Source organism: Psittacula echo (genome assembly GCF_963264785.1).
Source record: "Psittacula echo genome assembly, chromosome: 6".
Lineage (NCBI taxonomy): Eukaryota > Metazoa > Chordata > Aves > Psittaciformes > Psittacidae > Psittacula > Psittacula echo.
In genome coordinates, this window is record NC_137743.1 from 20879801 (window position 1) to 20943274 (window position 63474).

Sequence of the window (63474 nt, forward strand, 5' to 3'; positions counted from 1 at the left end):
AATACTTTCAGATTTCTTTTGCTTCACTTGTTACATCATAGTATATATACTCTCTCACTCTCCTTTTAACAGATATAATTATCATATTAATTCTAAGCACCTTCTCTCCCTGCATTGCACCAATCTCATATTGCATCATCCCTTTTGTCATTCAGTCCCATGGCATTTGTTGTCTCAGTTCTTCCTACCCCTCATCTCAGCTCCTTGTCCTGGGACATGTTTACATTGAAAAATCAGCTTTTGGTGACATGAGAAAGGGCAACTTCACATTTCTTCCGTTCACACCTCATCCACTTACACATGAAGACTCCTTGTATCAAGATACATAGTAAAACTGGAATTACTTTCTACATTTCTTGGTAAAACCACAGTTCATATTTACAGCAGCTAACAGTACTTACTATGTGGAGAAGGGAAGAGAGAAGACAAAACTGTTCAAGAGTACTGAATAAACCAAGTGAACAGACAACACGTTTCTGTAAGATTTTTCTTTACTTTTACTTTTTTTTACTTTTACTTTTTACTTTACTTTTTTGTCTATTCAATTATTGCCACTTGACCAACACACACACTTAAGTAGATCATAACTCCTACTGGGGATGACAAAGTAGTATTGTTACTCTGGTGTGAAATCTCAGAATCAATCTTTTGTCTGCTGTCAAATAAAAGAATAGGCTACTTTCTCCTCGTTCCCATCAGACAGGGACACTTTCCTTTGAGAAACCTGCTGCATAACTGATCCCTCCCTTTCCTTCCCAAGCTGGAAGGTTTTAAAATCTGCCAGCTGGGATCCTTGTTATCTGTGGTTACTTGTCTTCCCATGGAAGGTCAGCTACCATTCAAGAATTTTAAAAAGACCATATATCCTATCATTAGAAGGATTTTCTTCCCTGCTCATCATTGCACTGTAGTAGCACTTTTCACTACAATAAACCAGAATTATTTAACAGTGATCTGCAATATGTTTTCAGTGACATTTATTATAACTCTCTTCTGCTGTAAAAGATCTTGTAACACATGGGTCATGAAGCAGAATCCCTGAACTTTTCAGTTCCCTTCAAAATACTTTGCTAGAATCCTCATTTCTTTCCTGGGAATAAGGAGAAAAGAATGAGTGAAGTTTCTTTGGCAATGATAAGTAACCCCATAATGAACTTGTGTTCTCTGATTCATGAGTGCAAGTGGTATTAAATGCAGGCTGTGATGAGGAAGATGAATGTAATAACAAACCATCTTTGGGGACTAGGCACCACTGACAAGCACTGGAATGCCTTGTGGTAAATACATCCCTTCTGAATGCATCATCACCCATGGGTTTATTCCAGGTCTGGATCATGTTGCCATAAGTCTGCAATGGCTTTCAAGAGCTTATAAAACGTATGAGCAAATTAAGTGAATGCAGTAAATAATAATAAAATATAATAAAATATTTTACATTTCCAAAGCATTTTGATCCTAAAGCTCACAAGAAATCCAATTATAATCATATTTAGGCATGAAAAAGTCGGTTAGCACCTAGTCAGATTTTCCAAAATTCCTAATATAGATACCAGCTTCCTTCTGAAAATGCCATTAGGAACATATATACCTGCCTCTTAGGACACCTAAATATTTTTTTTTAAAAAAAATACAAGTACCCAGGTGCTCCACTACATATAAGTTGTCTTTCAGATTTCAGTTTAATAGAAACCTTAAAACTCTATTTTCCAAACACCTTATTGAAATATCAAACCAAAATCAAATGTAAGCTCTAAGTATTCTGTTCATCCATTTACCGAAGCTGCCTGTTAGAAATAAAAGACATCTAAAATCCCCCCATGAGACTTTATCTGAATTATCATACTTTCTAACTTTTCTTTATAAATGTAGAAAGAGATGCATTAAACGTTCCCACAGAGCATTCCATCTTACATCCACAAGCTTCAGAAAGTCAGTGCTGCTCCTTGCCTACCCTAAGGAACTGCTCTTCATAATCTGCACCATATTTTCCATTGTCCTTGATGAACTTGTTCCTCTGGCTAGTATTGAAGTCCCTGTCAGCTTTCATAGAATCATAGAACGATTAGGACTGGAAGGGTCTGTAAGATCACCTAGTTTCAACCCCCCACTGTGATGAGCACGGATGCCTCATACTAACTTTGAGCACCTGAGTGCCCTACCATGTTCTTTTCAACACTGCCATCCTTGGTAGTAGTGTCCTCTAAATTTAACACCATTCAGTGGTTCACAGATCTCATGGGCTGTAGCCAGAGTGAACTCTGAATTGCTGCTACACTAAACTTCCCTTGGACTGCAGCCTGGATCCACCTCCAAGTTCTTGTAACTGAAGATGCCAGCACCACTTTTTAAAACTAATAGACCACTCTCCACTCTGTCAAACTTTCAGTGTTAGCTTAGTTGCTTTCTTTACGGTATTCTTTACTGCTTCTTCACAAAAGTTCTTACTCTATTCTTTAATCCTTAAGTTTCTATGACAGTGTCTTTTTAACTACTTTTTCTAATGATCTCTCTTGTCATCTGCAGCCTTTATACAAACTACCATCTTTTTTCCTTTCCTGGAGAAATCGACCCATATGTGTGAATTCTAGACTAGCCACTGTGCCGAGAACTTTGAAGCTAAACAAAACACGCCTCAAATCAAGACTGTTTTTAAATAGAAAAGGACCGAGATGATTAAAGTGGATAAGGAAGATGTGAAAAACCCTGTATTAAGTTGGCCTTTGTTATTTAGTATTTCCTAAGGACCCATGCTGGAAATAGCAAGGACTTGCTACTGAGTGCGGAAATGAGCCACGGCAAGTTTTTAATGTGCTTTGTTATTCTTTAATAGTCAAACTCGTTAAACTATAAAAACGTAACGATGGTCATAAAAACCTGACACTCCTCACTAAAGACAGGGCTGCTGGAAGCAGCCTCTGCTCCAGCATAACCCTGCTGAGCCCCTTTACTACCTCTCTGACTCCCAGCTCTGGGACATGGCGGCACTGCGGCTGCTTTCAGCTGCTATGGAAGGAGCCTGACCCACCAAAATCACAAAGTAGAGGCTTAGAGCTTTGTTGACTATAAACTTTTACTGCCTTTTGCAGCCCTTTCCAATTTCGGAACACTTTGCTTCATTGCTTCACAAATATCTTACTGAGCAGAGCCATAGAGGTTAGACCTTGGTACAAGCAGGAGTCTACTATGCAATCTTTGCCCATCTCACTTGGACTACTTAATTAGATCATGCCTATTTCTTTAGTGGAGATACTAAAGATACTGGGAGATACTAAGATGCTGGAAACAAAAGTCTAGAATATTTGTTCTAACCTATGCAGGTTGTGCTACATCACTTTAGCATCAGAGTGCGATCCCACAGTATACTAAGCAACAGAGATCAGATATGTCTTCTGTTTGGTTTTACAGTATTTCCTCAAACGAAGAAGCATGAATGAATAAATTTAATTATTTCTCTGGGTGTGCAAGTTTCTCATTTGTTTGGAGTTTATATATATAAAAACCAAGCCAATACATGCGGTCTTTTATTTATGTAAATGGAAGTGCATTATGCCTTGGAAACGAATCTTGCATTTACACCAAAAGCTGGGGGCGATTTCAGTAGCCCCAAATTATGCAGAGAGTTCTTTCTACTGTTTCAAATATCCCTGAAAAAACCTCCAACTCCTGAAACCCAGAAGGTGATATGCTGCCAAAGAACTGCAACTGAATGCTTTATTGAACTGATTTGAACTAACCAGGCAAGTCAGATACCCACCTGATGGGAAGCTGTAAGGAAAGTGTCTATAAGACTATCACTAACAATCACTAAGATTCAAAATAAGGTACTTAATTTATTTTGGAACCACTAATAAATTTAGCAGGTTTGAGATCCCTTTCTTTCACGCAAGCCATAAGCAATTGGTTCTTCAGAATCTTTCTAAAGAAGGTCATGATGACAGATCAAGAGAGATGAAGAACTGAAATCAGATTTATCATTTTATTTGATCTGCACAGCTGCTGAGATCTTTCTTAAACAAAAACGCTAATAACTCTGCAACAGAGTTATCTTAATCTTACTGAAGTCAATCTCACTGAAGATCTAGAGTTTACAAAGCATTTAATGTGGCTCTGTTGGGCACAATCGCACCACACATTCAGTGCCTATGCTTGTGACTGCTACCACCTTATTATAATAATAAATGCTGGAATAGGAATTTACTTTGCAGATTCACTTCTTTGCATACAGCTTTGCCAAGTTCACTACCCAGACTGGTACATGTCAACCCATCGCCTTATAAATACAAGGCTGGATACGACTTATTTTTTCCATTTGCAAATGATACACAGGGCTAGTAAGAACATGAGAAGGTCATCCATTCAATTCTCCTGTCCCACAGCAGGTTCAATTCTACCTAACGATTCATCACAGATGTTTGTCTTTCATGTCCATAAAAAGCTCCAGCTCTAAGAGTACATCTCTCCTAGTGCTTCAGGGTCTTTCAGTAAAAACGTTCTGTTAGCCTTCTCAATGACAGGAAATCTGGCAGATTTGACACAGCTATTTCATGCTGCTTCTGCAAACACTGTATTTATGAAACTGCACAGGCTTCTTTTGAATGTAATAAACCTTGGAATATGGGAACAAATAGAATATAAAACCAATGCTGAACATCATTAATGCATATAAGTAGTTTCAACCTAGCTTTCCCATCTAAAAAGCAGGAATTTCAAGTAAAATAACTAGCTCCCTGTACTTCTTATTTTCTGGCATTAGGGATAAAAAATAAATATTTACTAGTTTTATGCCTATATACGTTAGGAATGTAGAGTTTATGCCTATCTGAGAATCAGTATGATAATTTACTGGATTCTAATAACAAGCTGATTACCCATATTTCTGAATTTTCCTGTCCTACTCATACCCAACAGGAATGCAGTACAGCTAGCCCAGGGAATTCATGTTAGCTTGCAGAAATTTACCGGTGCTGGTGCATAGAGTGGAAATTGCTATTTGATGTGGAAATCATTAGCATTTGAAAAACCATAAACATGCAATGCCATTAGGGATGCATAAAGGAATTGCCATGCCATTAGATCAGCAGTCCTTTTAATCCAATACTGACTAAACCAATGATTACTAATGGCAGTTTTTTTAGTATCTGATTTTGCCTTTAATTCCTCTGGTGTATTGGTAATATAAAAGTTATATTAGAAGAACAGCTTTTCAGAGTAGAAATTTATTGAAGTTGAAATTTATTGCAATTTATCTAAGTACTTTCAGTACTAGAAGTACTTTAGTACTAGAAATAATCTAGTATTAGCTTCATGGTTCTTCTGCTCCAATATTTATCTATGAGCTTTTTTCATTGATTTGCTATAAATCAATTTCAAGTGGGCCTTACGGAATTTCTGGTATTTCTTCTCTCTGTGGAAAAAGTTCCTCTGCATAGAGTTCAAAAGAAAGAGCTGGGAAAGTGTTCATATTGTGTCATTCATATGGATGATGGGTGGTTTTGAATACATGAAACTAATATGTCAAGAATAGGCTTTAATTTACTTACATTATGTACATCTATGATAAACGGGTGTGGAGGGCAATGAAATTTGCAACTGAAAATATCAGAGATAAGATGCTACAAGATGCCAAGAGCTAGCATAATATCTCATTTAGAATCATGATTGTATTTTTCTCCACTTAAGTACTTCAAGCCATTCTTAATAGCTTAAGATTTCTATAATGTTAATTAAAAGTTAGTGTGAGATTGAAGAATAAAGCATTTTATTTCAAAGCTTTATTTTTCAATTTACAGGGGATGAGAATTCTGGTGGAGTTTCAACTGATGATTTCTGTGGTTGCTTGTCTGGCACGATTCCTCTCTGAGCAAGCTGAGATCAATCATAGCAAGAATTTAACAACTGACAAGGCCAAATTCATCTTGGGTGCAACTCCAAAGTTAATGTAGTGACGTTACATTTTGGCCCACAACTTAGCATAAAAGAAAAACAGAAAACATCCCCTTAGTATACTTTTACAAAAAGCAAAATATCCACATAAACCCAAATGACACAGCAGTGATCTGCGGAGTCAGTTTACACACAATGTGTGAATTCCGTTTACTACTCTGGATTCTATCTATGGAAATCAGAAAAAAAACCACCACTTTGAGCTCTGGCCACTTTCTGTGTTGAATGTTTGTTTTTTAAAGCATATTGAATATAATATAGGATGATAACCTGAATGACTCTTTCAAATAGGACAGTTGAATGGTAAAATCCTCAGGAAAGCTAGTGGTACGCACTTACCCACTCATGCACATTACTGCTAAAGGCTGGAGGACAGAATAAGATTTACTCAGAAAAAGGCAAGAGGTGTTGGTATCTCCCTTCAAAAATGCTGAATCTGAGAAAATGAGGAAGAGACATACAGATCGAGGACATACGGAAAAGATGTATCTGGAGAAATAAATTCTGCTGAATTGTTGAAATGCCTGAAGAGGAAGCTAAGGGCTTACACAGAGTAAGAAACAAGAAGAGGATTAACGGATTCAGAAGCAAGACAGATAGAGGCAATAGCTCTCATTAGACCAACAAGTATGGCTGCAAAATTCAGAAGAACTTTCAGCCTTCCTATGCTAGTTATCTAATGCAAAATATTACGTCTACCCTCAAATCTTGCCTTGACTCTGATCATCATGGCCATTATATGATTACCACTGAGAACAAAGTTACAAACAGATCCTGTACTCCTAAAAGCATCCTGATCTACTAAAAAACCCAATCCCAAACCAACCAACAAAAAAACAAAAATACCAACACGGAGGTATGGAGTCATGGTCAAAATAACATGTATGTGCATTTACTCTTTTGCCTGGAACTACATATTTGCTGTAGAAGTTTTATTTTATTAAGAAAAACAAACAAAAAGCAAACAAACAACAAAAAACAAACCAGAAAGCAAAAAGCTCAGAAACCTTTTGTCAAAACCTCTCAATCTCTTTGCTTTCATCTATCTTGAGTAACTCCAAATTCAGAACACCTGCTCAGGGAAAGAATGCATCTGAAAGAATGTATTTTGCAGTATTTGCAGGATCGAGGGAAGACTGTCAGCAGGGGTCCAGACAATTACAACAGTAAGACCACACACTCTCATTTCTCTGGTGGTGGAACAAAGAGCACATGCTCTAGAAAGATGACAAATAGACCGAAGCCAGAAAATGCTCCTGCATCTCATACAGACTACGAGAAGCTTAGAGATGTAATATAGATTTAGTGTCAAACACAGATGCTTGGTAAGTTTTTACAGAGAGAAAATGCCCTAACATATCTGCCATATTTACTATTCAATATCTTTTTATTAGTATAAAGTATCATTCTTTCCACTAATAGAACTACAGAATTTTTAGGAACTAAAATCTTTACAGGAGATCATTTCATTCTTCACCCTACCTCAGAGTAGGATCAGCTCTGCTTAAATATCTGCAGCATCTTTCATCCCACAGTATTTAAAACACTCTGAACCGAAAACAACACCCAATTACATCTATGGAAGAGACATCATTGATCTGAGTCAGGCTTTACTACATTCATAGTTGCCTTTACTCATAACTGCATTGCTGCCCCTTCAGAAAACAGCATGAGAACCACTTATTCTTGCAGAGAAACCATACTACATTTCAAAGAAAAAAAAAAATCTGTATCCAAGTCTATAGGAAACCAAAACACAACAATTTCTTTTCTTTTGAAATAGAAATAGCACATAAGTCTTAAATATTAAATAAAATATAATTCTTGTTCTGAGTTCTCTGTCACTTGCAATTAAGAACAGGTTGCCCAGAGAAGCCGTGGCTCCCTGGCAGTGATCAAGGCCAGGCTGGATGGGGCTTCAAGTAAGCTGGTCTAGTGGAAGGTGTCCCTGCCCACGCAACGGGGTTGGAACTAGATGATCTAACCCAAATCCCACTATGATCCTATGATTCTAAGAAAGCAACTGTCATAGCTTGGAGGAGATCTGTGAGAACCTAGCATACATCACTGAGACAGGTTCTCCCACAAGCACTATGCAGGAAGCCAGCTAAAGGTATCAAAAGGATTAGAAAGCTATGACTATGCAAGCTGGAAATACTGAGGCAATGTGACACACCTACTCTTTGGGAAAATGCTACAGGATCATAAGTGATCCCAACCGTCGCTCTAAGGACACGATAACGTTTCATACAAAATAGGAGGGCAACGGGTGCCTTGACTTAGGGGCACGCTTGCCACCTACTGGTCAGCAGCTGCTCATCACGCTTCTAAATCCCCAATATTTGTCTTATCCCCCAATATTTGTCTTATCTAGTCCACCATGTGCAGAAACCTTTCTGTACTATCAGCACAATACATCCTCCTCTCGTCTGCAGCATTACTCAGACCAAGAAAATCCTGGAGAGATCCCAACCCAATTTGCAAGACGATCTTTGAAAAACCAGCTGTGGTCATGGATGGTTCCCAGCTGCTGCTGCCTTTCTCCCACCCTCTTTCCACAGCCTTCAAATTCCACTTGTAAACAGAAGTCAGAAGATGCGTATTACAGCTGGCCACCTTAGCACTGTTGCAGGATCTGTAATGGCATGCTGCAGTCTCACCAAGCCTAACTCATCTCCATTCCCACTTGCTCTCTTGAAAAGCACTAGTGTTCACACTGGCAACCGTCACTCTGTGGGTATCGATCTTGCCTGTTAAGTGCATCAGGCTGAACTCTGAACTTGTATTGAACACCGTCCTCAGTAAGAGTCTTTGCTGCCTAGGAAACAAACTGAGCAAAAGGACAGGGAATTCAAAGCCCTACAGGTTGCTGGCTGGAATAAGACTGGTGCCTAGGGCTGCCTGAAATACTTCTTTAAAAATGCTTTTGAACAGGAAATTGAATTTAAAACCCCTACCCCCTTTCCCGCCTAAATCTGTCTACTTTTGCTTCAGCCACAACCTGAGTGGTTTGATTGCATTGTGCTCTCATTCTCCTGCATGGTTTGTGGCTTCTCTCTCCCATGGAAGAAAAGCGTATGTATCCCAGGAAGCACTATAGCCAGGCACTTGTAATGCATCCTCTCCCAGTGAGGAGACATCTCTTAAACAATGACAGGATACCTACAGTTGGGCGGGACAAATTACGCTAACTAGACTGAGTCTGTGCATCTTGGTTTCTACTTTGTTACTTTCTGTAATTATGCATCATTGATAGTGTGGTAGGATATGAATAGAAGCAAATCAAGATAGACAAAAAAAACTGTTGTCACTAAAGATGAAGGATGGGGTACCCGGCAGGCGGAAAGACTATTCTTGCAACAAACTGAAATGTGAGGGAGTGTGGATCCAGAATGGAAATCCAAGGCAAGAGCTTGTTCTTGAGCTGAGGGAATGGACTCGGACTGTGAGTGCTGCTTCTTAAGAGGCAACGTTTTTCCTGCAGAAAACAAGCACTGCCTGACATGCCAAACTCTTAAGAGCCTTCCAGGGCCCTTGGATCAGCTCTGAGCACTGCTTGCTCTAACACCTAAATGCTGCTATGATTCTTTTTGGGGTATTAAGATAATTTCACTATTGTTCAGGAAAACTGAACAAAAAACAAAAGCCTTTTTACTAACCATATATTCTCGTCACACCATGTGATTTTGGCTTGAATGTGAAAAGGGTTTTTAGAGTTCTGCCAACAGTTTCTATGAGAACCTGCAGCCCAATTCATTTAATTCAGTTAATTTCTAATTAATAAGTTATATACTTAAGGAATGGTCTTGTATGATCCTAGCTAATTATGTAGCATGATGCATGTATTTTTGTGAGTGAAAAAACAAATGAGCTGTCCTACAGTAAGTAGTAACCAGAAATTTGGACTTAAGCCCAAATTCAATAATAATTTGTTTCATTAACTTCCCTAGAGTTGTAACTTTATTATCCCAGTTACTGACTTCATTATTAAAAATAAAATCAGGCAACACTGTTCTAATATAGATAGCTCTAACCCTAAAGGGAATTAGTAAGTTATTTTACAGTAGAACAAAAAAATAGATACTAATCCTGGTGCCCTGGTGGCCCTTCTTATACATTTGCTATGTATTTCCCACATTATGTTCTACAACAAAACACAAACACAGGCCACAATAGTTCTTTTGTATAGATGCCTCTAATTCCATAAGTAAACGCTATTTGGGGTTGGGTTTGGATTTTTTTTTTTTCATGTATAAGCTGTTATTTAAGGTGTCCAATACTACCTATATCACAATAATTTTAGCAGGAAGCTTATATCTGCAGTTTAAAATCTTGACTGCATTGCTTTGACTGTAGGGGAGACTGTCTCCAAATCCTGGCTTGCAAAGAAGAAAAAAAAAAAAAAAGAGACTCTACTTGGCAAGAGCTTTAATTAGCAGAAATTTCCACGCTAGGAATATTATTCTGCATGAGCAGAAATTGCATAGCTCTTGCCTCTAGATGCCTTAGAGATGCCATTGATTGGCCATATTCAGAACAGGGGAACTATGTGACCCAGTGCTAATTTGAATTCCTTTACCAAACACATTTTTATTTCATCATCTCAGCTGCATAGAAGAGTCAAAGTACCAGAGCTTTAAAGACTTTGAATTCCTGCTGTTCTGCAATAAAATAAGGCAAGAAATATTAGTCATCCCTGGTTGATTCTTTAATTCTTTCCAACAATGTCAAAGTATCAGTGTCCTACAGGTTTTAGTGCAGGTTAAAGACTGATACAAAGTGTATGCCTGAATAGGAGTTTGGAGTGAGTTAAGGAGAGAGAGAACATTTTAATGGCACATTGGTCCAAAATAGCCCAGCTTGTTCCTACCTCCTGCTGCCTCTTCCTCCTTTTCACAGGACCTTGATTGTATAGAAACAGTACAGACAAAACCCACAAACAACAAAAGGTTTGCTCACACCCCCAGTGGAGGTCATGAGCATGCTACCATGGAGAAAAAAAAAAAACAACCCCGCATCAAAGGATGGTTTGGCTTATTTATAGGCAAAGATTAATTAATAGGAGGTTTGATACTTTAGCAACGTACATTTGGGCAAATTTGTATTTGCAAATTGTTTGTTTCATACATTCAAGGGCAGAGAGCAATGTGGCCTGGTGCTAACTTTAAAAATGAATCAAACCTTTCTTTGCCGTGATGCAAAACTACAGTCTTGTGGTTCAGAGGCTTTCAATAGTATCTGCTCAGATGACACTCCAAGGTTAAAAAATCACAAAAGAGTTGTGTTATACACAGCAACAGTAGCTTTTTCCAACAATTTTTCACTTACTGCATTGTATACTCTCCAAGAAAAGTAACTGAGGAGAAGCTTTAAAAAAGGATGCAGAAAGAACAAATTCCCTTAAAATATACCACTGTCCTTATAAGTTGTCTTTAAAACTGCTATTCATTATAGCAGCATTTATACCCGCTGGATGACTATAAACTATGATTCAAAACTACCTGTGTCACATGGTGAATAAGCGCAACATGCACCATTCACTTTTAAATCAACCCCCTTCGACCTAAGCCATGTAAATCCTTCAGAAATTCACACCAGTATTCTCCTCCTTCAGATCACACACAGAAATAGCCCAATGACAAAAGTTTACCCCTGCACAGCCCCTTTAACCCCTACTATTTAAGTATCTGCTTGGAATTATCAGTGACCCTTGTTACACTCCTGCCTAGTTCACACCGGGTCTTCCAGAGTCTGGACGCACCGGAGACTTCTGTTTTCTCCCGGATCATTGAAACAAACATTGTTTACAGCGTTGCCTTTTCAAGACAGCACTGTCAGTTCTGCCGATTGAAACAGAAAGAGACTCTTCCACTTCTTTCCGCACTTATGTGCACACCCTTTCCTTCTCAAGATGCCCCGCCACTCACCTGCCCTTTCCCATCGCCTGCTTGCCCGCTTGCTATCTATTTGTTTCTATATCTTAGAAGTAATTTTCAAGACACGCCCACTCCCCCCGCAAGCCCTGCTGGCGCAGGCGGCCAAGGTGCCGTCCTGCCGCAGCGCTCACTGCCACAGCGGCAACGGTGACATATGTCTCCAATCAGAGACTGTGCGCTGATTAATTTAGATGCTTTCCCCGCTACGCTTTAAAGAGCAGGGAAGCCCTACACTGGAGTAACGCAGCGTCCCTTCCTGCGAGTCTCCCCGCACCGGCACCCCCGGCCCGCACCTCCTCACCCCCGGGCGCGGGGATTGGCCCGGCGGAGGCGGCATCACCGGCCGGGGGGGGGGGGGGGAGCCGCCCTCACCCTCTCTCCTCCCTTTCTCCCTGTCCCCGCCGCCCCCTCGCCCCGGTGCGGCAGGGCCAACCGGGAGACCCAGACGCAGTCAGCGCCTGAGCCGCCGCTCCGTGCCCGGCCGCCTCGCAGCATCCGCCCCGCCGATGGCCAGCCGCCTGACCTGCTGCCTCCTGCTGTGGGCCCTGGGCCATGTGGGCTGCCACTCGTTCGCGAGGGAGGGGGCCGGCAGCCAGCCCGCCTGCCCCGTCCCGCCGCCAGCCCCCCGGGACTCGCCCTCCCACGGCAGTGACCCCCGCGGGGGCTCCTCGCCGCCCCCTGCGCTGGGCGGCATCGCTCAGGACATGGTAGCTGTCCACATGCTTAAGCTCTACGAGAAGTACAACCGGGAAGGGAACCGGCCCGGCGATGGCAACACTGTGCGGAGCTTCAAAGCCAAGCCGGGTAAGACGGGCCGGGCGCGGGGGGGCACCGCTGAAGCCCTCGCTCCTCTTTCGCGTTACAGTGACGGGTTTGCGCCGAGGTTGTCACTGACTGCATGGGGTGTCACGCTGGGGGGATCCTTGCTAACCACTCGGACCTGATGTCTGCTCTCTGCTTTGCGGGCTGCTTCCCACCTCCCCGCCTCCCTTCCCTTTCCCAAGAGAATCTGCAACAAGTTATGTCGCTTCAGAAAGCCGCGGTTGCTGTGGATGCAGACCATCGGCAAAAGAAGGGCTGTTCCCAGCGCAGATCGCATGAGTCGCAAGACTTCTTCAGAGATACTTGGAGCACAAACGTAGCCGCGAGTGCTCCAGCGGCAGGTCCTCTTCTCCAGCCGGCTCGCCGGCTCTGTCGGAAGAGTGCCGCCTGCGGGGCCGCCCTGAACTACCCAGGACTCTGCGTCCGAGGCACTGCCCAGACCTGGAAAGACGCATGTCTAATCTCACTTTCCCCCGCTTCGCTTAGCTTGATGGAGAGGGTGGAAGAGCACACGCACTCTGTCAAAACTTCACTTTCCTTATCCCAGTCTTCCTTCAAAGTAATAAAGAAGAGGTTTGCAAGGTTATCCTGTGCTAAGGAAACCCAAACTATCTTTTCTGGAAAACCTCTTTTTTCTTTGGTTAAACTCTTACAGAATACAGCTGACAACTTCGCTCTTAAAAGAAGAATTATATCAGTTTCTAGAATATAATTTTTGTTACACTGCCAGAAATATGTATTTTGTAATTGGCATATCTGATAGCTGCATTCAAAATTTGCTTTTGTGAGTTTCAGTCTAGTTTGCCTACGTTTGTTTCATACATAGAATACAATGCAGCATTCAGTGGTTGAGGCTACTATACCATTGCAAAATAAATCATATTCTCTAGAGCACTCCCAACTTAATTTCTACCTTATGTCAAATGTAACATTAAAAATAATCATACTCAGGGAGGGGGAGATCCCACTGAAGAGTAAGTGGCAAATGAAAATGTTTAGAAAACAACAACTGCAGACATTTGGGAGAGAAATAAATAGTCATGCTCTAGCTAATTAGCTAGCCGCTGCTAAGAGGGGCTGGGAGGGAACTTCCATTGTGGGTGGTTATTGCCTGACCTCCTGCTATCACTTTTATTTCTCTGTGAACTGAGCTGCTGATACTGGCTGCTACCCAAGTAAGGCCCTGGACCACAAGAGTGATTTGGGAAGAATGCAAGAATTGCACTATATTCGTTCTTAATTTTTCAGTTGATCTGCTGAACAAGTTTCTTGCATCCAAGTGGTTTAAATTCTGGTTTAAAATACTGAAATAGACTGTACTGATCAATTACAAACCAATATTATTTTGCTCAACTGTCAGATCATCTGCCAGAGATGCCCGAAAGTAACTTGTCTTTCCACATAATGGAAATAAAGCACACCCATGTCCAAAGCCCTAGTGTCCCATCTGTGTATTTTATCTACTGGATCCCACCCCTTCCCAGTGACATGGCATGAAAGCAGAAGCTCCTCTGCAATGTTCTTTTGTTATAACAATAAAATGTATTTTCTTGTCATTCATCAACCTAGTGATGTACAGTCTGAAATGAACTATAGAATGACATGAGAGGGAGGGAAGAAGAGCCATATATGGCAAAATGTCTTAATTTATCTCCCCCAAGAAGTTCTGGTGCTTTCTTCTGAAAGAACAAATTGGCATGTTTTATCTAACAAGATGTGTGGAGGGTCTGTTCTTTATAAAGTACAGATGAGAATTCTAATACGACTGAGATAAGCAGAACAGACTACACCTACAATAGTTTCCTTTTCATTATTCTAAGCAATGGACTTCTTTTTCTCTTTTTTTTCAGACATGTACCTTTCAGAAAATCTGTAACCTTCTATTCCTACCCCACAGCTTGGAGCTCTTTGTTAGGGGACACTGAAGCATCAGTGTTAGTTACAATTGTCAAGAAGCGGGCTCCAGAGGCACAAAATGTCAGCCCAGACTTAGTTTGCTCTTTTGTCTTATGCATTATTGAGGTCTCCTCAACTACAAAGTTATATTGCCATCCTATAGATGCCTTGCAGTGTGTAGATGGTGTTGACTGGGTTACTGAATATGTGATATTTCTCCATATTCTATGTGAGGCACCTGCTATATATATGCATGTGCTATTTGCACATGTTCCAGATACAACTTCTTCATGTTTCTTTAGCAGTATTTATCACTTCAGAAAGGATGCTTCACAAACATCTGATCACCTTCTCTCAGCTCACCTCTATGTGTTTGAGTTTATTATGTCTCTGACAAAGAGCTGAGAGGCAGTCCGTGAAATAATTTCTCAACTTCTTTTTTTCTGTAGGTGCTTTCCAGTTTCCAGGGAACTTTGTAGCTTTAGAAAACAGCACCAATTGGCTGAAGGTAGCTACACAGTCAAGTCGTAAGTGCTTTGTGACCAAAGGTGAAATATGAAGGTAGTGGAAAGTGTCCCTTCCTGAGGCAGGGGGTTTGAAACTAAATGATTTTTAAGGTCCCTTCCAACCCTAACCAGTCTATGATTCAATGATTGTCCTACCTCACGTAGGTTGCTGCAACTGGGGGGTGTTTGTGTTCATGGCAGCAATCTGCTGCCTAAGCCATGAAAATTCCCCATAAATGGACTTTTGCAGCTCAGGCTCATTTCCCCAACCAGAGCCTTTGCTTCATCCATCCTCTGTGCTAAATGAAGCAAAGGCTTTGGTGAATAGCAGAAAGTAGCAGATATTTAATTAAGTCTATATCATAATGCATATGTGCAAGAAAACCAAATCAAGATTACCCAGGAAACTGTAATTCTGGCCTCTAGAGCCTTACTTTAACATAATTTCATAGCTTAATACACGTTAAATTAGGTTGTCTGCATATGTCTTTCTCACAAATGTGTTACCAGGAATACCATGTAAATCTGTTTTGCCAATCTTGGCTTACTGCAATGCAACATTCTCCTATGTGGCTCACCTACTAAAGACCTTTCTTTGGCCACCTGCCTTTTTTTTTCCTCTACCAGTCTCTTGTGTGTATGCTCCACACATCATGCCTGTATTCCTAACTTGAAGCTGTCTACAGTGATCAGTGATTTTACTGATACAATCAGTAAAATATTATTAGCTTTAATGTACACAGCTAGCACAGTTCAACTCAGAGTAGAGTTGGAAAATGTAACAATGCTTGGTTGACAGGTTGGTAAAAGCCTGAGACATCTGATGCAATATGATAAATATGACTATGCTCCACCCCAAACTTGATTCCCATTTCCTGAACAGCCTGTACTTCCAGGCTTCTGGCTTTTCAGTAGCTGCAGATTCAGATTCTTGTCCTATTCTACAAATAATTTTAACTTTTGAAAGGGTTTGTTCACTCCAGAATGCAGAATTAATTTAGAAGAATTAAAATGCACTTTCTCTGAGCTATCATTGCAAGTTTACATTCTGATCTGAAACCCTGGGAAACTGGCATTTGAAATTCCTTTAGCCTAGCAATGCATATGCTTCATAGTCATAACTATAGAACTGATGGTGTTAGGAGCATTCCACTACTAAAAGAAAGTATTAAAAAATTAAATTGTACACAGCTCAGGTGGGGAGAGGCAGTGGATGGACTTCTTTTTTAGAAAACTATGCCTTCTGAGATGAGCAAACTTTAATAACAATGTGTTGTTGTACAGGAATTACTACAATTACTCTCTTCCTTGGTCCGAAAAATAGGCTAGCAGCTTTGTGAGGTTTCTATGCTTCAAAAACTTAAAAAGAATCTAAACTTCTAAGTTTTTTCATAGTATGAGCATCTGTACGTAAGACTAGTGTTGATTAGAAATTTACTGATAGGAATCCTGTCCTGAACTGACAGAAACAAATAGTTTCTCATCACAGAATAGTTTTTCACTTTACTGTGCCAGGAAAAAAAATACACATGGTGTAGACAGAAACTGCATACTTGAACATGTGTACTTTCAGACTATGTGGGCCTGGGATTAAAGAGCATCCTAACTTGCTGTGATTTAGTTCAAATGATGGTTCTGTGCAGCATGAACTGGAAGATAGCAAGCACCAATTTAGTGAGACACAGCAGTATTAATTTCTACCTTTTAAATGAAACTGTGCTTAAAAGGAAGAACATTCTGACAGGTGGAAGTTAATAGTACTGCCTTTCTGTTCTTGCCAGAATTTCTGTGGCTTATCATGCCCAGTGCATTGAAAAACAAACCTAAGTGTTTCCGTGAAGACTGTCTGCTGGGTTTGTTGGTTTTGTCCCTTTTTTTCTCCCTGCTGCCAGAGAATTTCCAGGTATATCAAAAAGAGATGCCAGAGAGTTTGCCCTCTTGGGTTAACTAAAGATGCGAATTTACCTACTGTAGTCCTTTGATGCATTCCAAGTACCAGTCTGAGCTTGGAAGAACAGGAATCACTTCTTGGTTCTGCCACCACTTTTCTGTATATTCTTGAGCTAGTATAAGAAAAAAAATAAAATAAAGAAAGGCAACTTTTCACCATGATAGACTGTGGAGGCATGGTCTTTTGATCCTGGGATTACATGTTAACACATGTTATCTCTTAGGTTTCTACTGTTTAAATAAATGTGGTGTAAACAGCTATTAGTGTAAAATTGCTCATCTTCCTTGAGAGGAGGGTAGGGATGTAACCTGAGCAGAACTTGTTCAACTAGTTAAAGAAGTTATGCCAAATGGAGTTTGAATTTTAAGAGTCACCTCCTATTCAACAGTAGTTGCCACTAACTTCAAGCAGATCAAAACACAAGTCTTAGGAACCAAGTAGGTTTCACAGTGCTTGAAAACAAAGCTCCTTCATGACACATTCTGAAAAGGAGGATTGCTCCTAAGAGTAATGGCCTTCAAAATGTCTTGCACTGCTTACTTCTAGCCTTCTTGTGAAACGTCTCTTGTGCACTATTTACAGATGATGAACTTCATATTACCACACAGTAAGCACCCAGATATCTTTCAGGAATCTTTGCAGTCATCTTTAGATTGGATCATCTTGACTATTAACTGTAGAACTTGTTTTCAACTAATGTACAGAGTAGGGTACCACTCTGAGCTCTGCCACTGACAAATCTGAAAGCTTCTCTGAGCTTGACTTTGTTATAAAAGAAATAGAAGCAAGGATTGCTTTTCCTGCCTGGCTGAATGAGAGGCAGTCTGAAACTGGAAATCTCTGGGAAGAGTTTTATGCCTAATGTAAACAAAAGGTGTCCGGTGTGTTGGACAGTCCAGATGCTATTGTAATATTGCTATCAAATATTGTTAGGGTTTTTTCCTCCACTTATACACCATGGTTTTAAGCTGAAGTGACAAGCTGACTATATGAACTGATTTGAAGTGGGTAAGTGAAAAGCAAAATTTGTTAATTCACTTATATAGTAATAAAGGTTTCACTATGTTTTTTGGTCTCAGGTATTTATCCATGTTTTCCTTGCTTTTTTGTAGAATTCTTGGCCCAGAAGCCCTTGTACTGCTTCAATCTGACATCCATGCAGGATTCAGAGATGATCCTTGCTGCCACCTTTCACTTCTATGCTGACAAGCGCTCTCGGCACCAGGAAGTGTTTTGTAAGCGATCCAAGAACTCATCCTGCCGCCTCCTTCACCTGCCTTCAATCATGCGGCTCAACCTCATTTTCCAAAGCATTCACCAGAATGCTGCCTATGGACTAGTGAAAGGGAACATCACCATGTTTCTTCAAAGGCGAGGGGCTTGGCATGCAAAGGACATTTCACACATCATAAAAGAATCCAAACGGGCTGGAGAGCTCATTCTCTGCGCTGAGCTTGATTCTGGAGAGAAACACAAGGGCTTCCCTGAACAGGTCGCCAGTCATTTACCTTACATACTAGTTTATGCCAATGATCTTGCAATCTCTGAACCTAATAGTGTGGCAGTCACCCTACAGCGTTATGATCCATTCCCTTCCAATGATGGGGACCCAAATCCATCCCCTAATGCTTCTACTGATACTCGAGTGAGGAGGGATACATACCTCTCTAGCTCTATTCAGAACAATGAGTTGCCAGAAGTAGATTATAACAACAATAGATATAACAAACATGACATATGGGAGAATGCTTACAAATCCTTGAAACCAAAAGCTTCACGCAAAGACCGAAGAAGAAAAGGGCAAGAAAATACAGAAACACTTAGAAAGTCTCAGGTGCTAAATTTTGATGAGAAAACAATGAAGAAAGCAAGGCGAAAACAATGGAATGAGCCAAGGATTTGTTCAAGAAGATACATGAAAGTTGACTTTGCTGACATTGGCTGGAATGAATGGATCATATCTCCCAAATCATTTGATGCCTACTACTGTGCAGGGGCATGTGAATTTCCAATGCCCAAGGTAGTATGCTTTTTTGTTTCTTGTCAGATTACAAACAGTAGATCTACTGTACTGCTTATCCAACTACTCCTTTAGTTAGATTTTCCTTTAGATTTTACCTCTTTTACTGTATTCTTTCTGTTGCCTTGTTGAACCTAAATAATTTAAACAATATCATTTTCATTGATGTAGTTATGAGTGCAAAAAGATCCCAAGTTATCTTTAAAAGTAATCTGAAGAATAAGAAAAATGTCTCAGGTTTATCTTATGATTCCTCGTCTTATATCTTGAAACCATAACATGAAGATTTATGCAGCTTATTACAATATGGTTACACACACTAAACCATCAAACTACTTTGTTGTGGTAGCATAAGTATAAAGTATTAAATGCTAATAATAAACAAAGTACTCTGTCAGAGTGTTTCTGAATTCCCCTGCTAATACCTCAGGAGAAAAATGCAGAGTAGTGACATTGAGGTACTTTTAACTTTAAGAAACTGCTTTTCACTTTGAAAATAATAATACTGGTTAAGCTGATAGTGTCTCAGAATTCTCTGGTGTTTCTTTATTTTACTAAATTCTCAAGACAATCCTGCTGGAACAAAAACATCGATTTATTTTATGTGGCAGGAAATGCCACATAGCTGTCTGTAACACTCTAAAATTAGCATACTGAATTCCTCCTATGGAAGCGGTGTGAAATTTGTTAATAGAGAGGCAAACATGAACTCCTGCTCCAATGGAATTTCAATTTGGCCCACTCCCACTCACTTGCTCTATGGCATGAAGTAGAAATTCTGGCAATCCTATGTAGCACAAGAATTATTGGCATTTGATAGTGCTTTCAAGTACTGGGGGAGGGGAGGATTTAGAGTACTGCATAACCTGCATGCTTAGAAACTGTAAGTATTTTGCAGTTCTACCTACAAGTGGCCTCATTATTTATTTTACTAACATTTTTGCATGCTGTCACTCAGAACATAAATAATATATAGTGTTTTACAGGAGAGAATTTCAGAACTTTGAGACTGGAATCTACCCTACTTTACATACAGGGAGACTGATGTATGTTTGTGTTGAAATAGGTAGTATGATTTCAGAAAGAGTAGATATGTAGGCTAGTTTAAGTCCAGGAACAGTGGAAATCCAGACATCACTGTAAGGGTATACAAATCTGACCACATATTCTTGTGTAGCTGGCCAATGCTGAACCATGTACACATAAATTGATACATGGTCTGGTAAAAATTAAAGCATGCACAGGCTCACATACAACTTCACTTTTTTGTTATAATATAAAGAGATCATGCAACACAATCACCATTTAACTCACCCAAACCAAAATACAGCCTGGGAATATGGGTCCTCTGCCACAGAACCACAGTCTAATGCACCATTCACACATACCAAAGCAAAACAAACCCGAAAACCTACATTTAATACATCTGGCTTCCTTTGAGCAAAGCAGCATGACACAAAAACTGAAAGAAGCAAAAGAAAGTGGATCCATTTCTAGCTGAAATAGTTAAATAAGCTTGATGTCTTATCTAGAAATAGTATACTTGCTATAAAGATTCCCTTGTAAAAAAACAGTTTAGTTTTCATTTTGATGCTTGTTTTCTAGATAAATGAATATGGGTGCACTAGCATCTTGGTGCCAAAAAAACCCCACAACATCCTAAACCAAACGAAACCAACCAGAAATTTAAAACCAAATCACAGATACATAGATTAGGGGATTTTTGGTTTGACACACTCTTTGATTGGGTTTGATTTGGAAAAGGTCTACTTTTTGTTAGCTTTATATTTTTAAGCAGAGGTTAAAAAAAAAGAAGAGACATTCATAATTGTAACCTTTAAAATGACTGTTTTCAAATGAACAGAAATAACTAGGGCATCAGCATAATTCAAACTCCACGTCAGAGCATAAGAATTGCTAAGTACTATAGAGGGCAAAGTAGCTTTTGTTCTTGCATATAATCCCTGAGCAAGGAAAGCATACATATGATATTGGCACTCCTAAATCAAAGACTTTGATTTAGGATCCTAATCCAAAGATTAAGGCTATTCACTTGGTCTGCATGGTCAACCTGTGATGGACAACAGGTTTCCAAGGTACTCTTTTAGAACTGTAGAGATAGAAATATACCTGTCATATTGAGAATCATCACATGGTATAATTATTTCTTTAAAGTATCAGTACATCACTCTGCGCATCTACTTTAATAACCACAATTCTTGATCTAGACACATAACAGCCCTGGTACAAATCTTGTCATAGCAAGTTCACCTACTTTACTGCTGAATTTCTTACTCCCTGAACTGTGAGAGGGAAGACTGGTTTACATGGTTAATCACAACTGGTTGCACTGTTGCATTTGCCAAATCAAATGCTAGTCCTTCGTGTGGTAGATGTAGAAGGGAACATATCCTTTCTCTGGTCTACAGTAACTAGAATTCTCCTGATTTCATTCTTGTAACTGTATCAGTTCATGAGTTTCATTTTAAGAGTTGAATTCAAACCTGAAAACAAAACTTTCCTGATGCTAAGAAGTATTGCGTATTAAGATAGCGGGGGGAAGAGGGTGTTGAGGGGCAAATTCATGATAAAACAGAATTTAGGTGTGTAAGCCAGGCAGAAGGGGAGGGTCTAAAGTATTTCAAACCTGCTCTTCAATTGCTTTTCGGCCTCATCGCCATCGTTCAACTTTCTCAGGCCCAAAATGTTCCTGAGCTGGAATTGTCCTAGAGGTTAGGCAAGAGCAGAACCTGGCCTACTGTACATAACTTAGCAGCCAGCATTTAAAACAGTAGCATTTCCCCAGTGCCATCGCTACTGAGCATTCAACTCATTATTTCAAGCTTTCCATGTTAGCACATCAGTACACAGGATAAATGTGAAGCCTAGCCCACGATCACTAAACAGTCCTGCCAGGTTTCCAGAATGGATGGAAAATTCAGAGCCTGGCTGGCTGTGGGATTGGTGTGCTGTCTGGCTTTGCTGGTTCTGCTGTGGATGTAGGGCTCAGGCAGTCATATTCTGCATGAGTAATAGTCCATAGTAAGTATTCTTCTCTGTAAGAATTTTTGTGCATAGCATATACACCTGCTGTTGTCTTGGTAGACAGCTGTTCACACTAGGCTGCTCACATCTATTTGTTCCTTGTAGATGTTAGAGGCTGCATAGCTGGAGAAGATCCTAGTAGGATCCTGTAAGTCAGTAACTGGCACTACAGGCAGTGATGGCTATCTGCTGTATGGGGTCAACAAATTCTGTTTCAGTAGCACATTAGGATCTGTGACTATTTCAAGAAACAATATGAAATAATAAAGGTGCTAGGAATACTTCAGGAGGTTTTTCTTAAAGGGTAAAGTGAATTCTAGAAACTCTAGTTCTGTGAATTTCTAAACTGCAGTTGCTTAAACACAAGAAAGCTACATCTGTCTCTCTCTTGCTAACAAGATTTTCTGACATGGCCAATGTGGGTAAAAGCTCATTTCTACTTCACAAAAGCAGCTGGAAGACTAATTCACCGCTGCCTGTCTGCAGACAGCTTTGAAATCTAAAGACGAAGGGCAGCATGAGAGAGCAAGCTGTTGTTAATTATGCCAACATATGCTAATTACAGAAAGGCGCTTTCCAGGGGTGATCACTTGTTGGGACTTGGTTATAGGGATGCTGTCTTGAAGCCCTGAAGGATCAAAGATAGATTTCACAGTTCTTCCTTGTAATGGCTCAAATGAGGTTGCTTTAGTCAAGGAAAATCTAAAACCCTTAATAGCAATTAAGGTTTCGATCTGATATGTTACACTTAAAGCAAATGTATAAAAACTGAATTATCATAAAATAGCTCCCTTGTTACACCCATGGTCTACATAACTTTTCATGTTGAAATGAAAAGTCACGTTTTGCATATACCCAATTATTATTTGAAAAATAAGGAAGATATGGGAGACATTAATTATTTTCACTTGAAGCATCTTCTTCCACATAGAGGTGTGCAAAGTCCGTACTTGTTTTCCCACAGATGTCATTTTCCACCCAATATTCAGCTATGATGATAATGATGAAAGATTTCATGTACCACATATACCAGATCTGTGCAGAAAACTTGTGAAACTGTAGCAAAAAGCCTGATAGTACTAACACAAGTTTCCTACTTTTACTGTTCTCATTTGCTGGGACTGTATTCAAACATGACAGGCTGAACAGGAGACTGAAGCTTCAGCCTCAGTGAGGGGTTGCATGCCATACTATCACCTCATATAACTGGAGCATATGCATTCCATGTTATGCTGAGGCAGTGGCAAAGGAAGGCTATCACTCTGTCACCAGTAAGCCTCTGCTTGACTGTATGTCCCTCAAGCAACAGAAGTGGTGAAAACTGTTTAGTACTCTTCTGTTCCTCAGACTACAAGGGTCAAGTGTTGCTTGTGAATAAAAGCCAAAAAAAAAAAAAATTAAAATTTATTTTTAACTACCAAGCAGTATACTGTTTAGTATATAAAATTATTATATAAAATTGTGGCTCAGTACCCTGAGAAATATGTAGGTGTAAAGCTGTCATGAAAACTCACTTCAGACATCTCCTACCTTCCCAGCCTTTTGTTTTCTTCTCCACTTTGAGGATAGCTAAGGGGAGTGGGGAAGCCTGGTGAGGAAGGCAGAGGGAAGCAGAGACTACAGGGATGAAGTACTTGTTTGTCGTGGGGTTATGATCAGAAAGGCCCTGCCAGGTTGTTCAACTATTTAGACTAACTCCTCCCTGTGGACACTACTTCTGGAGAACTCTTGAAAAAAGACAGTAATTACTCCAGGAAAAAGTAACTAATTCCAGGTTAGTGTGCATGAGAAGAAATACTGGAACATAAGGATGGTTATTTTGGAAATACTTACAGTACCCAATTTTCCAAGTCTGACAAGAGGGTAAGAAAACAAAAGATAACATGACTGAGAAGCGTTCCCACCTTAGTCCTTTTCTGCTGCGTGCCTGCCTCCAGCATCCTGTAGGTGCAGTCAGGGACATTCTTGCTTCAGGCTGCTGAGGCTAGCTGTGCCACCAGTGCCCTCCTCTGGTATTTGTAGAAGGCAGCATAAGGGACACAAAATATCTCTTGAATACATCCTGCACAAGAAAGCTGGAAGTGTGAGACTGACTTTGCTTCATTGCCCTGTGACTCAGTCACATATATTCACTTTTTTGAGAAACAAAACAGCATAATTGGTGTCATATTCCAAGTCCATCTCTGAAAGTGACTGTTCATAAATGAAATTATAATTATTTCTTTCTCTGTTCCAGATTGTCAGGCCATCAAATCATGCTACAATCCAGAGCATCGTAAAAGCAGTAGGAATCATTCCTGGCATCCCAGAACCCTGCTGTGTCCCGGACAAAATGAGCTCACTCAGTGTCCTGTTCTTAGATGAGAACAAAAATGTTGTTTTAAAGGTATATCCTAATATGTCGGTTGAAACTTGCGCCTGCCGATAAGTTCATATAAACACATCTTTAAGAAGACCTGCACATCCTGCCCAACTAGATTGGGAACTTTGTAAACAGGAAAAGAATCCACTTGTGCCATTGAATGAATGCAACCCTACAGTTCTCTACACAAAGCATACAGAGATACTAGGATGATCCACATGCTCCCCTGGAAGGATATGTTTTACTGTCATCATTTTTCTTTCATATTCATCTTCCAGGTACTCAGTACTTTCACAAGTATTTTCCTAAACCACCTAGCCAAGAAACCTGGAGTTTAGCAAGAAATTTAAGTGTAAAGTTTTCCATAATCAAAGGACTAAAATACATTTTATATGCTATTTTTTTTCTGACTCTCTTATCTTTTCAGTTAACCAAGAAGATGGGAAGTGAACTTGGAAAGTCAGGCTTCTTCTAGACTATCACTTTTGTACACAAATCAAAACCTTTTGCCTAAACCACCCATACTCTTAATTTGCATATTTATACCGAAAATGCTGTAATAAAGGGCTTAAAATGTATAGTTTCTTCAGGATTCAAGTATAGTGCACTGCATAAGCTTTCATGTAAACAGTATGTTAATATAGCCATTTTTGGTTACCCTTCCCTAATATATAATTTGTTCTACAAAAGACACGTAATATCCCACACTTTTGGTTTGTTGGATCATTTTGGGTTGTTAAACATATTCCCTAAGTAACACACTATATAGTAATATGTTGAAATACTAAAAATAAAATATCCGAGATTTATATTTTTGTAAATTATACTTTATATCCTCTAGATTGTTACATGCTTTTAACAAAAGCTAATAAATTAAAGGTACAGTAGTATCTAAAAATAGTTGAATTTTCTTTCTCTAAATGCACTCTGTTACGTTCTGTTAATTAGATGGAAACAGGTAAATACATGTTAAGCTCATCATAATGCACCTCCATAGATTAAAGACAGAAGGGAATACTATAATCATTTAAACTGACCTCCTGCACAGAACAGATCAAAGAACCTTGCTCAGTAGTTTCTGCACCATGCATTATGGAACTTCTGTTTGGAGCTTGGGAATATCTTTGAAAAACATCCATAAATTTGGCTTTAAAGATTTCACGTGATAGAATATATCTACTGGACTACAAGTAGTTGTTCCAAAAGTTAGTGCGCTTTGTTCATATGCAGTGGCTTAATCCTGAATTTGCTGAGGTTCAGCTTTAATTCACTGGATCTTACTGTAACCTATTTTATTAGATCCCTTTTATCTATTATCCAAAACACTTTCACTGTGTATTTTTAGTATATAGAGCAGAGTCAAATTACATTTTGGCTAGGATTTTAAATAGATACTTTGATTTCTTATTCTAAGCCTCAAAACAATTTCTCACAGCTCTTTTCTGAACTCTTTCCAGAACTTTCATTTCTAACAATGAACATCAAAATGGGACACAATATTTGGCAGTGGTTCTGTTAGAAGTCTTTATAGAAATAAAGTCTCTGCATCCCTCTAACTCCTGTACAATCCTCTGTTGATAGATTTATGGTAGCCCTTTTAACTGCAGCACTCCTTTAAGAGCTGACGTTCCATTACTGTGCCTGTCAGTCCTATTTCTCAGTGTCCTTGCGTGCCAGGACACACTTGCCACATACTCCATTTTCACCCAGCTGCTGTACAGTAGCACAGGCAGACCAGGACCAGAAGAAATTTCTGAAGTCTGTGAGGTATCAAAGTGTAAGATATAGAGTGTTTCCTCCTCAAGAGACAGCCTAACCTTCTGCAATTCTTATCCCATTAAGAGCTGTATTTTTTAGGGAAGGATACTACACACACTTCTGATGACTGCCTAAATGGAAGGCTGCTATGCTTCTAAGGTGCTAGGTGACTTCTGCCACCAGTATTCCATATTCATGTGGTACAGACTCCCAAGACAACAGAGGTGTGTAAATGTGGTACTTCCTGCTAACTTACATAAAAGCAAGATTTAGTGTGTATGGGAGTCTCTCTGCAAGGTTACACTTACAGCAGTTCTTGCTAGTTCCTTCTAAACAGCTCAGTAAGAGGCACCTTGCAGTGACTGCCAGTTGTGACTGACAAAAGGTCATGGATCCAGCTAGGAATTTCTTCTTCTCCCAAAGTACTACAGTGATTTACACTGAAACTACTGGGAAAATCTTTGTAAACTGTTGCTGTTAGAAATCTCTCTTAAAAATGTAGAATCTTGTGTTTCCATAAATCATGAGAAAATCAACCACAGCTGACAAAGTAATGCTAAGACATAAAGAAATATTGAAAAGTTCTGAGAAACCCATCATTTATCCCTACAAACAGCCACAAGCATAAAACTTTTCAAAATATCTTAAGTCATTGTCATTCCTGTTCTTTATGAAAATCTACTCTTTTCTGTAGGTCTAGCCTTGCTCCCATTTAGCACCAACTCTGAACAGCATGACATATTAGCCTATTGTGTTTATGTTCCTATCTATTGCATTTTGTTTTCCTTAAGGAATCTTTTCTACATCTTCAACTAGTCCTTGGGTACAGACTTTCTTTCTGAGGTGTACTGATACAAGCAATTAGGAAAGAGATACCATCCTATGATCTGTTATAAGGTCTATGGGACATAAAAGAAAATGCTACTCCTATACTTACCAGGATGCTTGTAACACCCTGAAAGGTTTAGTCTGCATTTAAAGGTTTGTTTGCAAAACTATGTAATTTAGGATTGGCAAAACAAAATTATACCTGTAAGTGGCACAGCTCTCAAGGCATACCATTACTACACAAGCAATACAATTCTCTTATTAGTAAAGTTTATTTCATTTGAAGTTCACCTGTACCAGTTAATTGTCTAATGTGAACAAGTTCTTAAATAGCTATTCATTTAGTGGTTTAAGACACTGTTTTCTGGGTTTTTGGTATCTGCATGTCTGAACTTCCTCTAGAGATGGAAACTTTGCATTTGAACGGCACAAATGGAGTCAGGTGCTGCTGGAAGACACTGATCCCTTTACTTTCTTGGTTCCAACAGATATTTTGATTTCTATGAACATCCTATAAACCATTCCAAAGCATGTGTAAGTTTCTAGAGAACATTACTATTGACAAACACTTAAGATAGCAGGTCAAGATAATTCCACTAACTAAACCTAAAAGAATTGAGGATATATTAATATGAGATTATTAAAGACAGCTAAAAGCAGAGAAAAGCTGATACTACCCAGCAAAGTGTTAAGGACTCTTTTTTTCTAAAACAAATTCAATTCCACCCTTCGAGGTCACAATTTAATTGCCGGAGGTAATAGCAACAGCTAGAATGTACCTAGGGTTTTGTGGAGCAGTTCAACTCACTTGCACAAGGCTGCATAATTAAAAGAAACCATTGGACAATATTAATATATTTGTATCACATGAATTAACAACTGTCTCACTGCCAAACCTCAAAGAGCAGCTTTCAAAAGGAATTGCCACTGAATGAAACTGTTCATTGTAAAGTTTCTGCAAAGCTGACACTTTGCCCAACACTATTTGACATCTTTATATATGAACTGGAATTCTGTATATAACAACCTCCACACCATTTGCAGAGGTATTTATATAGATCACTTGATCTAGCTGCACTTTATGTAATCAAAATTAATTTTAAAGTAGACAGATGCAGAACTTGGTACCTAAGCACAAGGAGTGGAAGCTTTGCCTGCTGCATAAAAGACTGCATCCTTGAAAGCCGTAAGTCTTCAAACAATTTTTGTGGATATCATGGATTTATGACAGTGTATAAGCATCCAGGGTGATGCTATGTAAAGAGAGCTAATAAAAGCTTTGAAAAGGTAAACACTGGAGCAGTGAACCACATAAGGAATGGAGATTTTATTTCTGCATGTGGCACTGGTGGACTGCCACTAGGAAACTATGTATAGCCCCAGTGTTCACCTTTTCAAAAAGACATTCAAACTCTGAAAGAGACACAAAGGAAACAAAAACAGTTAATGTCTTATAACATGTCTAAAAAACACAACCTGTTTTATCAGAAAGCAAACTGAGAAGGAGCTTGATTACACTGTACAAGTACTCTGACGGAGAAAAAATGCCAGTGCTATAGGACTCCTTAAGCCAGCCAGAAAGTTACATGAACTCATGTCTAGAAGGTGAAGCCAGGCATGATGAAATAATAAATGAAGCACTGTGGGGTTTTTAAGTGTAAGTGATAATTTTTTAGAGTAAGTGCTACAAAAATTGAAAAAATCTTTGATTCTTTGACATCTTCAGATAAATTCTGGAGATGCATAAGAAGCTATGTTTTAGCCAAACACAAGTAATTGTGCTCTGTACACAGGTAGGAAACACAAAGGCCTTGAGTAAAATATACAGGAGACCAGGATCAATGCAAAATCATAGAATCATAGAATAGTTAGGGTTGGAAAGGATCTTAAGATCATCTGGTTCCAGCCCCCCTCCCATGGGCAGGGACACCTCACACTAAACCATGTCACCCAAGGCTCTGTCCAACCTGGCCTTGAACACCGCCAGGGTTCAAGGAGCATTCACAACTTCCCTGGGCAACCATTTCAGTGCCTCACCACCCGTACAATAAAGAACTTTCTCCTTATATCCAATCTAAACTTCCCCTGTTCGAGTTTTAACCCATTACCCCTTGTCCTATCACTATAGCCCCTAATGAGGAGTCCCTCCCCAGCATCCTTACAGGCCCACTGCAGATACTGGAAGGCTGCTATGAGGTCTCCACGCAGCCTTCTCTTCTCCAGGCTGAACAGCCCCAACTTTCTCAGCCTGTCTTCATATGGGAGGTGCTCATCCTTTCTGACTTCATACCATAGGAACATAATTAAGAAGTATCTTGTATCCCAGGTGACACTTGAACAGACAAATAGAGTAATTGAGAAGTCTGGGATCACCTTAAATGCTGCGTATGCACTGCTAGAAAACTACAGAACAATGGCAGAAAGGACAAAATCTTTGCAATGAGATTTTTCTAATGTAAAAACTCATAATACTATTTAGACTGTATGACACATGTACAGTATGGATTGAGTTGTGCTTCGGAAAAAATGATACATTAATAGTACAGATAAAACACTTATGTATCATTAGATTGAATCCTAATGCATTCATTAAGGTAAGCAGCAAGTGACATTTTTGTTTACAAATAAGCTAGAGTTTTGTCTTCTGTATCATGAGAAATTCTATCATAAGTCTTGTATTTTTGCCTTGGCCCATTCTTCTCATGGATATCAGTATCTTCATAGATAATCTGTATCTTCACAGAGACCTTTTACTTTCCATGTGGCCTGAGAAGGTCACTGAAATAATGACTGGTTGTTCTTGGACTGGATTGACCATCAAGAATCTAAGAAATATATTACATAAGATACTATAAAAACAAGACTAAATTCCCATACTCCAAAGGAATCAAACTGAAAATGGACAAGCCTGCAAACACCATGAAGAGAACTTGACACAAAACAGATATTTCACTGTGTACAAATAATTGCTCTTGGCTGATAAACGGGAAGAAGTTTTAAGCTTGTTTGTATTGTCATGTGATCGTGTCTTGCGGAATCACAAATCTCCATCAAATGATCAAGGATTCTCTGACAGCATGTGAAGGGATTGTAATAAGGATTTGTGAGATGTTATTTACTAATAGCTAATAGAGTATTTTTTTCTAGATCTGTATTTTCTAGTAGTGATGAAAACAGTATAATTTTCCACGTCCCTAAGAAAGATTCTCTCTGTTTGGCAAGGAAGTGATAGAAGAGTGTAATTAAGCAATGATGACCCTAAAGTGAAATGTGGATTCTTTACAATATACAATGTCCTTCCCACCAGCCACATGTGTTTGTCAGATGTTTACAGAATCTTCATTAACTAAGAGCTTTGCTAGATAACAGAAGCTGAAGCATGGCATCAATGACTCTGATAAGGGCAAGTGTACAACCAATCTGCTTGACAACTGACAAGAGGCTGCGGTTTGAAGCAGACTGCAAAAAGAACACAAGAAAGTGATTTGCAAAGGGTATTCCAGTTGTTTGCCTTCCATCTCCTTTCCTCTGTCTTTAATGAAACAAGACTTTTAAACAGCTAAAATACCCTTATCCTCTTGTCTTTCCACGAGAAAGTAAATATAGAAGAAATGCATTATTTTGGGGTATTAGCTGCACTGTCTGTTTTCAACATCATTGCCTGTTTGACAAAAGGCAAGCCTTTGGAAGATTGGAACAAGTTACCAGTTATGGGAAAGTCTGATGCACACTTTCATGATCCTGGGGAAGTGGAAGGTGAGACTCATTTCGACTTTAAATCTTTCCTGGAGAATATGAAGATGGATTTACTAAGGAGTTTGAATTTGTCAAGAGTCCCCTCGCAAGTGAAGACCAAAGAAGAACCACCACAGTTCATGATTGATTTATACAACAGATATACTGCAGACAAGTCCTCCATCCCTGCATCCAATATTGTGAGAAGCTTCAGTACTGAAGGTAGGAAAAGTCCTAAATATGTGGACTAGAATTTTTAAAGAATTACATGGACAGGAGGCACTCAGATTCTTTTGACATTCAGAAGGAAATGAGTGCCAAACTTTCACTGATTATTAAGAAATAAAATAGATTAAAATTTTGGATTGTAGTCTTGCTCTGTAGGGTTTTTTCAACCTTTAAAAAATACAATTACCTTTCATTTTCTTCTTTGATATTTTCACTGTACAATACTCTTTTCTCAAACACATCAACTGAGATGATGTACTGAGTAAGAGGGTTTACATGAATAATGTTTCTCAAAACTAGATATTTGGAGCTGAGTTTTAATGTTAGAATGCAATTTTTTTATCATGTAAAATTGAGACATCCATGCTAGAGAGCTCTTCTCTCATGTGGGCTCTTCTTTAAAAAACACAGCAGCCAACCAAGAAATGTGTCTAGGGACCCAAGCAGGAAACAGCAGTGCTCCCCCAAAATTCTGGGTTAGATGAAAAGATTTATATGGAAATGGGTAGTCAAGCTTGTGTCAACAGAAAAAAAAAAAAAAAAAATCAAGATCTCTATCTGTGTAACATTAAATAGACTTTTTAAAAGCTCCATCAAAGGAAGAAGTAAAAAAGAAATAAATGCAATTCTTGTGATAAAAATGAGATAGGGAGAATTAAAGCTTCTGTTTATATGAAACCAGACATACAGAAGTAACAACACTAGGGAGAACTTCAAATTCCTAAATTAGTGCCTCTAGTTCTGAAATGGAAAGAAAACTTAATAGAATGAGCTATATTATAGTTTCCATATCTCACTGTCTTTGACTGTTTTAGTAGGTAAACACTGTGAAAAAGTATCAACATTAGCCGATTAAAACTGCCCTAAAACCCAGTCATGACTGAGTACTTACTTTACATTGACAATCAAACAGACATCAGTCAGTGATGACTTTTAAACACTACTAATCTTCCACCCACTTATCTGCCCCTCCCAAGGCAGAGTTAATGGCACTGCTTATAATTTTGCAGGAAAAAAACCCACGAACAAAACCACACAAGCTCAGTGTGTCCAGCCTGGAATGGACTGGGACCTGAACAAGAAAAGCTGTTTCTCACCAAGTCCCAATTTAGACAGACCCTGAAGCTCCAATTCAGGATTTTCAAAAACTTTTCTATTTCCCCAAACTCCCAGTTATCTGATGGGCTTTCAAAGTTATCTGAAGACAACAAAAGCCTCAGCACAGCTAGTTCTTAGAGACACTTAAATAGGTAGAATACTTCTCTGTATTAGGAGGGCAGTACATCCCATTGCATGATGATAAGAGAAGGAAATCCATAATTTTTTTCAGGAATTTTTTGTGTAAAAATCTCTTTAGGAAATCCAGATGCCTTATTTATGTACTTAATATTAATGAGCATCATCCAGAGCTTGTTCTAGGCAGACTCTTACGCTCCTCTTCTTGTACTCATCCGACCATGCAATCTTGGTGAGAACATTACCAACACCAGGGACCTGCATTTCTTCTTTCCACTCTCTGCCCTTGAAATATGGTCAGAGGATGGTATTTTATTTTATTTTTTAGCACTGGATAGCCAAGCTCTTTTTGCACCTCCAAAATGCATCCTGAGTCTTCTAAAAGCAAGTTACTTAGACAGTCAGAAGCACTGTAACCACGTTTTCATTTCCTATTGCAGATGTTATTTCTTTAGCTTCACCAGAAGAAAATCCATTTCAGAAGCACATCTTGCTCTTCAACATCTCTATTCCACGATATGAGGAAATCACCAGAGCTGAACTGAGAATATATATCTCCTGTCATAGGGAAGTTGTGTCTCTCTCTAAGCTGGAAGGCAACATGGTCATTTATGATGTTCTAGGTGGTGACCACTGGGAAAACCCAGAAAGTACCAAATCTTTCCTTGTCTCCCACAGTATCCAGGAGTGTGGTTGGAAGATATTTGAAGTGTCCAGTGCTGTGAAAAGATGGGTCAGGGCAGACAAACTGAAGACTAAAAACAAGCTAGAGGTTGTTATAGAAAGTAAGGCTCTGGGTGGTTTCACCTGTGGGCATCTGGCTATCAGTGTTAACCCTGATACTAAAAATCTGCCCCTGTTAATAGTGTTCTCCAATGACCGCAACAATGGGACAAAAGAGACCAAAGTGGAGCTCCGGGAGATGATTGTTCATGAACAAGAAAGTGTGCTGAAGAAATTAGGGAAGAACAACACTTCATCTGAAGAGCTAGAACAAGGAGAGGAAAAGGCCATCACTGGGCACCACCAGCATTCCTCCAGAACCAAGAGAAGCATTGGAGCCAACCACTGCCGGAGAACTTCCCTCCATGTCAATTTTGAGGAGATTGGTTGGGATTCCTGGATCATTGCACCGAAAGATTATGAGGCTTTTGAGTGTAAAGGAGGTTGTTTCTTCCCTCTGACAGATAATGTTACCCCAACGAAACATGCTATTGTCCAAACGCTGGTGCACCTCCAAAACCCAAAGAAAGCTTCCAAGGCCTGTTGTGTTCCAACCAAACTGGATTCAATCTCCATTCTTTATAAGGATGATGCTGGTGTGCCCACTTTGATATACAACTACGAAGGGATGAAAGTAGCAGAATGTGGCTGCAGGTAGTATACAAAGCAGAATCTCTGAGAATGAGAATACCCACTTTTTCTGTTATGTGTAAATCTGTACATTAGTGATACAAATGAAAATCCTTGCAAATAACGTTTGGAGCAGGGTATGGGCCTGATTGTTGTTGTTGCTGCTTGTTTTAAAGGAAAACTGGCATTTAAAGAATGGCAATCATTGTAAATAGCCTGCATTATATATATCACAGCAAAGTGAATACTGGATTAAAGTATTGTGAGATTGAATGAATTGTGCATTATTTGGCAGTAGCGATACAATTTGAATACCTTATTTCAACTTTTCTGTTTGAGCAGTTCTGTTTAGGTCACAAACAAAAGGATTCTTACTGGGGATTTAGGATGTCCTGTAAATGTTTAATAGGTATTGAAATCTAATTTGTTCAGCCAACTCTGACATTTTCAACTTCTGTAAAACTCAGTAAATGGAATTTAGTCAGCATGATGAAGTCAGAAGTCTAAATCCTGCAAGCATTTTCTCACATCAATAATCTCACAGGCTTTTACAGGCAAATTATTTACTCCTGTAAGTGAAGATCTGCAGTATTCAAAATAGAAGAGATTCTCAGCCATATTTCATTCCCAAGTTTCCTTCTGTGGGTAGCAGGTGCCTTGGTTTCAACTTTCTTATCCTCAGTGTCCCTATTTTTACCCCCTTATGGCACATACTTGAATGATAAGAAGTGCAGCCTTCTGCTTCTAAGATGCTGTTTCCTACGAGGAACAGCATCCCTTATCTCTGTACAAAGATAAGAAGACACTTTGACCTACTGCATATTCTTAGTATTTCTTTGCAAGAACATGCAGTCTAATGACAATCAGCCTATATCCTAGAAGCTGTATCCTAACTGTAGTGGGGGTTGGCAGAGCTCAACGCTTTTGGAAAGCCCAGGCTACTTATTTAGAGGCCTAAATATGTTCTTTGGAGTCTAACATAAGTCTCTGATGCTTTTTAAAATTTCTTCTTCTGGGAAATTCCATTTTACATATAAAATTCACCCCTTAGAAATCTGGGAAAACCTGAAAACTTCTATCTGTGTTCTATGAGACTTATATTGCTGTATGGGAAATACACAACAGCTCTCATGACTTCAGTTGCATTTTCACTGAACAAGGAGCCCATCTTTCTTGCAATTAAACCTCCTTTGATTATAATGAAGGGTTTGCATGTAAAAGAACATAATGTCTTCTCTTGGTTTCAGGTGATGGGTGTACATGCTGTATAATGACACCATAATCCACCTCATTTCTATTCCTCCATCACCTTCCACACCAAAAACCCCAAACCAACCAACCAACCAACCAAAACCAAAACCAAAAACAAACAAAAAGAAACCACTATCAGAGAACGCTTTTGATCCAAGCCCACAGCAAACTATGCATCCATTCAAAATGGCAAAGAATATTGATGAGGCAAAAATCTAAACAGTAGCTTAAGATATGGAAGCAACAGGATTTAAATCGATGCGTATGTTTTAAATTAGGGCAGCCTGTAGGCAAGATGAATTCATTGGGCATGAACAGGTCAGCTTGAAATCTAATACACAGTTTATTTACTATCGATAACTTAATACAGAGCAAATAGCAGGTGAGTGTGAGCAGGGCAGTTGTAATTCCATCAAGAACCGCTGGTTACATCACAAACCATGAGCACATAGCACGATTCACCAGAATTCTTGTACTGATTTATAGGCTTTTCCTTTAGAACTGGGCTGCAATTGGATCAGATCTGAGATCAGTAAAGGGGTCCATGCAAACTCCATCCACTCATAGCTGTATGTCATTAACCTCTTAAGCTTCTCAAGACAATCCTCTCATTTTACTACTCCCCAGTGGCTTCTGTCATCTTACAACCACTGTTAATGTCTTCTTTCTTTCGGAACCCCCGTATTCTCACCCTGTTTTGTTCCTGTCTCCTAAACCCACGATACTCTCAACTTCTTTTAGTCAAGTAAAAGAAACCACCAAACAAGCACTTGGTGTGATCACATGAGAAAAGTTATTCACCCATGTGTCAAGGTAATTGTAGCTGTGTGCCCTTAAGTCATCTAAACATAAGGTCCTAGTCATATTTCGACTTCATTGAATACAGGATTTTGTCCATAATATGAAAAAGCTGGGAAGGAGACAGACCAGTTCCCACGTCCTCATGGAGAGAAATTCTCAATAATCAAATTTCTTCTCTTTTTTTTTTGTTTTTACAATCTAAAGTCAAACATTGATCTTTGCTTCCCAAGCTTACTTGGAGGAGAAAGAAAAAAAACAAACAATACAAAACAAACAACACAAAACCAAAGCCATTTTTTAGCTCAAAACCTCAGATCCTAGCTAGGCTTTAAGAATTCCAGATAAGCTTTTCAGATCTTGTCCCAAAACTGGACTACAAGTCACTTTTGTATTTAACCAAAAGAAATTGATTGCTCTTCCAGCCAGCTTTAATGATCACATTTCCGTAGGCTTAACATTTTGGTTGGTACTAAAATGAAACACGAATTTCTCCATAGGGTGCAGCTCAGGGTCAAGAAGAAAAAAGAACCCAGTAGTGACTAGAGATGCTACCTACAGCATGTCTGGAGTGCGTGTCAAATTGATGGTTGGTTTCACATTGTAAATTTAGCAGCTTGATTTATGTATTTTTAAACATTCAATTTTAAAACAATTGCTAAAGTTCCCTCATGTTTCAGATGCTTTGGGATGCAACAAATCAGCCAGGTGGCCAATATGCTAAAGAGTATATAGGTTGCAAAGAGCAGGAAAACACCTTGCTCCCTGCTTCAAGATGGGCCCCATCAGACACTGGAAAAAATAAACTCTCACATAACTGGATTCTGAACATCAACCAGCAGCTTGTTGCTACTGAGGAGCAGGTTGGGGCTTGTGCAACATCCAGCAGATACCCAGTTAAAATAAAACTTACACGTTTAACACAAACACATGGCTGGAGCATGCTCTCCTTCTCAGGTCCATTAGCTATCTCTGTAACAGCCCTGTAACATCAGAATCGCCATCTTCCTCAGCAAATTGTAAGGCTACCTTATAGCACTTGAGTCTTAATAGATAAACATGGTAAGTTGGTGGAAGTTGGTCAGGAGGTATAGCTGTTGCTATTCTTAGCTTCCCACCTTGTCTGTGTAAACGGCAAGCACAGAGTTCTCTGATCTCATCCACTGCTCTGTGTTATGTCCTAACACAGACGAACAGCTAGTGCAATTTACCACTTAACAACACAGCACCAGTGATCACTAAAAGTCAAAAAGATCTCCATGTTCACTATTCTTCTCCACAGGTAAGAAGCAATGGCCTCAAGGGAATCTAGAGGTGTTCAGCTGGTATCTGCTCCTGACAATATGGAAAAGTTAACCTAGAATTGCCAGTTCCTGATATTCAGGTTCATAGGTTTTAGACTGCCTCTCAAGAAGACTTTAATTGTGCATTAACACAATTTATGCTGCTTCCAGATGACATCTGATTCTTGTCTCCAGCCTCCTCAGAGCCTGGGCATTGCCACATAGGTAATCAACACAGCTGCATGGCCATGCACCAGGTAGGTCCACACAGGAACACACTGTGAGCTTCAGAAGATATCAGTATCCTGCTATAACTCCTCATAGGCAGCACCAAATTGAATTTTATTACTGCAGAGAAGAACTGAAAGATACAGGTGGGAACAGAGAACAAGCTGGCAAAGCCAACAAGTAGTAAAAGAACAATATCTATGAGGCAAGACCCTATCCTTAATAGTGTAACAGCTCCACATGCAAACTAACAGGACATTGCATCTGCCTAATAACCACCCCCGTTTTCCACGTGTCAACTCCCCAACCTACCATTTGTTGTGTTTAGCAGAGACAAAAACAAAGCAGGTCCCTCCACAGCCTCTAGAGAGCGAGGGGCGAGCTTTGTCCGTCCGCCAGCAAGGCTGGATGTTCTAACTGCACGTGTCCGACTTGCAGATCTCTCCATGGCTCCCTGGTCTGAATATGGCTTACAAACCGCCTCAGAGCCATCTTTGGCTACTCTTCAGCCCTCAGTGCTTACCCTAAGCCCTGCCTCCGTGATGCCGTGGTGCCACTGCTGGGCTGTGAGGGCACAACCTCTGGGCCCGCGAGGGGCCTCCTTGCTGCCTTGCCGCCATCTCCAGGCTGTGTGGTATTTCTGCTCCGGCTCTGCTCATTACTTCCGAGCGGTCGACGCATGTTTTCTTATTCTGCCTTACATGGTACCTTGAAATCTCTCAGCTTAAAGGTACCTCTTGCCGTCTCCCTCTGGGCTGCCCACAGTCTTCTTTCGCCCTCACTGCATCTCCAAAGTGACCCACTGCCATGTCTGCACTGGCTGCTGCTCCAGGCTGCCTCTGGAACATGTCATCCCTCCAAGCAGCCACAGAGCTGCTCCTGTTTCTTTTTTGTCCTCTCTCTTAGCCCTCCTGCTGGACCATCAGTGATAATTCAGCCTAAAGCCTCACAGGAGAATGACTTCAGTGTTAGCTTTGGAAAATGGGACGCCCTGAGTCAGTCCCCTCACTGAGGCGTATGGTTTAGCTGGAGCCCAGCAGACCCACTGTTAGCTCTCACAAAAGCCTTGATGCTGGCACAGCAAGAGCAAACCATATCCTGACAGCCTTGGTACTGGGCTGGCAATCAAAATTTCTGATCCAGCGATAGGGGAAACCTAGTTCTTTGCAACCTATATAGCTTAAGATGCCAAAGACTGCTCTGCCAGGACCTGCTGGGCACTTACATCCAAAGTCAGCAGGTCGGAAAACAGCGCCAGGATGTGTTTGACCAGTCATCAGAGGTGTCAGGCCCTCATCAGCACAGTCTGTAGGAATCAGATCAGTTTAGTGGCAGCTGTACATGATGCCTAGCCTCTAAAAAAAGGAATGTTTGTACATCCTCTGCCATGGATGACTGCAGTTCTCGCTGTTTCAGATACTAACCTCAGGATAGGAGGGCTCTTGATGCAGTATTTAATATTCACTATTTATTTCAGGCTAACTCTGGTGCACCAAGCTGAACACACATATAGATCTATCAGAAATGTAGGATCAAGTAGATACAGATTATATAATACAAACACATAATATACCAATTCTCAAAGGACTGCACATCAGTTTCCCTTGGGAAAAAAAAAAAAAAAGAAAGAAAAAAAATAATTACTGGCCAAAATTCAAAACTGTGTTCCTGAATTAGTTCATGTTGGATTGCTGCAATGCATTTTCCTGAAGCTCTCCTGAATCGTCTGCTTACCTACAATACGGCAGTTCATCGGTTCAGCAGAGTTGGTCAGTCCGAGCTTATCAAATCTGTGTTCTGTGAGCTGGGAGCTCCACCTGCTCCTGGTGAAATTAGAAAGGTTTCAAAATGGGAATACACATTTCCTACCCTTCCCCAATCTTTTGATAAAAGTATAAATTTTCTTCTTGTTCTTTTTTTACCTTTTCTTTTTCTTGGTTGCTGTAAAAAAGAAAGGGAAGGGAAAGGAAAGGGAAGAGAAGGGAAAGGGAAGAGAAGTGAAGGGGAGGGAAGGGAAGAAAATGAAAATCCAGCACATTTTGGATTTAAATATTTTTTATTATAAATGTAATCATTAAAGAACTCACTTGAAGTGAAAATTTCCAACAGCTACAATTTTAATCTATACATGTTGGACAGAGCCTTGGATGACATGGTTTAGTGTGAGGTGTCCCTGCCCATGGCAGGCGGGTTGGAACTAGATGATCTTAAGGTCCTTTCCAACCCTAACTATTCTATGATTCTGTGATTCTGTGTTTGTACAGCATAAGAACTGAAAAACTTAGGCACAGAAACTTAACATTACTTCTTTTGACATGGTAATTATAAAGGAATAGAAGGGTGCTGTTATTCATTATTTGCATTATGAAGGTGCCCAGAAAGCCCACTCAGGGACAAGTTTTCCTTTTTACCAAACAGTACAAGAACAGAACAGAAAAGACAGTCCTAGAGCATACCTATGCAATCCGCTAATGCCTGTCACAAACAGCCATGAAGTAGCACTGGCTCAGACTTGTACATCTATAAAATGCAGTGAAGGTTTGTCTAAAAATACTTACCAGAGTCTTGGAAGCATTAAACGTTTCTTTAGCTTAGTCCTGTGCTTGAGCTAATAAACCTTGCCTCTCAGTATTTAGGAGCCACATATCATTATGATCATAATGATCATAATCATTAATTCTGATTCATACATATAATTTAAATATGCCTGTATTAGAAAGCTCTACTAAAACCAAAAGTAGCTTATTTCCAGATTTCACTTTCATCCTCTTGGCATTTCTGCCAGTGAAAAAGCTGCTCTTGCTGCCACCTTCAGATGAGCCTCCTGCTACTGCAGCTTATCGGTGTCCAAATGGTCTATATGGGGAGCGATGAGATCAGCCGCAGATGAGAACCATGGAGAACTGGAACAAGATCTATAAAGCAAAAACCATATAGCAAAATATTTAATCTCGCTCTTGTGGAAACTATTTAGCATGTGATCTGAATGATGCAGACCATACATGCAGACTAGTCTGGGGCAGATAAAAGAAAATACCTCTTCTCACAGTGTGTGGAAAGTTCATACCCACAGGAAGTCAGAAAATGAAATACTTGTGGACAAATTTTAAAGGATCATAAATTTTTATGAGTTATAAAAGCTAGAGCTAGGCCTGAGCTATTGAGTTTAGCTCGAAACTAAAATCAAAATAGGAATTTGGCTTGGGTTACATAGAAATTAGAAGTGATGGTACAGTCACTTTTCGGATTTAGGTACTCAGAGTTCAATGAACAGACTTGCATTAAACAATATGTTTGATAAAAATTTAAACTGTATGTATCAAGAAATGAGTAAGTAAATAGTCATTCTCCAAAACATGAAGAATCCATACCACACAGGGAAGGACTGTTACTTTCTAAAACCATCTGTAAAGAATTACCAAGGTGGTAGTGAGTGATACATGTCATATTGAATTCAGGGCAAGAAAAATAGATCACTGAACAGATCCAGTGTGAAAAAATACTGGTTTCCACTGTACTAGCTTTTTAAGCCCTGCATTTGTGCAGTTCTGGTGTCCTCGACATAAAAAGGACATGGAACTGTTGGAGCAAGTCCAGAGGAGGGCCACGAGGATGATCAGGGGACTGGAGCACCTCCTGTATGAAGATAGGCTGAGAAAGTTGGGGCTGTTCAGCCTGGAGAAAAGAAGGCTGCTGAAGGGGGGCTATAGGGATACTGGGGAGGGACTATTCATTAGGGACTGTAGTGACAGGACAAGGGATAACGAGTTTAAACTTAAACAGGGGAAGTTTAGATTGGATATAAGGAGGAAATTCTTTACTGTGAGGGTGGTGAGGCACTGGAATGGGTTGCCCAGGGAAGTTGTGAATGCTCCGTCCCTGGCTGTGTTCAAGGCTAGGTTGGACAGAGCCTTGAGTGACATGGTTTAGTGTGAGATGTCCCTGCCCATGGCAGGGGGGTTGGAACTAGATGATCTTAAGATCCTTTCCAACCCTAACTGTTCTATGGTTCTATGATGGTGGGAAAAACATTTGTTTTACACTTTCATTGTGAAGCTAGATTTGTTTCTGTGTGCTAATGATGAAGTGCATGAGGAAGAAGATGTATCTGAACTTGAGGAATAAATTGAGCTGTGGAGTGCCATATCTTGGCTTTTACTGAGTATAACTAATCAAAATCCTGTATGTATTTCTCAAAACCCTAGCTTCATAAAAACCTCAGCTATAGCTTCCAGTCCTGATATGAAAGTATTTAGAACATGATAAAATGCACAATAAATTTTAGAAAAACAGAGAAAAATTCTTTTTCTAGTCTTATGATTTTACAATCAGAGGCAGGAAAGGGACATTTCATGATTTTTAACATGTCATGGTTTTTAACCTCTAGATAAGGCCTCATTGGAGAAGAGTATTGTGAATCTGTGGAAATACTTTTTTAGATGCTAGGAAAAGAAATTATCATACAATTACTTTAGCAGTGGATATATAGAACTCCTTTGGATATGGAAGGTAATTAGCTGGCACATGCCCTGAATAAAAATGCTAATTATTGTCTATTACTGTCTTCTTTCTGAGTATGATCTTCATGGAAATTCATCTGTGCCTGGTACATTCAGAGTAAGGTGAGGTTATTGTTGATACCTCATGTGTATCTATAACACCCTATAGTACCCTTTGCACAGCAAGTTGAAACTGAGGTAATTTGAGAAATGCCTGTTGTTTCGTTATTTTCTGTTCCAAAACCAGAAAATGACAGAGAAGAATGCAGTGAAAAAGAAGGCCCTTCTGAAAAAATAAGACTTGCAGTGATTTAAACAGCATAATGGAATTACTTTCAAGAACTACAGAAAATATTAATTTCTCTAATTTTTATGGTAAATAATTTTACCTTATTTCTACCATTATCCCATACTTGGTAAATAGTTTCATATAAATAGAAGTGTCCATTATGTACTGTGTACTGAAGAATTAAAAAAGAAAGTACAATGTATACTCCATAAACATGCAATGTCATTCTTTTTTCTGGGATAGAAAGCTGCATTCTTAAAGCTACTGTAGAGACAGACAGAAATAGCGATCCATCCTGACATATTCTTAGGAACATGGATTATTGTACTACTTTTCCCAGTTCCTGTCACAATGGGTCCGTTTTGTAACCCTGCTCCTTGGCCCCTGGTCATGCCCTCCAGCACCCAGCAGGAGTAAAAGGAAGAAAGAAATAAGAAACAAAAAGGGGACCCATTGAACAACCCAGCCCCCTAGCCCAGCAGATGAAATATCTAACCCTTCCATGTTTACACATTTTTACTTTGTTGTTTTAGATCATACATATGTTTTCTTTATAATTTTTTTTTCATCATAACAAAATTAAACTGTATCTTCCCTTCCAAGTTAATGGAAACACATTGGAACACACAAAAAAATGCAAGTGACATCAAAATTTTAAGCACTCCAAAGTGAGAAATGTCAGAATTAAGATTATCTATTCATCATCCCCCTCTCGGTCATATGCATTAATTCATAGAATCATAGAATAGTTAGGGTTGGAGAGAACCTTAAGATCATCTAGTTCTCACAGCTCATGTTTTCTATTTCAGACATCCCCTGCCTTAGTCAGTGCACAGAGAAGTAAGCTGGGGATTTGTAAAGCACAATGTCTCATCTGTTGAATTGATTGTCTTAACATACATTGTGGTGTGTGCAATTATTCCTGTGGTAATGGCATTTAGAGACACTATCAGAGGTTGGAAGTAAATGTAGAGTATGTAGTAGACATAAAAGTAGCAAAAGAGATTCCTTGCCACAAAACCTTTTCAAGCTAGACAGAAGAGCCATGGGTTAGAAAAGCAATAGAGATCAATTTGCCCAGGGTCCTGTCCACTGTATTGGCCACATGAGGATTTGATGCAACTCTGGAAATAAATCTTGTGGCTCAAAAGACCATTTCTAGACAAAGTGTGGTTATTCTGGAGAGTTTTTATTCCAGCTACCTTTGACCTGGAGTGCTGGATTATTCTTTGCTGAAAAAAAGCAAGAAGAGCAATACAAACTGGTGATACTGCCCTGGAGTTAGGTCTGTGATGGATATCACACATTGTCACAATATAGAACCATCCCCCGAAATTAAGAAGATTCAACAGAACTTGGAGCTTAAATACTTATTTATACATTATCAATAGTTTAAACTATATTCTAGGCCTCTCCTTTGACAAGGGAAATGGGAATATTTTTTAAACTAGTGTTTTTTACAGGTGATGGCACAGCCTGGTTGCCAGAGATACCTGTGATTACATCAGGTTTTACAGCTTTTGCCATAGAGCAGTTCTTTCTCTAATGGACTCTTAGAACAATTTAATTGTTCCCTTTGATGGATTTACATTTGTACATTTACATACATACAGATACAAATCAACCATGGGATGAAATGTGCCAGCATATTTAGAAAAGGCCATTCCGACACTGAAATATTAAAGGAAGGAACTTCACAAAGCTGCTTTATTACTACAGCTGAATAACCTAGAAAGAGGAATTCCCTAAGCTTTGCTCAAGTAAGTGGCAAGCTTTACACATGACACTTACACAGGACAGCAGTGGTGCACCCAGCCAGGATAGACCGTTTTTAGACTCTTCCTTCCACATGTATTCATATGTAGGAATAAGTGACATTTTGAAAACAATTAAAAATATGCTCCTCCCAGATTCCCTAGTCTATTCTTGCAGCTATCTCCAGCAAGCAGAATGACTGGGGTGGCAGCTCATTTCAGACTTAAAGCCAAGAATCTGTTCTTGTGTATCTTTGGTGTGTCATACTGGAGCTCTGAATGTTGACAGCTCACATGGGTACAGCCTGCAGCTTCATCCTGCATATTCTGATCCTCTTTCAAACTCTTAATACACTAGGGTCTTGAATACATTGTAAGCAGAAGAAAACAATCCCCCACGTTCTATTTTGGTGTGTTGAGCCTAAAGTCTATTGGCTAGAAGCTGTCATCAGACATGACCATATGTTACTCAATGGCATTACAAGTAAATCCTAATTGAGTGCAAATTATGAAGATTAAAGTCACCTCAGATTTAGCTGTATTATGTTGAAGCAAATGTATTTCAAAGTCCTGTTTAAAATGCTGGCAATTCTCAGCACAGAAATTAACAAGTTGTCATTACCTTGGATTTTATAAACTGTTTTAAATGTCTGGAGTTCCTTGTTTGGAGCCCTTAGTCATAGAATGCAAGAACAGTCCTTTGCAGCTCAGACTGAAAAACACCAAAGACAATATATTGTCAACAACTTTTGAAAAAAATTTTAATATTGATACAACTAAGTCACTAAAAAATCTCCTGGTATAAGCTTTCCATAAATAATGGTAGAAGACTGGATGACTGCTGACCTAATTGTGGTTGAAATCCAAGATTTGCATGTAAGAAATCCACTGTCAGGATAAGCCAGGACATTTATAACAGGCAATGTAGTACCTTTTGGAAATAATTAACTGATGAAGAAAGATCATCCTTGATGATTGAAGTTTATTACTGTTTCATAAGAGAGCTGTGAAGAAGTAAGGAGCTAGCTGAACTTCATCTATTGGTGCACTTTGGGTGATGCACTCCATTTTAATGAGATTAAAGGTTTAATGTGGTTGAAAGGTTTTTATCTGTTCAGTGCGCCTGGATTCAACACAGGGATTTCAGCATGATCCACGAACAGTCATTGGAGAGTTACATTCATCTTGATCAATAAGAGCTTCTGACTTCTTCCCTTTATTTCTATTCCATTCAAAGACAAAATGATCCGGACACATTTCTTCCTGTATTCAGCACTGATCATATTCAGCATACCTGCCGAGGAAATCTTTCAGCCAACTCTAGTGATGGACATGGCTAAAGTCCTTCTGGATAACTACTGCTATCCTGAAAACCTAGTGGGCATGCAAGAAGCCATTGAACAAGCAATCAAGAGTGGAGAGATCTTGAACATATCAGATCCAAAAATGCTGGCCAGCGTCTTGACAGCTGGTGTGCAGGGTGCTCTGAATGACCCAAGACTGGTAATTTCCTATGAGCCATCACCACATGCAGATCCCAGGCAAGAAGCTGAAGCTTCCCCCACTCGTGAGCAACTCCTTAGTCTTATTGAGCATGTGGTCATGTATGACAAGCTAGAGGGCAATGTTGGATACCTGAGGATTGATTATATCATAGGACAGGAAGTTGTGCAGAAAGTTGGAGCTTTTCTGGTAGACAAAGTGTGGAAGACACTGATAGAGACATCTGCTTTGGTGATAGATCTTCGTCACAGCACTGGGGGACAGATTTCTGGTCTCCCCTTCATCATTTCGTACTTGCATGAAGCAGGCAAGATGCTGCATGTTGAGACTGTATACAATCGACCCTCCAACACCACCACAGAGATATGGACACTTCCAAAGGTGTTGGGAGAGAGGTACAGCAAAGACAAGGATGTCATTGTTTTGATCAGCCGCCACACCACAGGAGTGGCTGAAGATGTGGCTTACATTCTCAAGCACATGAACAGGGCTATCACTGTCGGGGAGAAGACAGCTGGGGGCTCACTGGACATCCAGAAACTGCGTATTGGACCCTCCAATTTCTACATAAGGGTTCCTGTGTCACGATCTGTGAGCCCCTTGAGTAGGGGTGGACAGAGCTGGGAGGTGAGTGGGGTGATGCCATGTGTGGCTACTGAGGCAGAGCAAGCCTTGCAGAAATCCCTGGACATCCTGGCAGTACGCAGAGCAGTGCCTGGCACCCTAAGACACCTCACAAACATACTAAATGACTATTACAGCTTAGTGGACCGAGTGCCAGCGCTGCTGCAGCACCTCAGCACCTCTGACTTCTCTTCTGTGCAGTCAGCAGAGGACCTGGCCACCAAGCTCAATTCTGAGATGCAGACCTTATCTGAAGACCCCCGCCTGTTGGTCCGAGTCTTGATGCCAGGTGAAGCTGCTGTCTCCCCTGCTGAGAAGCCAATTGCACTGGCAGCCAACTTACCTGACAATGAGCAACTGCTGCATGCTTTAGTGGATACTGTCTTCAAGGTGTCAGTGTTGCCAGGCAATGTTGGCTATATGCGCTTTGATGAGTTTGCAGATGCTTCTGTGCTTGCTAAGCTGGGACCTTACATTGTCCACAAAGTGTGGGAGCCCCTCCAAAATACAGAAAACTTGATCATGGACCTACGTTACAACCCTGGGGGCCCTTCCTCCTCTGCTGTGTCTGTGCTACTCTCCTATTTCCAAGATCCCGCTGCTGGGCCTGTCCATCTCTTCACAACCTATGACAGGCGCACCAACCACACACAGGAGCACAACAGTCAGGCAGAACTTCTGGGCCAGCCCTATGGGGCTCAGCGTGGCATCTACCTGCTCACCAGCCGCCACACTGCTACAGCTGCTGAAGAGTTTGCTTACCTCATGCAGTCCCTGGGCCGCGCCACACTGATTGGTGAGATCACAGCAGGAAGCCTCTCACACACCCGTACCTTCCCTCTTCTGCAGCCTGAGCAGGGAATAACCTGTGGCCTGACTATCACAGTTCCTGTCATTACCTTCATTGACAACCATGGCGAAAGCTGGACAGGTGGGGGAGTTGTGCCTGATGCCATAGTGTTGGCTGAGGATGCACTGGAGAAGGCTTTAGAGGTCCTAGCTTTCCACAAGAATATGGGAGTACTTTTGGAAAGTGCTGGAAAACTCCTAGAGGCTCACTATGCCATCCCAGAAGTGGCTGGTAAGGCCAGTGCTATGCTGAGCACTAAACAGGCCCAAGGAGGTTATCGATCAGCTGTAGACTTTGAGACATTGGCTTCCCAGCTTACCAGTGACTTGCAGGAGGTCTCAGGGGACCATCGGCTTCATGTCTTCCACAGCCATGTGGAACCAACACCAGAAGAAGAGCTTCCCAGCATGAGTCCCAGCCCTGAGGAGCTGAGCTACATCATTGAGGCACTCTTCAAAACTGAGGTATTGCCAGGCAACCTGGGCTACCTTCGCTTTGATATGATGGCTGAGGCAGAAACAGTGAAGGCCATTGGGCCCCAGCTGTTGCAAATGGTGTGGAACAAGCTGGTGAACACAGATGCCATGATTATTGACATGAGGTACAACACAGGTGGCTATTCCACTGCCATTCCAATACTTTGTTCCTACTTCTTTGAGTCTGAGCCTCAGCAACACCTCTACACCATCTTCGATCGTAGTACCTCCCACAGCACAGAGGTATGGACTCTCCCACAAGTCACAGGCAAGAGGTATGGCTCTCTCAAGGACATCTACATCCTAACAAGCCATATGAGTGGGTCAGCAGCTGAAGCTTTCACTCGTTCTATGAAGGATCTATACCGGGCCACAGTTATTGGTGAACCTACAGTAGGTGGTTCTCTCTCAGTGGGTATTTATCGTGTTGGTAACAGTTCCCTATATGCCTCCATCCCCAGCCAAGTAGTGATCAGCCCAGTCACTGGCAAAGTATGGAGTGTGTCTGGGGTGGAGCCACATATCACCGTCCAGGCCAATGAAGCCATGTCTGTAGCTCAGCAAATTGCCAATCTGCGTGCCCAGGTGCCACAGACATTGCAAACTGTAGTCAAGCTTGTAGCAGATAATTATGCCTTTGTGAACGCTGGGGCTGTTATAGTATTAAACCTCACCAAGAATATCAACAAAGACAGCTATAGAAGGATTAATACAGAAGAGGAACTGGCCAGGAAGGTGACTGCCAACTTGCAAGTGCTTTCTGATGATGAGCACCTGAAATTACTCTACATCCCTCAACATGCCAAGGACAGCATTCCAGGGATCATGCCAAAACAGGTACAGTTCTCTTGAATCCAGCTATGCTGATGCCAGCTAGAATGGGAGCACTGAGTCAGACATCCTGTTTCTAGGTGATATCATAAACACACCATGATTTACCTGTACCCAGAAGAAAAGCCAGTGACTGAGTGGATTTTGGAGGAAAGTCAGAGTAGTATATTGTGGTAGTAGATGATCGTTCTGGATGCATACATTTTGGGAACAACATTCAAGCTGTGAATTTCTTTCAGTTGCCATCTGCACAAGCAAATACGCTGAGCTTCACGGTTAGAGGCAAGATATCTCATTGTCTTTGTAATCCTGTTTCTTTCAGTGCTATGGCTTTTCAAGCTATAACAAATTAATGCAGAATCCCACAGATTACAAACCAAGTTTGTAATTTAAGAAAAATTTGGTTGGACCAGGGTACATGCATACACCACAAAACATTCAGCCACATACTTTTCAATGGATTTTTCTATATAAAATTCCTGTACCTGACTTGTATTACACAAGAATAACAAGCAGCTCCTATGGTAGTGATAGTGGAAAGTTTTTCTGATTGTATCTCAGGCTCAGCATCAGACAGTTTCCCAGTGACCTAGAAATACTTTCGGAGAAGTATCTGTGTGGAAGTTATGTGACCCCAGGGAGAAATTGATTTTTAATAACCTACTTTTGCCTGTGCTTTGTGGTTTGCATAACAGTCTGTGCTTTGTTCTGAGCCTGGGTATTTATGCACTGGTCTGCCTTGGCAATCTTTCTTGTCCATTGTTGTGCTGGTGAGAGCTCCCAGGAGCACTTGCTAAAATCCCATCTTCAAATTAAAGGAGGGTTAGGATAACCTGATCCCTTTCTTGGATAGAGTTAGCTTCTTTCTGGCTACTGCTCTAGTATGGCTATCAGAGATGTCTTTTCTCTAGGGATTTATAAAATTGCTTTTTGAAGAGAATGCATTTGCCTTTGCAATGAACCAGAGTATATATGTTTTCCGGGGAAGGAAATCTGTGGGCTTCCACCTTCTGAAATTCTTGGTATGCATGATTTAAAGTGAGCATGACCTTTGCGGTGTTATCTCCAACATTAAGTTCAAGGACAAAGTCTAAACATTGCCAGAGGAAGGCATGTTTTTCAAGTTTGTTAACCAAGAGATGCTGGCCCCATTCTGGCCTCTAAGCTTAAATTGAAATAATTAATTAATTAAATGGTTTTTCTATTTCATCATTCTTTTTTCTGCCTACATTTCTCAGGCGTAGAAAGCTTCACTCTAAGAATGTTTTTGACAGAGCTCCTTGCTAAATTATTACCAGCATATCAGTAGTGATACATCATAATTTCTTCCCATTCTACTGTGTAGGCCAATCTTACAAATTAGTCACTGCTTTCGCTGAGAGGCTGTTAATGGATATTGTAGGCCATTTCAAACCTTTATTCAGACCTTGAATGTTGAAAACAGGATATGCAGGACAAATATCTTATTTGTCAAATGATGTGAAATTCTGATCCTAATAGAGCTAGTGAGAAAAAGCTACTATACTAATTAATGCCTATGTTTACCTCAGTTCTTTGTCAAGCAAAATGATTGGAAGATATTGGGAATACATCTGTAAGAAAGAGATCACATCAGTGTAGATGAAAATCAAGACAAATATGAGATTTCTTCAAGGGGAAATAATGTACAAATAGCAGAGAAGCATGGGTCTCTTATGAGGCTAAAATAGTTTCCAAAAGCCTATGCATTCCCTCCAATGCTTGAGGAAACTGAGAGACAGATAGACAAGAGAGCAGTGTTAAAACATTTTAAGGTTAAAGAGAGTGAGTGCACAAAGACACCGAAGTTACTGAAGTAAAGGCTTTTCCTTTTGATAGAGGTATAAGAAAATTCACTTGCTCCACATATTCACCACTAGGCAGCAAACGTATCTTCATTTCCTGCCTTGCTTTTGCATGGCCAAGAGGGATGCTTTCTGTGAAATATTTCAGGAATACCCCCTACCAATAATACAGAGAGCAAATGCCGTAAGATTGCACTGAAGCTTACATGATGGCACTAATTGCATTTGGTTTTTTGGTTGAGTTTTTTTACAGTCCTATAATGGACAAGGTGGCTTTTTTAATCTGTATCACATTTATTCCTCCAACACCTAAAAGCTAGTTTTTCTCTTGTGCTACCTACCTTCCAAGCCACCCTTTCCCTTGACAGTGGGATTTTCTTGATAATGACCTTGACAGTGAAGCAGATCCAACACAATTAAATGAAATTATGATGAATAACTGCAAGAAGGATGAGATGGGACATAGCAGACAGACAAGTGAAATGTATGTAGACCTTTGCATCTGCTACACTGGAATAGTTGCTGAAGCATAATATGGGTAGTGAATATGTCTCCTTTATGATAGCAGCAAGGTCAATGCTAGCCAGAGTTGTCTGCTGCATGAATGCCATTTCCAAAGTCAGACTTCCCAAAGGGAAATATTTGATATATTGTTTGTGATTCAGAAAATAGCATTTTGCCTATAAGGCAGAACTCTGTAAACTTGCTGATGTGCAGTTCAATAATTCATACTTCTTATTCCTCTGTTTGCCTCTCTCCAGTCATACCTTACTTCCCATACTGAAATGTTTGTGTTCATGAATATCTGAGTAATGTTGGCTACATATAGAAGAACTGCTGCCTGATTTTAGCAAATGTGGTTATGTTAATTTTAAGTGACAAGACTCTCCCTGAATGACTCTTTTGACTCCTTGATAATGTCCAAATACTTTGATTGCAGCCTTCACACTTGAAAGAATTTTTGTATTAATATTTCAGATAAGAAGCTCTAAATTGTGATCAGAGTAAAAGATGAAAATTATTCCTTTATAAAGAGAAATTGTTCCCCTGTTTGAAGTCCTTTTCTCAGATAAATAATATGTATCTATAGCAGAGTATTGTACTTGCTGAAGGAGAAAATAGTTACAGATGTTTCACCAGAAAGTAGCCTAGTTTGATTATGTCCCTTCATAAATGAGTGAAATCAAAATACTCAGCCTCAAAGTGTCAAGACAGATAATAAAATTTCTACACCTGTTGCTAACAGGTGGAACAAAATTGTTGTGGGCCCATACAATGGTGATATATATCGACATAACCACAGTAAAGTCAGCAGAACCGTACAAGTTCATGCAAGCCAAAAAGATGTCTCATGTTTAACTGTCATTGACTCTTCACCTTTTTCAATTCATGTTCATAATAGTTCAGTGGCTCGCTATGAGTATGTGTATTGTCAGAGCAGGCTTACACACCACTTTGTAGCGCCATCCTTTGCAGAGTGAAAGTACAGCTCTCACTCTGCCCTGCACTCCCTCAACGGAGGCTGAAAGCCTTGAATAACCTCTTTTAATCCTTTTCAGAGCACTGTCCCAGAGCGTTTCAGCTTTTGCTTGTGGTAACCTCCCCCCACCCAATCCTGGCTGTCTTGGTACAATGGAGGGCAGGATTAGAATTCAAAGCTATAGTTCTGGAAAAAACTGGAGAAATGATCTCTGAAAAGAAGGATGAGGTTAAATAAGAACACATGCAGGGTTCTCTCACAGTTTCTAGGGTGATAGTAATTGACTGCGCAGCTCTGGGATGAAAACAGCTTCTTTGTGGGGAGTCGTGTTAAAAAAAATATATGGGTTCTTCAGAGTTCATAAGCTGAACACAAGTTAATAGAGCCAAGTTGTTGCAGTAAAAAATAACAATCCTCAAACTGGAATGGATAAGGAGGAATATAATCACTAAAATATGTGAAGTCTTCTGTTACACTCAGCTTTAAAGAAAATTCAGCTAGAGTATATAATGTGCAGTCTTGAGCAATGCTTTTCTGGAAAGATGTTCTTCAAGTGGGGAGACAGCAAAAAAGGGAAACAGGAGTAGAGAGAAGACTGAATAAGAGTAATCTTGGAAAAGTTTGAAAGTTTTGAGTTCTCTATTCCAGAAAGAAGGAAACTGAGACAAGACATTAAAATGGTCCTCAGATATGTAACAGGCTGTTTCAAATAGAAGAGAATAATCTTTCCCTTATCCATGGTAAATAGGCCAAGAAGTAATGCATTTAAACTGTGGAAAGTAGTGAACTTAGACTGTTTACACTAGATCTTAAAAACATCTTTGTAATAGTAAGACTGTGACATACTAGACTGAATTGCCCAGAAATCACCCAGTGATATGGGTGTTTTTAAGAGCAACTGAGAATTGGCTGTCAGGGATACAGCTGATCCTGCTCAGTCCTTGAGCTGAGAGACCTACAAGGATGGACAGTTCCATTCCAGCCTGTGCAGAACCCAAATGCTATTCCAAGAAAGAAAGGCACAACCCCACCACTCAGTCCCCAAGATCTCATGGTTCTTAAACCAATCTCAGGATTTGCAATGGCACAAGGATGTTGGCTAATTACATTTTAACAGCTGGCAGCTGACAACACTAGCAACCTTAATGCAAATCAGCATTACATTACAGTGCTCAGCACAAAACTAAGTATGAAAATACAGTCTCGATCTAAATAGATAGAATAAGTTAGGGGAGAGGTGAAAGGGAAGAAAAGAGCTAAGAGATACACAGTGGGAAAAGTAGTTTGCCTATGGTTGGGTTATGTGTCAGTAGCAGATTCAGGGATGAAACACCATGCATGAGTCTTAAGGCAACGTTCTAGGTCCTATTTTGTGTCATATCACTTATTCCAGTTAGGCCACCCACCTGTGGAAGGAGACTGCAGAATAGGGCTAGAGACCCTATATAGTTAACAAAAACCAATTCTTCCTTGGCTTAAGTGGTGTTAGCTTGGAGATACTTTAGTCTAGCCACATTGCTTATAGTATTCTTACTAAGGCACCTGAGGGTTTGTATTTAACATCAAATAATTTGTATGTAAACATTGCTTGACTGAGCAGCAAGATCTTACTTTCAGCTGCATCCTGTCCCAGCTTGTCCTTGGCCAGCGAACAGTCTTGCCTTCCAAACAAGAGTGCACTACTGCTCTCTGAAGCTAGACTTACCTCCTTCAGTAATGGCAGCACATGGCCTATGTGCCAGTGTCATGAAACTGCAGGTTTTCAGGATAGTAACTCTCTACTGTCAGCCCAGCCTACTCACCTCTTTTGCTTAAAAATTAGGAGGCTTTCCCCACCACCCCAAAATTACATTTTCATACCTTCTGGTCCTAAAGCCTTTACAATTGATATATTTCCATACCTTCCCTGCAACCATGAAGATGAAGAAGAGTTTCTTTGAGATCCTTGTATATTAATGTCACCCCATGAGTCCCAAGTCTTTAAAAGCAACCTGCCCACCTTGAAATCTGTAATGAATTTTCAAAAATTAGCAACACTGCTAATGAGTACTAAAGTCCTCAGTGAACATGTGATGCAGCACAGTAAAAGAACAAGTTGGAAAAAAAATTACCAGACATAGACAAAGAGGTTATTCTTAATCAACATGCTAATGGATATGCATCTAGCAATTATTGTTGGAGACAGAACTAAGAAATGTGTGTTCAGTTAAAATATCATTGGTAAATGGCTGAAGGTAACACATCAGTTTTATTTATAGATGTTACCAATGAGCGATGATTTTTTCTCCTGGGGGGACCAGTACATCTGAACTAGATATAAGCTCTGTCAGAACAATGCAATGCATGCTGGATATATTCTTCAAAACTGATTTGTTAATCAAAGTACAGTGGGCAGATCAAGTAGCATTGCTGTCACTGGGAAGTGGATTGGAAATGACAAACTCAGTGCTGGACTGATATGTTTACAGTCCAGATATAATGGTTATTTCCACAAGGTAACGTGAGAAAAAAGCATACAGAAAAGGACTCAGTAAAGTTTGCTCTTACCATCAGGTCAACTACTGGCTAATAGGGCTTTTAAATTAATGTTTGAAATTTTGGCATACAGAAGGCACTGAATCATGAAGAATCTCAGGGCAGCTAGAAGTGTGATTTGGTGGGTAATTTCCCCCCAGGTAAAGGTAAAGTGCTTGAGCTATGTCAAATACAGCTGCATTCACATACCTTGGAAACCCTCTTTCTGCTGTGGCAGACCTGCTTTTGGCAGGAGCACATCCCCAGACCAGAGCACTACATGTAGGGCAGCAGATTGCCTGACTCCTCTACAGCTGCAGAAAGCCCAAATGCCTTCCAAATTCTAGGGTATGTTGCAGATTAGGAGAACACCTTTTAGCACATGGCTCACTGCTGACTACTTGTTCTTTGGGATGTAAAAGTATGTATTGTCTGGGGCTGAGCTATGGCAGAGGGCAATTGATTAAAAAACAAGTATAAAATCATTTTCACAGCCACCCTGAGGAGAAAAGGCCAAACTGCTGAAGGTCACATTAGTCATACATATCCCAAAGCCTTTTCTTCTTAAGCTGAAGGAGAGTTTTCAGACACATGTATGCAAAACAGAAGTTTGGCAATAGGAGCAGGCTAAGTCCCGATACATGCAGGGGTTACTAGGATAACTTTATTAGTTGGCTACACATCGCTACTAAAAAAGTCTGCTGTTTAATAACATAAGCTAAACAAAATTAAACTAATCACAGACTAACACGTGAGACTCTGAGCACATGGCCACCATAAGAGAGATTTAACACATGTCTACCTTCTGAGTATCCTAGCACATGCCCAACACATCAAGTTTCTCACTGTCAGAGGCACTGGCTAATCAAAAGGAGCTGGGGCCAACCTCACCTGTAACCAGCAGCTGTTTGTCAGCTGAGGCTAATCAAGAGATTATAAAAGTCCTTATTTAGAGTGGAGCCTTATTTAGAAAATGCGTTATTTAGAAAGAACTGCTGAAGGAAACAAGTGGGCTTGGGTAGCAGGCCTGGGATAGTGGCCTATGCTGCAGACTGGGGGATGGTTCTTGTAGCCTTCTCAGCTTGTTTGATCCAAGGAAATTCCTGTATTTTTGAAAAATAAACTGAGCCCTGAGAAATAGGTGCCTGATCCAGGTTCTGGGCATGTTATTGATGCACCCCACACTGGGCAAGCAATGCAGCAGCCAATGCTAACCTATGTTTAATATGCAAAAATCTGAATATCATTTATTATGTTCCTCTAACTTGATCATATTCCTCACATATATCCCACCTGAACTAAACTTGACCCACATAATTATTTTTAAATCTTGTGCCAAGCTACCAGTGCCAGCAAATGATTTGTTTTGTTTTCCCAAACTCTTTCAGATCCCTTCCCCAGAAGTATTTGAAGATCTGATTAAATTTTCATTCCACACAAATGTATTTGAAAACAACATCGGCTATCTGAGATTCGATATGTTTGGAGACTGTGAACTTCTAACCCAGGCGTCTGACCTACTGGTAGAGCATGTTTGGAAGAAAATTGTTCACACAGATGCGTTAATCATAGACATGAGGTAAACCTTTGAATGGCAAATAACCAAAACTCTTTCCAAACAGCATTTTATTTGTAATAGTGAATTAGCTTTACATGGCTTACTGTCCTGTTTACAGGCTAAAATTGCTGGGATTAAATGAGAAAAGGAAAACAGCCAAGGAAAACAGTAACAGTCTGGAAGTATATCTCAAGACAATTTGTACCATCACTTGAGATGTTTAGAACTAGAGAGGAAAATTTAGGAAATATGTTGCTGAATGCAATCCTGGATATCACAAATGTTTTCTTTCTCTGATTTCTTCCTAATCAAACTCTGTATGTGCCTTATATTAGCTATATATATAAAATATCTATATATGTGGCTTAAATAAATCTTTCACTGCAGTCAGTGGTCAAGTGATTGAACAGTCAAAAAAACAAACGATGAGTAAGGCTGTGTTACAACATCTTGTTTGCCATATCTGCAATGCTAGATTATCCTGGGTAATCAGCCCTGTACAGAATGACCCTTACGCACAGAGGCAAAGGTGATGTAAAGGTACTGTAGCACTCCTAGATGATCCTGCTGCAAGATACAGCTTCATATGCCTGCTCTCAGCTTAGGATTCTGTTGGACACTCCAGTGTGTCAACAATGCTCCAAATCTTGTGAACCAGAAGACAAGATCTATTTGCTGCCAGCTATAAAAGCAGATGAATATCACAAATACACATTTCCATACAACATTTAGGTAAATAATTCCCTTGTTTTGGTCCAGACCTGATGTTTGTGAGCCCAGAACATTACCATTATCAACTGAAGAAGGCTTTTGTAAGATTTCATTTTTAATGCTAGAACCATCAATGTCCAATGCCACCATATCAACATTTGATAGTCTTCTTAATATTGTTCTGGGATTTGCAGCATATGCAGGAAAAGATGAGCATGGCAATAAGAACAGAGAGAAATATCTTACCATTTGAGCAGAGGAGGCAGGGCAGCAACCAACAAAACACACCCATAACTGAATTCAAATTCATCAAAGGCATCACCATCTTCCAATAGACTTGAGATAGGCCTGGGACTGCTTGTTCTTGCCCCAGTTTTCTCCCAGGATAAAACTTGTATCAGGGCCAAGGGTAATAAAACAGCAAAGGTGAAATCATGTCCCAGGTACCAACTGGTATCACTATAGTTCTTTCCTTGGGTTGCTTTGATTTTGATTTGGGGTTTTTTGGATTTTTTTATATTTAATGTATTTCTAGTCCTTTGAGTGTACACAAAAGCCCCAGTCTCTGAAAGCATATAAAAAAGAACTCCAAATATTTTACCTTCTGAAATTCTCCCTAAACCATCTTATGATTTTAAGGCAAGACTGATCATTTCAATTTTGCATGGATTAGCCATAACAAATAATGTTTCTCATCTTACAAGTTTTCCTCCCTGGAACAGCTGTGCCACTGATGAACTCCTGGTTTTTAGCTTTCACAGCATTGAGAAGAGACACTGGTAAACTAAACAGCTTCCTTTATGTCACACAAGAAGTCTGTAATGAAGTTAAACTAAACCTTTAGCAACTGCTCAGTCATTATTACTGACTAAAGTTTCTGCAGTTTCACTCTCTGCAAGAGACTCTCAGGAAGAGCTCTCCAGCATTTCTCTAGCTGCCTTCCACTCACTTCAGCTATGATGGTAGCTGTGGGTGGGAAACACTTCTCTGCTGGATCTAGCTGCCTCCTAAGCTGTGCAGGAGCAGCAGTGGGACTTCGCGACGCCATACCGCTATCTGGGACACACTGAAAAGGCTTATTTCAGTTCTAGCCAGTTACAGTGTGGACCCAGCATACAGCCCCCAAATACTGCAGAGTAAAAGGGTAGCTTCAGTCTTTTGGACAGAGCCTTTCTGGGCATTCTAATCCTTTTCTGGAGGTGAAAAAACTTAGTTATGGACTGGACTGAGCAAAACTCATTTTCTAGCAGGTTTTTGGAGGAATTTCTGCACCAGGCATTCTGAATATCACCTATAGGAAAGCACTTTATCTCCTACTAGTAGTGATCAAAGTACAAACATCTCCAGTGCTGTATGTGCTGTAGTAATAGTGAAAAGGGACAGACAAAAAATACTTTGGTATTCCATTCTTTGTATTCATAGCAGGGGTTCTCCAATGACAGTTAGGCTCCTCAGTGAATTTAATCTTCAGAGACTGGTATGAAATTAAACTACAACCAAAATATGCAAACATGACTGTCCTAAATGAAGCAGCTAACACAGTCTTTAGGCACAAAAAGAAATGACGTGATATTATAAGGTGCCAAACACCAAGTACTCCCATTGTGTGCAGCAGGAAATAAGAACACAACATTCTACAAACATGTTTCTTAAATTGCATTTAGGCATTTACTCCTGCTGCATATGTCAGTAACAGCATGGGTTATTCAGAGTAGAAGAATAACAAGAATCTGATGTTTCTCTGCAGATTCAGAGTCTTTGCTTACTTTCTGAATTTTTTCCAAGTTGAATCAAGAAAAAAAAGAGACTATTCAGTTTTATGTTTGCTTTTGAAGTCAGTTGTGGGCAATAACAGTTCAAGACTCTTAGACGGGATTTTGTTTCTCTGATAAATGTACACATGCTGATAGGGGAGAATGAATGTAAATGTAGAAAATTACTGCCATAACCCCTTTCAGTACTGATGTTAAGTAACAATACTTGGAATGGAGATTTACTGTCTGCCTCAAATTTTCAGTTGTTTCCTTAATATTTTTAATTTCTCAAAAGGTACAATGTTGGAGGCTCCACCACTTCCATAGCAATCCTATGCTCATACTTCTTTGATGAAGGACATAAAATTCTCTTGGACAAAGTTTATGACAGACCCACTGACTCAGTAAAGGAAATATGGACTGAGCCACAGCTGAAAGGTAAAATGTCAATTTCTTTTTAGATCAGCTTTTCATTTCAGCTGTCCCTCCTTGGCTATTTTAAAGTCAGCCATTAGAAACCATAACTCATTTGGTGAAAGCACATGACCACTATTAATTCAAGCTGTGCAGAGAATATAAAAACAAAAATGTGCATTTCAGCCATGTTCCCCAATGCCATCTACAAATAACAGTTTATTGCTCCTAGAAATGGGGTATGTTAAGCACAGAGGTTTGTAAACTGGTTCCCAGAAATTTAGCTGAATACTGCATATACTGGTTGTGACTTGTTGCTTTTAGAAGTTGACAAAATTAAAAATAAATCCTGTGTTGCCTAGACCTCTCATAATATTTCTTCCAATACTTACAGTTTTATATGTAGCCCCTCACTTTCTGCCTGTGTAATTCACAATTTCAGTAGATGAAAACACCCACAATAGCCCAGTTTGCTCACAGAATGCTAGAGAGAAAGAAAAGCACCAAATTTTATTCACATGTGAGTGAGTTTGGATAATTTGGCAATGTATCACACACACCCCTCAACACACACACCTTGCCTGCTGTTTGTGGAAGTTGAAGGGATGCTGTAACATGCAGAAATGGAGCTCTTGAGTGCTCATAGAGTGCAGCTAGAGTGCTAAGAAGCCTTAAACATTAGTTTTAATTCTTTTTCTCTTTTAAAGCTAAAACAGTACCAAAAAAAAAATGGTGTCACAATGGTGTCTGCAATTACTGGCTTGGAGCATACTGAAATGTTTAAACTTTGTCACAGGCTGCAGGGTCCATCTATTTTCCCAGGCAGTCAGAGGTGGGCTGTGCTAAGGGATATGATTACTACAGACACATTCCAGTTCCCATCAAAGAGAACAGGCAGACTCATATTAACTTCAAAGGAGTTGGATTGGATCCTGTATTATATATACATATCTACTGTGAAAAAGGTCTTCTAATGGATATTACATCTATAGTGAAATGTGAAGAGCAAAGATGGTGTGGAAATTAATTACCATGCTATAGGCCCCTCTCTTACAGTTTAGTATAAGAATTATATGTCATACTGCAACTCACTTAAAGAATTACTTTTTTAGAGCAGTTTAGAGTAGTTTTCAAGTTATTAGGTCCCAGTTACAATGCTTTGGCCACTTTTTCAGAGGAAGTAAACCCTCAAAAACTATCTAGGCTGTTCCAATAGGTTGAAAATAGGTGCAAAACACCTCCTACTCCTGTCAGCTGGTTTATGTAAGAAAATGAGATAACTTGGCTCAGATCCTAATAAGGGGTATTTGTTGAAGGGATTGGGACAAAGGCCATGCAACAGCTTCCATTTATAGACTATAAAGAGCCTGTGGGAAACCACTATAATTATAATTTCATAAAATGCTGCCTGCATAGTTTTCAGGCCAGCTCTCTGACAGCCGTGTTCCTAGAGCAGGGATGAAACTGAAGATGCTGCTGGCTCAGCTTTGAGTATTTCTGCTGAAGGAGCAGAAAATGTTGCTTTCCTTACCCACCTATACCAGTCCTCTGGTGAGATTTAGAACTCCTGTGTAAGTCAAAGCCACAGAAGAGCCAGCAGTAGTAACCATGAGCTGGCCTCTCAGCTGCTGGAGCTTATAACCAGAAATGTAGAACAAGAGTACCACATAGGACGATAGTCTTTACTTGTATAGACTAGTATAGAGGCTGCGCTAGTGTAAAAAGTGTTTTAATACCATCATAGATACAAAGTATATTTCCAAACTTCTTTGGTTGTTAATAACAGGTAGGAAATTAAGACTTTTCTTGCTCCATTATGCAAATAAATCTCTGAAAATGGTTGCATTTCTGATTATTTTTGTCCTATCTGGCAGGAGAGAGGTATGGCTCTCAGAAGGGACTAATAATCCTTACCAGTGCTGTGACGGCTGGAGCTGCTGAAGAGTTTGTATACATAATGAAGAGGCTGGGCAGAGCTCTCATCATTGGGGAACAGACCAGTGGTGGCTGCCATTCCCCACAGACATATCAAGTAAATGATACCAACTTCTACATCATCATCCCCACCTCCAGATCAGTCACTTCTGCAGAGAGCACTTCTTGGGAAGGGAAAGGGGTACTTCCTCACATGGAAACACCAGCTGAAACAGCACTCATTAAAGCAAAGGAGATGCTCAGCGCTCACCTGCACAGCTCTAGATAGTCCAGTGAGGGAACATGCCCCTAGTTCTTAGGCAAAGTATGCTACACACACACCCCCAAATGTAAACCCTAGAAAGAAGCAGGAACTTAATTTCAATCTCTATGGTCAGTGATTGGTTCCCTGTACACAGCTCAGAGTGACTCTTTTTCAACACACTGACTTTCTTACCCCGTTCTGTGGAACCCAGCTCTTTCTGGGCATGGTTGAGATACTTGAATAATGCACTAGGTTTTATAGATTCCTTTTCTGGTCATACATAAATTTTCATTATTGCAGTGTCTGCTTTTTAAATTTAGCTCCAACTCACTGAAGGCATGTGAGCCATCTCAAAGCATTTTTGCAAATATAGTAAAGGCACCTCTGCTTCTTGGAAATTGTGTACAATTCCTATTTATACATATTAAAGAAGAATTAGCATTAGTTGGTAGAGTCTGTTTTCCAAACTGGAACAGCTAAATTAATCTCTTCACCATTTTGTCATCCAGATGTACCAAAAATAGCCACAGTATTTCAAAGTTGCCTAGACTCCTGGTATTTCTAGATAAATGCCTGCTTCTCCCGTAGTGTCTGGCAAAGGGAGGGGGAATGAGCAAGAGAAGGGCAAAACGTTGACTCTTTCACCTAGTGCCCAGATCAACAGACTCATGAAAAAGAATCATATTTTTTTACTTAAGACTAAAAGCAGATTGCCGTATGTCCTGCCACAAAGACAGAAAGAAATCAGAGAAATATCCCTTGCACTCTGCTAGCAAACTACTTATTAGGTAATGATGTATTCCAGGGCAACTAACAGAACACTGACATGAGCTTAATTAATGCACAACATTAGTTGTCTTTCTTACAATTCTTATCTAACTGTCTTTAATTATTTAATAAATAAATAAATCATAATTATTTAGCAATACATGTAACTCTAATCTAGATCTAAAAATTTCTCATCTCTGTAAAATTCCAGCTGTAAAGTAATTAAGTTAGGAAAATATTCCCCCAAAATTTAGTCACTTAAAGTCTGAGTAGCTACACATTGATGTTTGCTTGGTCATTTGTAAGTTATTGAAGAGTTGGGGTTTTTTTATGAATTATGTTTGAATATCTGACTGCAGAGAATCTCTTTCAGTATTTACAGGAAAATAATTTAAACAAAATAAATTTTCCATTTTTTTACTACTTGTTTGTCTTATCAACTACACTCAGTGAGATCACTAACCTGGACACTTTTGAGCCATTTTTGTGTTCCGATTTTTATGCACTAGCTAGTTGCTGAACTAGTGTTGTGGAAAATATTTCAATTAACTAAAACTCATACAGAATTTTGTGTAAAGTGATATTTGTATGAAGTATGTTAAAGATTCTTAATATGGAAAAGACTGGAGTAGTCAATAAATGAGTAAACAACATTAATGTATTTCTTCTACTGTCTTTTAAGCCTCTTTAATATCTAAATGGTCCAGGTAGACTGCTTTGTTTTCCTAAATACAATCAGTTGTGCTGTCATGTACAAACAATAGTAGTTGTTAAAGCCAGCATTTAAAAACTTCAGCCATTCATTCAAGGACCAAAAGCTATATTATATGGGCACAAATAGCAAATAATTTCTTCCGGCAGTAATATGGTAAGTACTTATGAATAGTAACTATGTCCAGAAATTGGAATCCAGTTGAGAAAGCAAACAATGAAGATGCATTTGCTGGTGAGTTTATTTGAAATCAATAGTGCTGTTAGTTCACTGAAGTGATCAATTTCACTGGAAAATTAATGTACAACCTTGACAAAGTTTAGTAATCAACAAAATATTATGTATTTTTCCATAGATAATCTACTAGCAATTTGTTCCTATCTTCAAAAACTGGTATGTCGTATTTATTCCCATCTCAATGAGCTTAGAACCTGCATACAGTGTAGTGTAAATTCTGTATGGTTGTACTTTTTGCTCAAGGTAGGACCATGTCTTGCTTGAAGACACTGAAAGATCAGATTGCTTATCTCAGAATGGAGAGATAACAAGCCGTATAGATAAACTACATCCTATCCTAGCTCATTTTAATACAGTGAAATTGAAAGAAGGTAAATTCAGAACTGACAAAAAGGAAATACATGTAAAGGCAGAGCCCACAGGACTTAATGAGGGAAGTGGCACTGAAGCTAATGAGGCTGTGCTGTTTAGAGGTACCAAATTCTTCTAGAACATCTAGAGCTATGATAGGTAACAGAACTTTCCCTGAAACCTAAATCTGCACTTTTTGAACTAAAGCAGATCTCTACCATCTGTATGATCAAGAACTTCCTTTTTTTCCCACAGCTGCTTTCTGCATGGATCTTCCATCTTCTTCTATAGTGTAAAGGAGGACATAGATCCTGAGATGTATGTCCCACTTTGTATGCATGTCCCCCAGGTTTGGCTCCATCTGGTATTATAGTGACCACTATAGCTTTGAGCTCAACCTAAACCATGACCACACACACAATGTGATCAACAGACCTCAGAAAACTACAGGCAGTAATTATGCAGAAAATTACATTACATTGAAAGGTTCAAGCATCATGAAACTACGAATGAAAATTAATTATGGAAAATCCATGGTTTGTGGTTTAAATGATAAAGTTAGACAGTAGTTTTCTTACAGAGGGACACGCAATTTCAGAAGTGCCTTTCCACAACATGAAATACACTGAAACTGCCACCCTTCTCTATTCTGGTTCCAGAGCTGATATGGACATTCAACAATTTATAGCACCATTTCCTTGCCATCCCACTTCGAACACATTCCTGAAGTTTAATCCTAATCATGTTCCTTTTAGAGGAAGGAAGAAAGGATTTGGTGTATCAGGCCTCCTAACAGTATGATCTTTCTCCTTGTAGCATTCACAGAATTCTGACCAAGAAATAGCAGCAAGATTATTCTCTTTTTTTGCTACAAAATGATGCATTCTTTCTGTCTAGAGAGTACTTCTAGTGTAGCCTTCTCTGATCATGCAAAAAAAGCTGCCTTAGTCCAGTGATTTTTGAACTGT

General features: G+C 39.8%; 3 protein-coding genes across 3 annotated transcripts; all 3 read left to right on the forward strand.

The window, feature by feature from the left end:
* Positions 1-12385: 12385 nt before the first annotated feature.
* Positions 12386-24547, forward strand: GDF10 (growth differentiation factor 10; the record flags this gene model as incomplete). Its single annotated transcript, XM_080621041.1, has 3 exons — positions 12386-12683; positions 18167-19074; positions 24356-24547. The coding sequence occupies 3 exons, from the start codon at positions 12386-12388 to the stop codon at positions 24545-24547; spliced, it is 1398 nt and encodes a 465-aa protein (XP_080477167.1).
* Positions 24548-30678: 6131 nt separating this feature from the next.
* On the forward strand, positions 30679-33647 carry GDF2 (growth differentiation factor 2; the record flags this gene model as incomplete). The annotated part of the gene is made up of 2 exons (XM_080621084.1): positions 30679-31024; positions 32707-33647. The coding sequence occupies 2 exons, from the start codon at positions 30679-30681 to the stop codon at positions 33645-33647; spliced, it is 1287 nt and encodes a 428-aa protein (XP_080477210.1).
* An 11316-nt stretch (positions 33648-44963) lies between these two features.
* RBP3 (retinol binding protein 3) lies at positions 44964-60462 on the forward strand (the record flags this gene model as incomplete). The annotated part of the gene is made up of 4 exons (XM_080621293.1): positions 44964-48011; positions 55211-55401; positions 58141-58283; positions 60134-60462. 4 exons carry the CDS (start codon positions 44964-44966, stop codon positions 60460-60462), a joined length of 3711 nt encoding a protein of 1236 aa, XP_080477419.1.
* Positions 60463-63474: the final 3012 nt, after the last annotated feature.